General features: G+C 46.2%; 1 protein-coding gene and 1 pseudogene across 1 annotated transcript; one reads left to right on the top strand and one right to left on the bottom strand.

Moving 5' to 3' along the window:
- Window positions 1–16660: 16660 nt before the first annotated feature.
- LOC136474035 (uncharacterized) lies at window positions 16661–26691 on the top strand (annotated as a pseudogene).
- Window positions 26692–28068: 1377 nt separating this feature from the next.
- LOC136474034 (protein POLYCHOME-like) lies at window positions 28069–31405 on the bottom strand. The gene is made up of 6 exons (XM_066471652.1): window positions 31217–31405; window positions 31066–31123; window positions 30775–30843; window positions 30591–30681; window positions 30211–30483; window positions 28069–28841 (listed from the first exon to the last, which is right to left on the bottom strand). Exons 5-6 carry the CDS (start codon window positions 30472–30474, stop codon window positions 28407–28409), a joined length of 699 nt encoding a protein of 232 aa, XP_066327749.1. The 5' UTR covers window positions 30475–30483; window positions 30591–30681; window positions 30775–30843; window positions 31066–31123; window positions 31217–31405; the 3' UTR covers window positions 28069–28406.
- Between the last annotated feature and the right edge of the window lie 40684 nt (window positions 31406–72089).

The raw sequence follows: 72089 nt of genomic DNA, 5'->3' as shown, positions 1-72089 counted from the left end.
GAGGTGCTACAACTCAAAAGTCACCTTTGAGCACATATTGAAGACTCAAAGAAACTATGGTGACAAGTGTGGCCTTGGCTTCAAGAAGAAGATGACAAAGGGCGAAAGAAAGAGAGAAAGGAAGATAAAGAAGCTACAACAAAGAAAGCTCTCTCATACCATGTGCTACCGGTGTCATGAAGCGGGACACCTTGCAAATGGTTGCCCAAACATTGAGAAGCTCAAGAATATAAAAGAAGAAGAGAGGCTAAAGCATGTCAAGTGCTTTAAGTGCCGCACTTGGGGTCATCCTACCTCAATGTGCCCAACCAAGCAATTGGTGAAGCAACAAGTGAAGTCTCAACCAAAGCCACAAGTTAAGAAAGAGAAGACACCCCAAGAGCAAATCAAGATCAATCATGAAGATGGTGGTGACTTGATGATAAAGAAGAAGAAAACAAGAAGGGGTGGAAAGGCAAGGCATCCAATGCAAACTCAAGATGCCAAGATGATGAGCAAGAATGAAGATGAGAAGAAAGATCATGCTCACATCAAGTGCTTCAAGTATGGAAGTGTGGGACACTTTACCTCTAAGTGTCCTACCAAGCTTGAGAAGAAGGCTCAAGCAATCCATGAGAGGCAAGGCAATGAGAAGCACCACATGAGCAAAGAAGAGAAGGCTCAAGCAAAGAGAAAGTGCTACTCATGCCGGGAAAGGGGACACATGGCACATTCATGTCCCCTAGGTGATATTTTTAAGCCTATTTCAATTGTTAATAATAATATGCTTAGAAAGGATGGTAATGGTACCTCTATGGTTGCTATTGTAAAACATCCCGCTACTCATACTAAGGCATTGCCTAAGTATGTTGCTCCTAACTTGAGAGGACCCAAACTTGTTTGGGTACCATCAAAAAGTGGATGATTGTTTGTAGGTACCATTGGCATTGGAGACTTGATTCAATTGATCTCACATTGTTCATCATATGTTGAATCAAGTTATGAAGCTTAGTGCACATCCAAACCCAATGCCAAGTGAAAATTGAGTGAAGTCCAAGTGCTATCAATATACAGGTGCTATAATTCAAGTTATTGGTAATTCATTGGATATATTTGATGACTTGCAAATAATTAAGTTGAAGCTTGCTAGTTGGATGATCATGAGCTAACCAAGGTATATCTCTTGTTGATCATTTCATTTGGGCGCATATGAGTTGATTGAATTGGATAAATATGCAATGTTACTTGCTATGAGATGATTAAATGGATAATTGATTAGTAGTCAAGTTTGGATTGATTTGTGTTGGATAAGTTCATAAGATGACATTTAGTAAGTGGTTTGAATGGATATATGTCTTATGGAAGTATTCAAACAAGTTAGTATCAAGTTTGATTCATATTTGATGAAGTATAGCTCAATTGTTGAAATCTGTCCTATAATTGAGAATCTGAGCTAGCTCTGATCTTAGCCATGTCTGAGTGAACAAAACTTATTGGATTGGCATGAAAATTGGTGTACATGCTCTAGACTTATGGTATAAGATTCTGTAGAAATTTCATAAAAATTGGATAAGAAATGCTTCGGTTTTGGAGTGGTTCTTGTCAGCTATAATGCAACAGTTTTTCAGCATGTAGCAATGGTGGAAGAATTGATATATGGCAGCAATCTAAAAGTCAAATGAAGCTAAAATTTTTAAAGCTGCTAGATAACTTAGTAAAGAACATCTCCACCAAATCTCGTGGTATTTGGATTTGTACTTTGGGAGATATGTTTATTTCTTTGAAGGGTACAAAATCTGTCAGAAAAGTGACAAATGTTGGATTGATCTAGAGTCACTTTGATTGAAAGGTCCTCAAGTTGGAAACATGTTTATAAGTGTTTGAGGTACCTAAGTTTGGTTTTGAGATTATCTAAAAGCATGACAAGCAAAGAGTACAAGGCTATTTGATTGTGGAGTGTACTTTGCACACTTTTGGTACTCAAATTGAGAGATCAAGATCAAACTCAAGATGAAATTGAAGTTTAAGTTCTAGTGACTATTGAAAATCATTTGGTAGAAAGAAAATGACTTAAACAAGAAGAAAGAAAAGGACTTAAAGAAGGAATCAAGGTTACTCATCAAGTTAAGTCCATCACTTGGATCAATCAATCAAGTTATTTCAAGTGAGTGTCAAGAATGGTTCTTGGAGAGAGGTCACTTCTCCCTAGTGTAGGGGCTTGCCACCTATGTGTAGGTGAACCAAGTGTGGTACTTGGAAGGCTAACATGGAAGTGGTGATCCGAGAAACATTTGAGATGCTTAGTTGAAGCAATCAAAAGGGTTGATCAAGAAAAGCAAGCAACACCCAAAAGAGAGCTAATCATGATATTTCAAGTGATATTCTCAAATTGATACTCTCATGCAAGCAAAGATCAAAAGATAAAGCAAGTCAACCACAACAAGAAAGTGCACTTGATCATAAGTGGTATTCATTTCATATGGGTGAAGAATGGAATTCAACATGGTATCTATTGGTCTTCACCAAGCTTATAATTGGACTTCACATTGCTATTGGAGTAATAAATTGGAATCTATGTGACTATCCTCTACTCCAACATAGCAAAGGTATCATTGTAATGTGCATGATCATTTCATCCCTTACTAGTATGCGGTTAGTGCATATAGTACATGCTTCATAGGATCATGCATAACAAATGAAATGTTTAAATTCATAGCCTACCACTATTGTTTGAATGATTACTTGATCTAGTGGTTAGTACATGAATTTGTTCGTGAGCTAGTAAACCCAAGTACTTGACTCAATTTGGATTGCTAACAAGTGACAAGTACAACATTGGCAAGATAACCCTTGCAAGAGGTGTGAAGAAGCTTGTCATTGGTTCAAACCAGACTTGGAAGCTTAGGCAAATCAATTTAGTTCAAGTCAATCATAGAAGCTCATGATAGTGATAAGAGTACAAGCACAAGACAACAATGCAAATGGATATCTAGTTTGTTTGTTTCAAATAGTGTCTAGACTCAAGTATATTATCAAGAATCTACAAATGATGTCTAGATCAACTCACAAGTGATATCCTATAAGTGGTACTCATGAAGATAGCAAATGTTCAAGAAGTGGTTTTTTATTGATAAATCCAACAGGTGGTTCTATACTAGAAGATTCTTTCAAATGGTATTCACTTCCTACAAGTGGTATCTATACATAGTATCAATCATGAAAGACAATGGTTCCACAAGTGATCATCAAATGAAGAATGCATCCCTCAACTACAAGAGCTCAAGTGTATGAAATGGATGACCCATGCTATCACAAAGGGGGAGATGTCCCATAAATTGATATCAAGATTAAAGATCCTATATGTGGTATCTCAAGAAGCCTTACACAAGATACAAGTGGTATGAATTACAAGTGGTATCCATAAGTGGTGTCATTCCAACAATCAAGTGATGTCCATAAAAAATGCAAGATTCAAGCCTCAACCATCTACCCCAAACGTATACCTTTGCATCAATGAGAAGCTCACCTTTTATGGAAATTGATGACAAAGAGGGAGAGATTGTACAAAGATAAGACAGCTTTGAGATTGAGATTGTACAAGGGGGAGAGATAAGATATAAAAGCTCAAAGAAGTAGAGGTTGGACATGGACATGGACAAAGAGGGAGCAACATTGAAGAAAAGAGATGGATCAAAATTCTTAGACAAGAGAAGCATACAAGTAGGGGGAGCAAGCTCATGAACTTTGATTGATTGCATTTGATATGTGCATATTCATGTGCTTGCTTGCATTGCATAAGCTTTCAAATTCAATATGCATGCTTGTGTGGTGTATGCTAGTTGTAGAACTTGAATGGTGATTTGATAACTAGCATGCATAGGATGATAGCTAGACACTTGATATGCTTTTCAAAGTAATGCTAGTACCTTGCTTCTAATGTTGATCTCATGAGGTATCTAGTGCTTTTATTTCCAAGTGATATCTAGCTAACCATGGTGCTAAGGATGAACTTAAAGGTGCAACTCCAATTGGTACACACTTCAAAGATTTATTCTATACACCTTAGCATCATCCGGTAGTAATTACTCTCCCACAATTTTAATCTATGCATATGTGCGAGCTTCAAATCAAACACACTAGCACATATGTAGGGGGAGCTAATACTACCATCTCAGGTTTGTGGTACTTGTCCAAAATCATTTTCACATGGTAAAATTGCTTGGGCAAGCAACATGAATCCAAAAGAGCTTAATTTCCATATCTTTGTAGAGTTTTCATCAATTACCAAAAAGGGGGAGATTGAAAGGTCCTTGTTTGGTTTTGGTAATTGAGTGACAACCTAGGTGGACTAATTGTGTTTATGTGAGATACATAGGTGATTAGTCCATAGGTATATGTGTATGAGCAACATATGCCATGAAGGTGAAAATGGCTTGGAGATGTTGCAAAGCTCACACATGTAATGATGAAGGAGCTTAAATGCACATGAGACATGACATTGAGCCATGTGATCAAGGTGGAGAAGATCAAGACAAGACTTGGCTTGATGGACCGGTTACAAGCATGAAGGGCAAGTCGAAGGCTTTGGAGTGATGGACCGCGTGGCGGTGAAGCTTGAGCAAGACTTGGCGCCGATGGACGATGGCAACGGTGAAGAGCAAGTGAAGTCAAGATCGATGAACCAATATGATCACGTGATGATATGAAGTGGATCATATCATTGTTGATCATGTTGGTGCATGTGTTGCATCAACATTGGAGGAGATGGAATGGAATGCGCAAGGCAAAGGTATAACCTAGGGCATTTCATTTCACCGATCATAGGTGTGTAGAGAAGTTTATGACCGGGTTTAGGATAGATGGTTGTACTATCAAGAGGGGCAAACTTGTTTGCATATCGGTCATCTAGTGCCACTCGAGTGATCTAACTTTTCATCATCACTAGGATCGAGTGGCGTGGCAAGTTGAGTGGCTAATCCTTTGAAAAATGATTATGAAAATGCTAACACACATACACATGATGGTGTACACTTGGTGGTGTTGGCACATTTGCAAAGGAGAAGAAGTTGGTGATGAAAACGAGTGAGTCGCGCTGGTTACAGAGTGATCGGACGCATCCGGTATGGTGACCGGACACGTCTGGTATTTGGCGACGTACTCAACGATTGGACGTGTCCGGTCGCCACACCGGATGCGTCCGGTGTGAATCAGAAAAGGCAGTGTTCGGCAGAGCAGTCGATTGGATGCTGGCAGCATCCGGTCTGGTGTGACCGGACATGTCCGGTCGTCGGCGGGTGCTTACTGTACTCGACCGAACGCTAAGGCTCAGCGTCCGGTCAGTTTCTAACTGACGCGTCCGGTCGGCCCTGGAGGCTTACTAGACTCGACCGGACTCAGCGGCTGAGCATCCAGTTGTTTCATGCTAAGCGTCCGGTCGTCTTGTCAGAGAGCCGTTGGAGGCAACGGTAGGACATGTGGCAGTCAAACAGCTACCGGACACGTCCGATATAGCGACCGGACGCATCCGGTATTCACGATCGGTGCGTCCGGTGCTGCGTCCGGTCGACTCAAAAAACGCCCAGTGAAAGGGTAACGGCTAGTTTAGCCCATGGGGCTATAAATAGAAGTGGCCTTTGGCCATGGCTGGTGCTGAGCACCTCGGGGGACTTTGTGTCCATACTTGAGAGTGCTTAGGAGCCCTCCATCTCACACATACTTGATAGTGATCATCCGATTGTGTGAGTGAGCAATTCTAGTGCGATTGCATCATGAGGTTGCATCGAGTGGCACTAGGTGATCGAGTTGTAAGCTAGTGGTGCTTGTTACTCTTGGAGGTTGCCACCTCCTAGATGGCTTGGTGGTGGTCTCCGTCGAAGCCCGCAAGAAGTTTGTGCGGCGCTCCGGAGAAGAGCTTGTGAGGGGCATTATGCTCGCCCCGTGGTTGTCGCGAAGAGCAACTTTAGTAAAGCATGTCATTGAGCTACCCTCACCTTCGGGGTAGGTTCTTGCAATGCTCGACGTGCGGGCTTGGCGGGTGATGCCAATTAGCCGCTGAACCACCAAGTGAGCGGTCGACACAACGGGGACTAGCGTGTTGGCAAACACGTGAACCTCAGGAGAAAAACCATTGTGTCAACCTTGTTCTTTCTGTTGGTTTGCATCCCCATTACACAAGCTTGCGATTATTTTCATATACATTAAGCTTATGTTGTTGCTCTTGTAATTAGTTAGCTTGTGTAGCTTACTAGTTACCTTCTTGCTTGTGTAGCATAGAAGTAGCTCCCTTGCGTGGCTAATTTGGTTTGTGTAACATTGTTAGTCACATTGCTTAGTTTGTGTAGCTAAGTATTTGTGCTCTCTAATTTGGCATTGGTTGCCTTGTTATTGAGCATTGCTAGTGGCTTAGTTGGCTTTGTGCTTTTGCTTACTAGCATATGTAGGAGCTCCCTTATTGCTTAAAGTACTAGTGACATAGATTTGTGTGACCTTGCTCCTAGAATTGGTTAGGTGAGCTCTAGTTAGCCTGGCACCTTTGTTGCTTGATTAGTATCTTTGGAAGGTACAGGAGAACATAGATAGAGGGGTGTAGTGTTGGCTAGACCGATTGTCTTAATTCCACACTTGTTTCGGTTAGCCGACACGATTAATTTTAGAAAAGACTATTCACCCCCCTCTAGTCCGCCATCTCGACCTTACAGCATCGATGCCTACATCAGTGAGCTCTATCTCGTCCAAGACTGACTCCCTCGCTCGATCCCACGGTGCACATCGACACCAGCATCAGTGAGCTCTATCTCGCCCAAGACTGACTCCCTCGCTCGATCCCACAGCGTGCATCGATGCCAGCATCAGTGAGCTCAGTCTCATCCAAGACTGACTCCCTCGCTCGATCCCATGGCATGCATCGACGCTAGGATCAGTGAGCTCTCTGACTTGCTCGATCCCACGACATGCATCGACGCCAGCATCAATGAGCTCTGTCTCGTCCAAGACTGACTCCCTCGCTCGATCCCACGGTGCGCATCAACGTCAGCATCAGTGAGCTCTGTCTCATCCAAGACTGACTCCCTCGCTCGATCCCATGGCGTGCATTGACGCTAGGATCAGTGAGCCCTGTGTCGTCCAAAATACGACTCTGACTCGCTCGATCCCATGGCGCGCATCGACGTCAGCATCAGTGAGCTCTATCTCATCCAAGACTAACTCCCTCGCTCGACCCCACGGCGCGTATCGACATCAACATTAGTGAGCTCTGTCTCGTCCAAAACTAACTGCCTCACCCGATCCCACGGCGCGCATCGACACCAGGATCAGTGAGCCCTATCTCATCCAAAACTAACTGCCTCACCCAATCCCACGGCGCGCATCGACGCCAGCATCAGTGAGCTCTATCTCGTCCAAGACTGACTCCCTCGCTCGATCCCATGGCGTGCATCGACGCCAGCATCAGTGAGTTATGTCTCGTCCAAGACTGACTCCCTCGCTCGATCCCATGGCGTGCATCGACGCCAAGATCAGTGAGCTCTGTCTCGTCCAAAACACGACTCTGACTCACTCGATCCCACGGCACGCATTGACACTAGCATCAGTGAGCTCTGTCTTGTCCAAAACACGACTCTAACTCGCTCGATCCCATGGCACGCATCGACGCTAGCATCAGTGAGCTCTGTCTCATCCAAGACTGACTCCCTCACTCGATCCCATGGCATGCATCGATGCCAGCATTAGTGAGCTCTGTCTCGTCTAAGACTGACTCCCTTGCTCGATCCCACGACACGTATCGACGCTAGGATCAGTGAGCTCTATCTCATCCAAAACATGACTCTAACTCGCTCGATCCCACGACACGCATCGACGCCAACATCAGTGAGCTCTGTCTCATCCAAGACTGACTCTCTCACTCGATCCCACGGCACGCATCGACGCTAGCATCAGTGAGCTCTGTCTCGTCCAAGACTGACTCCCTTGCTCGATCCCACGACGCGCATCGACGCCAGGATCAGTGAGCTCTGTCTCATCCAAAACATGACTCCAACTCGCTCGATCCCACAACGTGCATCGACGCCAGCATCAGTGAGCTCTGTCTCATCCAAGACTGACTCCCTCGCTCGACCCCACGGCGCACATCGACGCCAGCATTAGTGAGCTCTATCTCGTCCAAAACTAACTGCCTCACCTGATCCCATGGCGCACATCGACGCCAGGATCAGTGAGCCCTCTCTCATCCAAAACTAACTGCCTCACCCGATCCCATGGCGCGCATCGATGCCAGGATCAGTGAAGCTCTGTCTCGTCCAAAACCCTTGACTGACTCTCTCGCTTGATCCACGACGCGCACCGACGCCAGATCCACAAGCTCCCTCTCACCCAATCTCTCAAAACAACGAAAAAACTCCCCCACTAACAACACAGGAAATCCCCCAGACGTTCTGCCCGAACCGCCCAAGGGCTCGGGGGCTACACCCGCGGGTGCGCTCGCGCGCACCCACCGGCAAGATAAAAATCCCCCAGATGATTATACCCGAATCACCCGGGGCTCGGGGGCTCCTGTCGGGTTCATAAAACCCAGGGTCCCTCAGGGACCGGCTTCTACGCCAAGGCTCGGCCTAAGAGTCTAAAACAACAGGCCAGAAGGGCGGCCCAATCACCGACCGGAAGGTCTAGCCAAAGAGGAACAACGCCCGCTCGTCGGCTACTTCAGCCCACCTCTCTGACTGGAGCGTTCGCTTCAACTCCAGCCACCTCCGGACAGCCTCTCCGATCAGAAGGCCTGACCCAGAACACTACTTCTGACTTCGACCCCGTGTCTCCGACCCGGGTTCGCAGGAACCCTGCTCACCGCTCTTCTTCAGCCGGCACACTCAGAGCCGACTGGAGCCATCCGACCAGGGACGCCCGCTCGGTGGGAACCAGAAGACGTGTAGAGAAAAGCAAGGCAATGCTCACAAGTCAAAACCACTATACCAGGGACCATACCCTGCACGGAACAATACTCTGCAGCCACCCTGACACAAACAATATTGTAGGCGCCGACATCTCCCTCTACAGTATTGTAGGGGGCCGCTAAAACTCCCATACGGTAAGGCCCCCTACGTGCCTTTGGATATTGATAGCGGTATGGGCGCTAGGATTTACCGTACCGGATGAACATAGCGAGACTCCTCACATGTCTCTAGGCATCAAACAGTATTTGCAAGTACCGACGTCCACCATTCCTGAAAAAGGCAGCACGACCTTCCGTATGCATCTGACATTCAACAGTGACATCAACAGTGTTGTAGGCGCCTACTATTATCTTGTACCCACTGACATGGGCAACAAGGCTCCGTAGCATGCGTATCCTCACCCTCTCACTTGTAAAGCCATCCCCTTTATCTATGAAAGGGGACGCGTCCCTCCAACAAAGAGAGAGCCCTTCTTGAAGATAACCAACATCGATCGAGTTCATCAGCTCACAACCACAGAATCGTCGGGTTCGTACCCCAAGCACACGCTTGAACACTTAGCTCATAACGTAGCTCCTGTCGCTCTTGGCCCTTCCGACCGGAGCCGACCGGACCTCTTGTACACCCCATCTTTCTCCTTCTCGTTTGTAACCCCAATGCAAACTTCGAGCACCTGGGCTTTGGAATAAAGTCACTGACCGACTCAAACTGGATGTAGGGCACGTTGCCTGAACCAGTATAAACCATGTGTCATTGAGTGCTAGGTCACCTCCGATCACAACGTACGGCAAAACTACAAATATTCACTAGTTGGTCACTTTCTGCACCGACACATGTATAATACGTATATTATTAACAGCGCAGAATGCGTATTCGAAAACCTATTCGAAAATCAAAACGAATCATCAATTGAAAAATAGAAACAAAAAAAAGAAAACATTTAGTCCCGGTTGGTAATACCAACCGGGACTAAAGGGCCGGTCCACGTGGCCAGACCGGGAGACCTCTTTAGCCCCGGTTGGTATTACCAACTGGGACTAAAGGTGGACATTTAGTCCCGGACGAGAAACCGGGGACTAAAGGAGAAGTCCTTTAGTTTCGGATTCGTGCTTTCGATTGAAAAATTAGGATTGAAGGGGTTTTTCCAACCGAAAGCACTGCTCGTTTCTTTTCTGTAATAGTGGCACCCTTGGCGTCCATGCTCGCCCGTGTTGCATCCGGCAGATCCCGCTTTGTTCTCCCAGCGCCCGCGGCTGCCGCTGTATCTCGCGCTGCCCGCTCGGATGATCTGATCGTAGGCACCGATGCCTTCAAGCGGCAGTTGTTTGGATGCGCACAGCACACTCGCCGCTCTTTCTGCACCCATTCGTCCTCCGCAGGTAGGAGTATACATCTTCTGAAACTTGTGGCTAATTAAGGGCCTCTTCATGCATGCTTGGGATTTTGATGGAACGCTGTCTTGTGTCCACTGATGTCAACTTTTGTTAATGTAGGTAAAGAAAATCTATACAACGAGTTTCTTTATGAGGAGAAGGACAAGGATTCAGATGAAGCACTCTGGGCCTTGTACCATCGGGGGTGCAAGCATCACAAGGTGCAGCGTGACCATGATGATATGGTTCGCCGGTTCGACGAATTCCAATACTGTGTCCATCATGTGCATCGAGTCAACAACTTGGGTCTCGACATCCGTTTGGGTCTAAACAAAAAATTCCGACATTCCTCTCTCAGAAAAAGTACTCTTCGACGCCTATGATATCTGACGAGGCTTATGAGCGATTCAAAGCCCTGGGTGGGTGTACCATTGAGTTTGATCCACCTAGTGATGATGATGACTGAACTTCTCAACAACTAGCACCAATCCATCCAGAGTCTGCTAGGAAACTACTAGTATAGGGGAACTATCGTAACCTATGGTGTGAACTGAACCTCAAGTCAGCATCCTTATTTGTGTACAAATAAATAAATAATAGACCTCTAGTATGATGTTTTATGTTAGAGCATCTCCAGCACTAGCCCCAAAAACACAGCCCCTACTTTTTATTTGGGTGCTGACCCCAACTTTTATTGGCCCAATAAATCTCTTCTACTCCAGCAGCAGCCCCAAAACAAAACCCCCCAAATCCATATCAGCAGCCAATGACAATTGGGACCCGCGTGTCATTGAGCCATGCCTTTCTTCCCCTCATCCTCTCCACACACATAGGGCATGGATGAGCGGCAGGGGCAATGCAGTCGCCCATCGGAGGGAGGCGTGGTCGGGCCGCTCCGCGCGCGGCGGAGGGAGGCAAGGGAGGAGACGCCGGCCACGGGGGAGAATGGAGCCGGTACCAAGGCGAGCAGTGATCGGGCCTGTGCAGCGCCGCGGATGACGGCCGTGCCCGAGCGACGGCGGGGATGGGCGGTCGCACTTGCACCGGAGCCGCGATTCCTCGCCCACGCGGTGGCGGCGGAGCAGCGCGCCCGCATCCCCACGCGGCAATGGCGGCGCCGGAGCAGGGTGCCCGCATCGATCTGGGTCGTCCCTGCGCTGCCTCATCCGCTGGAGGGGGTGGAGGGGAGAGTCGCCACGCTGGGAGGGAGACCGTGCCGGGCGGGGAGCATCCGCGCGGCGGAGGCGTAGCAGCACGCGCGGCAGAGGAAAGATTGGGGCCGGCCCCCATTCTTCCACCACAATGGGGTCTGGAGGGTAGATTTTGTTGGGCCAACAAATTTTGGGTCCGTAGTAGGGGCCCTGCTGGAGTTGAATTTTTTGCCTGAGACCCCATATTTAGTTATGGGGGCTCAAGTAGGGGCCCTGCTGGAGTTGCTCTTATCTAATCACTGGCGGAGCTCAGGCTAGGCCAACCTGGGCCTTACCCCACCCCCACCCCCCTGCCACAGCCTAAGTACCAGTCATAGGCTAATAGTTAATGTTCAATTTCTATTTTTATTTCAATTTTAATACTAATCTGTAGCACTATTTCCTATATAGTCGATACAATATACTAGAAGTGAGTATTTATAAATGATAATTTATACTTAATGGAGTCTACTTTATATTTATTGTCGGGTTTTTGAGGTAGTAATTAGCATCAAATTTGCGATTAGTGACTGATTGCTATAGTATTTGTGTATACATTGATCTTCGTAAGGCAAATTGGCCCCTCCTAAAATTTGCTACTAGCTCCGCCACTGTATCTAATATCTATGGACCTGCAAGTGAGCATGGTTATCTGGAGTTGACATGTTATATGTACCTGCATATAATTTGATAGGACAACTGCCTGAAGCAAGTAATTCTACCTAGCAACCATGTAAGAAAGCTGAACAAAAATATCATGCCACGTACGCTAGATATTTTCATAACACGTTGGCACTAATATAGTGCCATAAGCACAACATACGGATTTCTGATGATGCGAAATAGAGTTTTACAAACACCCAGATGGGCTTTCCATCATATGCCAACCTGTGGCAGCCTGTGCGTGCTCAGCATTCCTGGGTCAAGGTGAGGACAACATAACTTCGTCTAATATGTAAGCATGGAACAACTCTTCTATCTTCCTCGGTATATATAGTTTTGATGTCAGTTTGTAGCTTCGTCTAATGTTTCATGCTCATGGTAAGATTATTTTGCCGCTGATGGATCACGGTGAACTGAGGTTATGATGCTTTATTAGTGTGTGTTTTTTATTAAATTTTATTAGTGTTTGTGATCTACCCTCTTTCAGCATTCATGAATTCTGAAGGCGAGCAGATTACAAACACTAATAAAATTTCATCATAAAAAAAACACTAATAAAGCATCATAACCTCATCGTGATCTATCAGTGGCAAAATAAAATCAATAATACAGGGGAAATCATATTGGAGAACAAGTTTATGCAGGGCTTCCCCCATGGCAAACAAGTTTATGCAGTTGGACTGGCAGCAGTTTGTTTGGCTACGTGGAAAATAAGGAGTGTTGTTTGGAAAATAAGGAAGGTTCTTTGTTTTGAAGGAAAAAGAGTAAAATCCCCTACTGAGATTATGTGTATGATTCTCTTTCCCATCTCCATCATTCCTCAGTTGGAGCAAAGCGTGGGACTACCATGCTTCATATCTTTTGATTTGATTGAATCTGCAGGCATCCAAGTCTCTGCCTGACTTCAAGAAGGATGACCAGAAGGCCGTGGATGCCACCCTGATCAAGGCTATTGAGGCTGTCCCAGACCTGAAAACCTACCTAGGCGCCCGGTTCTATCTCAGGGATGGTGACAAGCCCCATGAGATGGTCTTCTAAGCTTTTAGGGCTGGTTTGATTGAGACCCTGGAGCCTTTTTGCCTGGCTTCGATGCTGCCTGTGCCTTACCTGTGTTCCGTTTGGTGCTGCATCTAAGTTGCCTGGCCTAATAAGAGTGATTAGCCATTAAATGGAATACAACTTAATCGGTCTTTTTGTGTGATCGAGAAAAAAAACTTAATCGGTCTTTTTTATTTTAAAAATAATTTGTCACTATTAGTCTATCTATTATTAAATATGTGAGACTTTGTTATTATAAACATGCAATATTAACTTGCAAAGTATAATTAAGTTATTAAGTGTAATTAACTTTTTATTAAAATATTTTTAGTTAATCAAGAAAAATAATATTAATCTAAATCATATAATTTCCTAATCAAGCTATATATAAGTATATGTTAATCTCACATCATATATGTTTTAATGCACATCCACATTATGTATACTCTCTCATTAATATTCTCAGGCACAAACCTCCAACCAAACAACATTTTTTAGACTTGCCTGGCCAGACAAAAATCACTAACTTTTCAGGCAACAATTTTTTCTAGGCAACTTCCCAGGATTCCATCCACACAGGCTGTTAGGGCATGTTTGGATGAAGACCTGGCCTGGGGGCACCTGCCCAGGCAGGTCAATCCAGCCCCAAACGCCGGAAATCGACGGCCTGGGTGAGGTGCCTGGGCCAGGCAAGATTCCCAGTCTTCGAAGCAAACAAGCCCTTAATTTTGGAGTTTGGAGGAAGTCATTTTGCCTGTGTGCTCTTGTACTTCTGAGTTTTGTATCCCGAGTAGTGAATGTGTTTCATTCTTATTGAAGTATGTCTGTCAAATATTATGAGAAGATCTAAGAAAGTTTTATCCGTGTTGGTGGTTCAGCATTGCGCTTATCTGCTTTTGGTTCTTTGAGTAGGTCAATGTTGGCTTGAGATCCCATTGTCTGAATTGTGCATATCCTCTGTCAAGAGCAGAGCAACCAGTGTATTCTTCCCCGACTGTCCTCTATCCAAGGGATAGCAAATAGGATCTTGGAATGCATCTATCTATTTGGGATGTATCCTAAGAAATGCTTAAATAATAATGATAGCTTAGTTCCATATATCGTCTCAATACGGTCTACTTCCATACACCGTAGTAAGTAATGGGCTAGCATGATATATCATTGGAAGTGTAAAGGTGGATGCATATTCAGACAAGAATCCCATACACGCCGGCAAGTTTTTATGCTAATGCACAACCATGCAAAGCTATGGAGATTGCGTTTGCCTAAGAAGGACAGTGAGGCACATAGCACATGCTTGGTGCCAACTTTATTTTGTTGCCCCTATGTAATCAGTAATTGTGAATGATAATGTTGTAAAGCTTGAAACAGATGGGCTCATTGAGCCTAGATCAATGAAACAAAAACAAACAGGTGGGGGAGCCTCTCTCCGTTGACATTAAAAAAAATTAATAGTGAGGTCACTTGATGTGCACAGTTGAGTCGAAAGTCCTCATTCCCAAAACAATCTTTGCTTGATTCCAAATGGGAAGGCACACGATCTCGTATATAATTAGTATCTCTGGCATTTGGATTGTAGATAGTTTTTCATGGAAGACACAAAGGGAATTACAAATATATCAATAGAAGGGCACGTTTGAATCTACTAGCAATTAATAGTTAGCTAGCTAATAGCTCTAGCTAACAATTAATTGCTATTAGCTGAGTTGGTCTAGTTAGTTAGTGAGATAGTTGTTAGCTAGATGTCTACTAACAATTAGCTACTTTATTAACCGTTAATTGATAGCACCTAACTATCAACCGCATGGGTCCAAATAGTCCCGAAATAAAAAGTTTTTTTAAGGCGTGATATTCAAAGGGAGGGAGGGAGAAACCTATGCATCCATCCAAAATAGTTACCTTGTACAGATAGTAAGAGCCTGTTTGGCAAGGCTTCTAAGGGCTTCGGCTCCTCTAAACTAGCTACTATAGCAGGGAGCTGTTTTCTCTCTCCTCGCGAAATGAACTAGGAGACCGAAGAAGCCACGTTTTCTAGCTCCTCCGGCTCTGGCTCCTCTGGCACTGTAGCATGGAGCCGGAGCCAGAAAGAGCCTTGCCAAAGAGGGCCTAAATTCCCTCTGTCAGCTTCAGACATGAAGGGCGACGCCACTGCCAAACACATTACACATGACCAAAAACACACATTAATGGAGCTCATCTTTTGCGGTGGATGATTACGTCAATTTCCGGTGCAACGTCGGAAAAGAAAAGGGAGCAAGCTTTCAGTCTCGATTCAACGTACATATACAATCCCTTTATTATGTTGGGAAAGGAAATGGTAGGAAAGTTTTTTGCTAATAACATATGGTAGGTGAGAGGCAACTAACGAGAATTTAAACAATGTTAACTAGCCTAATTTTAGTATAATGACTATATTGTTTGGCTCTATTGATATACAACAAGGGCTGAGTTTGTTGTATATAAGCATACAATACACTTCCACGCACGCATGAAGCATCTGCGCTCTATGCTTATTTATTGATTATCTTGAATAAATTAAAGCAAAACACTTTCAACTTCTGCTTAAAAAATCGTAGCTCATGTTGAGCGGCAAAGAAAACATGGAATAGATTTTCTTCCAACCTGTCAGGAAGTAGTAACCAAAAGAACGTCTTCTGTAAAAAGATTTGGGGCACAAGCCCCCCAAAATCGGTCCATTCCATTGATTAGAAATCGTATATATGTGGACCCTCTTTCGCTCTTTGTATGGGCAAATACTAATGGAAAACGACGATAGCATTGCATGAAAGCCATGCCTATCTTCGTTAATGCGCTTGAGGCAGTGTGCTACAGTTGGCCTGTGTTGTCTTCGCTATTAATCTCTCCTCGATAAATACGGAACACCGCCCACATAGTCCCATTCCATTCGTAACGTGGAACACCGCCAAGCGCCAAAACTGTTGTTCCTCGATCCTCTTCCCAGGCTCTCTGGACTCATTGGCTGTTCCGTGCCCTTGTCACGCCCGCAGGCGAGTTGGGCAGCTGGAGTGACGAACGGCCCTCTCCCCTCTCCTACCTCTCCTGCAAGCTCGGCCGCACCTTCTCCTGCCCGCTCCCTGATTTTGCCGTGCTTGTTCAGTGGTGAGACTCGATTATGTTCTTGGCGTCCCAGCCCGCCTTCCCCCTTAAAAATGGGATTCAATTGTTACATCGGAAATTCACGCAATCATCATCTATCATTTACAATGGGATTCAGATACGTTTCATGTGTTTCATAGGCTGCGCGTCTATAGTAATAAGTTTGGCTGCACACAAAAATCCTGATTTTCTTAAAAAAGAATCGCGTTTTGCCGCTAGCGGCATTTTCAGCCAATTTTCATTCTGGCGGCAACAAATTATTTCGGCAGCCTGCTCCGCGCGAGAAGCGCTCCTCCGGCTCCAGCCGTTTTGCAATACGCTCCCCACGCTCCGCTCCCAGGTTCGCCTCCTTCCGCCCCCCTTCTCCACTAGACCACTAGGATCCGGCGGCGGCGGCGGCGGTCCCCGCGAGCCCTCTTTTACCTCCACCTCGGCCTGGAGGGCTTCCCGAGCCCCGGAGACCTCCCACTGCTCGCCCTACACCACCACGGCGGCGGCCTCCCACAGCTCGCCCTCCTCGTCTTCCACCACCGCGGCGGCCTCCCGCGCCGTCGAGCGTGAGCGAGTTCGGGAGCGCTACCAAACATGGAGCTTAGCTGGAGCGGGAGCGCGTGGGAGCTGGTTGGGAGTCCTACCGAACAGGCCCTCAAACACTAACCGAGCGGCGCCTAGCCGCCTTCCTTAGCCGTCGCCCATGGAAAAGTTCCTCGTGGCGGCGCCGCCTCATTCTGGCGAGGAGCCCGCGCCGCCTCCCAGGTGCTCCGCGCCCCCCAGAGCCACGCTCGATCGGCCGCCTTTCACCGCTCTCTGAACCTCTTTTGGTCGACAGGAGACACAGGTGGAGGCGCATCACCGTGGAGCTCGACGGTCGCATCGATGACAGGTTCCGGCACCGGGAGTCGCGCCTCCTTCTCAATTCTTTCGTCCGAGGTGCCATACTCTTGAAACAGATAGCTGTTAATCGTTTTGATTTGGGTTCTATTGTTGTTTATTGAGTTCGCCATTGAGATTTCTTAGTAGTAGGAGTTAAACAGGATGTGGAACTCTCCATGGCAAGTTTTGAACATTTTTTTTATAAAAATTATAGTAACCTAATCCTAGTGTAACTATCCCCTTTTTAATTTATCCTAGCCTAACTAACCCTTTTTAGTTAATCCTAGCACAGCTATATGTTTTTGTTCGAAAACAAAATGTAAAGTAATTTAGTGGAATAATAGAGCATAAATGTACTGTGATCCGGGAGAAATATCCTTAAGATGTCGCAAAACTCTGGTTCCTTTTGATTTATGAGCTTCACAGCTTTAGCTGACTAGCTTCTAAGGTCTGCTTGGTGTTAAAGGTTATATATCATCTCTGTGGGAAAAGGAAAACGAGGGGCCATTTTTGTCTTTTGGTTCTTACATTCCAATATACATTTTTTTCAATCTCGATTTAATTTTCTCATTTACTTTTATCTTGACAAGATTGGGGCATTCGATCACAAGTATTACATGCATGGTGAGGAACGGTGTCGAACATATGTAATGCTGATCCATTTGATTTATGTTTTGCTTGTAATGCCCAGCTGCAGTACTTCATCCAACTGACGGGTTTATTGTGATTGCTCCCATCAGGTGGATCGAATGATTAGTGCTTCAACTATAGATTTTCATCCAGCAAGGTCAGCTTTTCTCTTTATAGCTCTTTGGAGCATTACCTTACATGATTTAGAGTTATGTAATGGTCACCTTCCTACAGTTTCATTTTAACAGCTATTGTATTTGAACAGGGAGGGTGTTTCAGCAATAGAATTTGATAGAAAGGTAAAATGCATATTTTGTGCAAATGTAAATTTTCTAGTTTAGCATGACTGTGAATTCCAACTCGTCGCCTTCCAATTTTTCAGAACAAAGTTGTGATACGAGTAATATCAGAGCATCCTCATTTCTGATTTTAACCGTGCAGGGAATATACCTTGCATCAGTGACACTATCAGGGTGCCTGACAGTGCATGACTTTGAGACCTTGTACTGCTCTAAATATGGTCCATCATGCAGTAAGTTAAAACTAGAACCCACGTGACCTCCTTTCTAACTTGTATTGTCTTCTGGTTAACATTATTTTTCTCTAATCATAGCTTCCTATCTTCATTTGATTTGGAAACTAGAAATCAGGTTAAGAACCTGACTTTTCCTAGACAAAGAGCAACCTCTGCACCTTCTGATGATACATTCTTGTCCGTGCAAATCTAGTTCTAATTTGTATATTCTCAAAGCACACCAAAATAGTTGAAATAATGACACACTCAGAGTGGGAGAATTAACACTCTAAATCTTCATTTGCAAAGCTGTTATAATTTTCTTAGCTTATAGGCTTAGGTGAGCAACTTATCTTTTTTTCTTTGTAGGTATGCCAGATGAATCATCAAATTATGTGCTCCATATATCTAACCGGATTCCCTTAAATGCTGTCCGATGGAATCCAGGAAACCAAGACTGAGGTACAGTGCATATTTATTCTTAACGCAGTATGGGATTTTCCAGTTTCAGATACTTCAGTTCCCAAAATATTTTGCTACTTGATACTATCAATGTTTACCAAGCCTAACTACCATGCAGCTTGGCACTACAATCTGTTTTGTAATAAAAAAGATTGAGATAGTTATGAGTTCATTTGATTCCTATGTATTTTATTGTCGAAAATACCTGCTGCAGATCGCTTGCACATCAAGTCAAAGTGATAAAGTTTTCCTCTTTGATATTGGCTATGTCTCATCTGCACCAACTGAAGTAAGCCCCCTTTTGTGTTGTTCCTCATAAATGCTTCACATTTTTACGCAAGGAAAACATGTCTGCTGTTGGTTTACATTAGCAAATCATGTGTTATCCTTTCCCTTTTCTATCTATTCCTAGATTATCACACATTGCTGTCTCTTACTTTGTTCAATTTATTTTTCCCACTGTTTTTTGTCAGTTATGTAGCTGCATAATATACAAGAATTTATGGCAAAAATAGTGTTGTGGGTCTGAATCAGAGATAAGATAGACCTGCTTCCATCAGTATGAATAAAAAATTAAAAAAAATCCACAATGTAAAAGAAAATGTTTCTAGATAATATCTTTGTACTTCTTTAAATATTGTAAATTAGAAGGGATTATAGCTTTATGTACGAACCATTTTCTAAACATACATATCCTCTGACCTGAATTATTACCATTTTAGGTTTTGCATAAAGGAAAATCCAAATTCCCCGCGCTCTCTGAATCCTGCAAGAGTCTGACTGATATAACTTTTACTTCAGATGATAAGTCAAGGTAGGTAACAAATTTCAGGGCTATTCACCTCTTCATGCCATCACAGTTGCCTCTGTGAAATAGGACCAATAACAAAATATTGCTATTTAGTACTGTGGAGCTTGCTCTAGACAATCAAGAGCATATCATGTTCTCTGGTTTTCTTTGTCCATAGTCCCTTAAGACATATGGACAGCTGTGAAGCTAAAGAAACCAAGGACTGCTAAACATGATGTGTTACCAAATAAATGTAGCTATGTGGGTTGGGCTGGGTGAGTTATCGAAGAAGAGATAGATGTGGATTCTGCTGATGGTTGTGTTCCCTCATAAATAAATAAAGGTTAGCTGTTTTATTTAGGGGAGAAAATTGGGATTTTGCCCTTATGGCAGGTGGGCTTTGCCCAAATGCCATCAAAGTTGTGGGATTTGGCTGAATGTCCTTATGAAACGAGTCTACGCTAAAATACCATTTCACGATTTAAGCCCAGTTCTAATCTTTTTCACCCAAAATTTGGACCTGGAGTGACCATTTTGCCCCTGTGGTCTTTTACCTTTCCCTTCATCTCTCTCATGCGTTCTCTCTCTCTCTCTCTCTCTCTCTCTCTCTCTCTCTCTCTCTCTCCCAAGGGATCTCTCTCTCACTGCTTCCTGGGCGTCACGGCGAGCACCAGCCCCACATTCTGGGTAAGGGACCAGGGTCAGCATCTCCGATCTCTCCGCCGTGGCGCTGGAGATCTTTGCTGACAGCTTGTGCATCATGGAGGCCGGGGATAGACTAGTGTTTGGCTGCGGTGGGCCAGGGGCAGCAGGGAGAGGGAGAGGGAAGATTACTAGCGTGAGAGAGTGGTATGGCTGATTCAACATGCAGGGGCAAAACGGGAAGATTAGGCTTTTGTTTTGGCCCAAAAAATAAAATGAGAATTGAAATGGTGAAGTGGCATTTTAGCGTGTAGGCAACGCTTCATAATGGTGATCTAGTGAAGCCCACAAACTTGATGGCATTTGGGCAAAGCCCACCTGCCATAAGGGCAGATTTCCAATTTTCTCTATTTAGTGTACTTGAATGTCATTATCAATATCTTAGTGGTATTTGAGGCGTACGTACCAATATGCAAACAAATCTTTGCCTTATTGGAAATATGGGGATTTTCACTTACCAGTTCTCTTTCATAGGATATTTGCGTCTGGCCTTGATGGGGCCGTGTACATGTGGGACAGGCGGTCAAGTAAGACACACTGTCTTGAGCTTATGGCATCTCCAGAATCTCAGTTCAACACTGTCAAGCTAACTGTGGATAATCGGGTATGCATAAGAATTTAAAATATTCAATAACAGGTGTTGCTTGCTTCTTTAGATTACTTTGTTTTATATAATGGTGAAATTAATCACGGAATATGCTGTTTGAGAACGACATCCCATGAACTTAATCATCTTGTTATGATAAACCTAATGCTACAGAATTCTATTTCACAAAAAGGAGGCTACAGCTAGATGAGAGGCCCTTTGATGATTGGTGGGATAATGCAAGCCAGAAAGTTACTTGTCAGATCAGAAATGGGTTTAACTCTCTTACTTATCATTCTACTAGGGGTTTGGTCAATTTGGAACCACCGTAATCATTGTCTTCGATGGGTTTTCCCTAGTCTGGCAGGTGTGATATCACTTGTGTTAAGGCTTGGTTTCCGACGTAGGTTGTAGCTATGTGAGATGGAAGGCCAGGGTTTGAAGCCCTGACGGTGAAGTGGCGCTGTGCTGCGTGACGGCGCAGAGAGGGAGGCTAGGGAGGCACGGGGTAGCCGGAGAGATTGATTGAGTGTTTAGGTTTTATAGCCTCATATCTTAACAAACTCAATTTCAAAGAAACTCCACTCTAATATGATCCGACTAACAGAACTGGACATCGGAGTGCCAGTCTGAGAACCGCGTCGCTGGGCGCGCCAAGGCTTTCGCGTCGCGCCTCAGCCATGGCTCCTCTTCCCCCTGCGCTGGTACATGTTGCCAACCATAACAACTTGTTGCTGAGGAATTGCAGCTATGGGGTTTGGCCAGGGCTCGAGGTATTTCACAGATCCTTGCCCTTGTGCTTGATGAGGGTTAATTTTAGGTCGAGGTCGGGTTTTTTCCAAGCTAGCACTGGCATGTATGTTTCCATAAGCCTAGGAGTTAGTGGGTGTGTGGTAAGTGTTAGAAGGGTTTCTCCAAACCCCTTTTTTCTTCTTAAAACAAAAAGAAGGCTTTGCTAGCTGTTTCATGTTTTCAATGTGCTGTACATTTTCTATTATCTTTCCGCCTCATCTGATTTACACCCTTTCTTAACTTAAGCAGTCAATTAAAATTTTAATTATCAATCCATCCCATAAATGGGCATTTACCATTTGTTTTGCAGACTGTGTTTGGTGCAGCTAAAAATGGCACAATCCATGTTTGGGATCTCCGTGGAGGAAGGGCATCAGCTGCTTTTCAAAGCCACAATGAGGTGGGTTTTGGTGTTCAGCAGATTAACTTTATGTATTCAGCACACGTGGTTTTGCAGTCTTTTACTTCATGATCAGCTTGTAACATGCAATCTAATTGCCTATATCTCCCAGAAGTTGCTTTAGCCCATCTGTCATGTACGAAAAACTCAGAGTGGTTTACCCGTGCCAAAAGGAAATGAATATACCAATTCTCAGGGAAATTAAAACATCCAGTGTGCTGAAGCCTAATTATGATTGATTCAGAACCATGTGATGTCATATGAAACCTTTTTAAAATTTTAAAACATGAAGGATCCTATATCATAGTTATTAAGAATTAACTCACGTTAAGCGGTGTAGACTAAGTAAATTTAAGGTGTCAAGCATTGGAAGCCTACTCCCCCCTCCCCCACGCGAAAAGCAACTAGGAAGAAGTTTTTTGTCCTTTTGGTCTTGGCTATGTGTTATGTGGTTTGTTATGGGTTGTAATTCCGTAATGCTTGTGGCCTAAACTGTTAGGTGTTGGTCAGTGACCCCTTCAATCAGCATGCTTCTCTGAATCAGAGACTTAGAGTTGTAGGTTGATCCGATGGATGGGTTTCACATACTTTCCTTCTGTTTCTCTTCTGTCTTTCTTGGTATGAATGCTGTATTTCCGTTATGTCATAATGGAAATGGGGGAGATCCTCGATTCATTTTTTTAATTAATAGTGAAGAAGTAACTTACAAAACAAAGCATAATAACACCAAGAAAAACAAAGAAAACAATACCCACAGATGCTGCCAACGCCTACCAGAGATCTGGCACAAGGTTATCCAACTGAAACTCCAGGGGGTGGGGGCCCTCATGACAATTCCTCCATTCAGGGACATGGTACGAAAGGCATTGTCATTGTCTGCCTTGTCAGGGAGCCAAGCAGATCCTTGGGCTGGAAAATCTCCCGCAACCCACAAACCCCTGTCTTATCATGGCATCGTTCTAGACTCTTATAGTTACTCTTGAGTGGCTAGAGCTCGTGTATTTTCTTCACAGCGGCATGCCTGTAACTGTTTTGCCCGGTGTGTGTTGATTTTTCTTTAGCCTCTCCTTTGTATTATTTCTTCTCTTCTAAATGAAATGACACACAGCTCTCTTGCGTTGTTTGAGAAAAAAAAATGGTCACCGTTGATGCACCGATCATGGCCTTTGTTTAATACCAAACTATTCTTTGAAACTGTGCAGACTTGTCAATCTAGTTTGTTTATTAGTTTGAATAGAACCATCTAGGTAAATTCTTTGGAACCTTTTTCATGCAGCAATGTATAGTTGTATTGATAACATGAGGGTTTGTATTCTTGGTCAATATTTCCAGGTTCAACAATTGCTATCAGTGAAGCTATCAACATTGTTGGGCAAAATTGCATCACTAAAGGTACGCAGAAGAAAAAGAAAGACTTGTTATTATGGATTTATCTGCTAAAAAAATAACATACCACTCTTCGAGACACATTGATGCATTTTGTGTACACATTGAATGTAATTTAGAATTGCTTTTTTAACACTACCATTGAAAGCGTCTAAGATGTTGAATACAAGAGTATTGACATTTAGAGGCATACTCCAAAAGAGTACCGTGGTCCTATCCTGTGACCCTGTCCTGGGTTCAGAAAACCATTTTTATTCTTAAAATAGGGGCTGAGATTTGGCATCCCTAACAACCATACCACAGGTCATCTAAAGTCAGACAGGTCTCAAAATTCTGGTTGCCATGGTTACTGAGATTTCCAACTGATCCGTTCGAGTTCCTAGCATGCAAGTTCATAAAGCTGTTGGGTAATGGTCCCTCCACTGCTTGACACTTACTTGTTACAGTCCTGAATTTTCGAATGCATGATATTTTTTGTCTGCTGAGTGCTGAGAATACAACTTTTTGTTCATTCCAATCTTGGTTTTTGAACCTCTTGAACCCGTTTTAATTACAGTGTCTACTCATCTCTGCAGAAAGTATATTCTTACACTTGGACTGATACAATGAAAACACTTCTTTGGATTTTTAACATCCAAAATCATAATATATCCTCCTATTTGAAATATTTTGTTTTTTTCTTGTGGACCACTCCTGAATTTCATTACCATGGTAATGAGTGCAAAGCATTCAACGTCTGCGATAAGTATGTGTATCACCTACTACTACAAGTCATACTGCAAGCTACACCCTAGATTGCCATACTCCAACTTCAGAAAACTGCCACAGAGAAGCAAAATATACTTACACAAGATTACAATCCTACCATTTTGTATTGGATTTTGGATGTGATTTACTCTGCACTAGTTGGCCTTCTCCAACAAGATCTCCGATTTAATATCTCCTTCAACTGTCAGGTCTCACCTTGTTGGTCCAGCACCTTGCTTGCATCGTGCTGCTGAGGCATTTCCTGTCTTGGATGGAAATGCAGCACCACCGCATGCAACATGGCTTTCCCTTCTCAAATGTGCTGATCCTCTGGTTTCTGCAACCCTGCCCACTAGTAGACAATATCGGTAGGAGATTTGATAATTTTGTTTTCATAGTATGCATGGTTTCACTTTTTTCCCTATCACCCTGCAAATACCACCTGGGCCAACCATGTGGAACTGTTTCCCCCGTAGAAACCAGCTATAAAATTCAAATATCATACTACCTAAAAGATTCAGGTGCACAGTTAACTCCCAGAACAAAACTAATACTCCATACATATTTAGGTATGGCACATCCAAAAAAATGTTGAATTGATTCTTCTTCCTCACAATCACAGAACTTGGATCTGGAGTCGCCCTGCCATTTTCTTCTCTTTAGATTGTCCCTGGTTAGCATAACATCCTGAAACACAAACCTCATTCTGTTATATTCCAACATTTTCAACGAAAATGTCGAAATATATTTGTTTTTAGCTGGTTACATGATATACACCATCATTTTTGACATTACTCATAAATTGTAAAACATGGAACCATTTCTGATTATGAAACATATCATTTGCAAACCATTATTTTGGCATTTATATTTTTCAGGAACAATCAAACATTGTTTCAAGTCCAATTCTGTCTATAGACTTCAACCCTAGTTGTTCATATCAATTGGCCTTCCATCTTGATGATGGCTGGTATGTATCTCCATTTTCCCCTTTAAGGATCATTGTTCTTGTTAGAAATTTCTGTCTATGATCATTTCAAGTCACCATATTTAGCCCATGATAACTCTTCCACTCATTTAATGCATTAGATCTCAATGAATTTCTTCTACGCACATCTCATGTTAGGTCTGGAGTCCTGAATGTTAACAACCTCAATGTGACTCACCTTCATTGCCCTCCTCCTGCTTGGTTGTAAGTATCCTGCTATGTATTTTGTTTGAAGCCTAGGTTCCTACAAATATTCTTAATTAAAGTATGCTTGTTCTGAGGTACACTTCGTTTTCTCTTACCAGGGAGAGTACGGACTTGGTGCTGCAAAACCAGTTAAGAAAGCCAACCTGGCTGCCGACATCTTCTGTAAGAATATTACAGAGTACACTAAACCTTAGTACCTGCAAAAAGTTTTAATGAATGCTAAATGATGCACTCCTGTTTACTGTTGAGAAGTTCCCTTGATGTTAAGGAATTTGTCCAGATTTATGCAGTTGGGTCTTCTTCATATGATGGTATTTATCTACTGGACTTTCATCCAGATACGAGCTCTGCATGCCATGTGGACTACAAGTAAGCTGCTCTACCCCTTTGTTTTTTGTTTGTTTTCTGGAGATATACCTAAAGAAGTTCAAGACTTCTGGTTATTTACCTATTGTTTTTTTTAATTTTGCCCCTTTATCATATGATATTTATTCTCTTTTTTCCCACTTGTTTTCCACATTTCAGAGAAGAAACAAGAGTCTCTGAGGAAAATCAACCTGCAGAAAACAAGTTTGTTCCTTTATCCCAAAGGGCGCTTTCTTGTGCAGCCCATCCACTCAGTCACACCATAATTGCCGGTACACAGGTTGGTTTAGATCTGTGGTTTCATACATAATTCCTGCAAGTGTCGACCTCCGCGGCTCTACCATTTTAAACACTGATAAACTATTTTTATTTCTCCAGTTCTCATCGTTGCTCATGTTATCACAAAAGTACAAGACTATCAGAAATCCAGAGTCATGAAAACCTGCCATTTCCTCCACGCAACATCTCCAATTGTGCATTTGCAGAATCACAATGGTGTTTGTTCATCGCCAGCGCGCAGTAAAGAATTATGTGCAGCATGGAGACCTTGCTGGTGCCACTGAGTCTTCAGATCTAGTTGGCCGGTCACTAGGTTCAAAGTGCTGCCAATAACCGGCTTCCAAGAACTGATGAATACGCAGCCATTCACACAAATGCTCCGTGTATGCTGGTATCACCGCAACCTGTGCCAAATTCTGTACATTATCTCCGCTTCTCCAAGTTGTTTGGCCAATTTTAACATCTCTCGATGTGCCCTGAGAGGGTGAGACCTATCTTAAACTCCAAGGTCAGGTGCAGAGTGTAATGACCTAATAGGCTAGGGGATCTTGTATTCTTGTACCTTCTCTAGGAATGGCACTGTTCCTAATGTTCTCCTTCAGTTCATAACTGTACAGTTTCATTAATACTCTATGTATGACTAATAAGAGAAGTCAAGAACAAAGTACTCCCTCCGCCCCATTTGATTCATAGCGCCGGCTTCGGTGGAGGCGTGGAGCCAATCAGCCAATCCTTCCACTGATGCTGCGTTCTGTCCATCCTTGGACCGACGTCACTCGCCAGCACTGTCCACTGTGGCTGTTGTGATCGCCGCTGTCAGGGATCACCGTTCTGTAGTTTCTATTTCTATCACGGCAGCAATGACGTCGATCTCAGGGATCACCGTTCTAGTTTCTATCACCGGCATGTGATGGCCTGATGGGACACGCCGGTTGCTGTAACGTAACCCCATCAGGCCATACTCCAGAATCCTGACTGTAGCCCGGCGTGTCCCATCCGGGAAATTCACGAATCAGCACCGGTATCACGAGGTGTTCAGCTTACGTCAAAAAAAAAATCACTAGGTGTTAAGCAAATAGCACCCCAGAATCGCGTTACATTTATAGAATAGCACTGCACCGACGATAACAATTTGTGAAACCGCACGCCTCTTTGTCCCCCCTTGAAACAAAAGACCAACTTGCCCTCAGATGCATGCAGGAAGGCACTTCCAAACCAAAGAACAGAACAGCCAGACCAAGGACAATGCATGTTGGTAATATTTCTCCTGGAAGTACATGCATCATCAGCCAGAACAAAATGATGGCTTAGTACCATAGAATGGAGACCTAGTGAATATTTTGTGATCCATGCAACTTATTATACTTTTGAGATGTCTGAAAGACAAACTTGGTTATACTAGATAACTAACCTGCAAACTATGTTTGCCATAGTGATCTATTATGTACTGCGAAATCTGGTATAATTAATCTTGCTTAAAATGGAATTCATATTTGTCTGTTTACCTTTTGGTGCTGTATTTATGTACTATCTGCCTATGTTATCTCTTGAAATAGAAAAAGGGCAATTTGGTCCATTTGGTTCATGAATTCTCCCCACAAGACAATAGTCAAAATGTTATCAGGTGCAAAGGTGGTATTTCTGCTCTCTTTTTTTCAAGTAAATATTATGAACCACCTCTTGCATCTTGCTACCCCAAGTGAACGTAATCATCCATCACACCTCCGAAGTGGTCTTGAAATGTAACTGACGATGAAGTGGAAAACTCCATGGAGCCTAATCAAGACATTGTGCATAGAGAAAATGAAAGACAAGCACACTTATAGTCAAGAGAACACCAGAAACTGGCTGTAAACCTGAACGAGTCTGGAATTCTGGATCCACTAAAAGGAGACAAAAAAAAACACACTATACACTGTAACTCAATAATCACGAAATGAAAGGCTTTCATGTCATTTTTGGAAATCAATAACTCAGAATCTAGAATTTGGTGAGCACAACCACAGCCAAGTAAATCTGGAACAATAAGCAAGGTTAACTGTATCAACTTAAGTATTATATCAACTGAAGAATTCAAGCTGTTACAACTCGTAACTGTTCTATCTATCTATTCAGTGAACTAAAGCCACAAATATCCAATACGCCTTACTACTACGCAGTGAAGTCTTATACTACTTCATTTCTGGTGAAGCCAACTGAAGCGTGCCATGACAAGTTGTATCAACAGATAACCATGCCCTCAAGCAGAGAGCTAGAAATCCCTCCTACCACAGGGTCCTCAAGCAGAGAACCAGGAACCCCCATCCCTAGACAAACCTTGACTGGCGGCTAAGAAAGCAGCAGACATGAGAACCATTGGTGCCCAGAGAAGGCTTCAGCTCATCGCATGGACATCAGTACGCGCCTTTGGGCAACTACCTTGGAAGGCTGAGCAGCCTTTGGAGTTTCCTTCATATGACGCCTCACCATCTTTTCAATCTGCTCTATTGAACTTGACAGTTTCTTCTCCAGATCAGCAGGAGATGGATCATTTGGCTTGGATGGAGCCATCTGCAAGGAGCAGTCCGATGGAGAGGAAGATGCCCCTTGCTTGTCCTCAGCCACAGAAGTCACTCTGTTCGCAACAGCTGAAGTTGAGCCAGGACCAGAGGCAACAACACCCAGTGTTTCTTGAGTTTGTGTGCTTTGAGAATCAGGATCACTATGCTCTGCATGTACTGGAGTTGTTGGATCCACAGGCTGCGGAGAATCTTCATTCCATTGGATATGTTGCCGAGCCGCATCCTCCTCTAGGCGATTTCTTTTCTCAAGAGCCTGTAAATTGCAATTAGTACAGCAGCATATCTCAGGGGATACATAATGCATCTAGATTTGGTATGTGTACATTTTTTCCTACCTATAGTTAACAGTGGATAAGCAATTTTCAAGTGCATCAACAAACAAAAGCATAGACTGTCTATACTAAGTGAAATGTGTTCATATGAGGCAAGTACTGTCTACAGAGAAAGAAACAAACAAACTCTGCTGAGCTTGAAGCAAATTTTGCTACAAAACCTACATTAACTGTCAATGTGGTAAGCAACAATGACTCCATGGCGTGTTTATACTAATTCTTTATATGGCAACAGTATAATTACTTATCCAGTGCAGAGAGCTCCCGCTCTGTGCGGGGTCTGGGGAAGGGTGTCAGTGGCAAGCCTTACCCTTGCCTATGCAATGCGAGGAGACCGCGACTCAAACCCGAGACCTTCCGGTCACATGCGGCAAGACTCTACCGCTTGCACCAGGCTCAGTATAATTACTTATCCACAGGGAAAAATTCCAATCCAGTGGATACGTACTGGATTAGCCTTCAATGATTCAAATCAAGAAAAGTACATTGCACAGTATGCAAAGATGCTTTACATTGTGTATAAGCGAAAGCATAAAGATACTTCCATAATTTTAGCATTGAAAATGGCTGAACCAGTAAAACTTCAGAACTAAAGAAAAGATACTAAATATAATGTACTGACAAATATCTTGAATATACTGAAGAACAATATGCACACTCTAAGATAAAGCTGAACTGAAGTTGCAAATATCCTGAATAGATTCATGAATGTTGAATTTATTACATGTTAAATGAATGGGCATCTCAGAAGCGAGGAAGAGAGGAAACATGGGTTTGGTAGGCTGCTGCAAATAAGATCCTCTATCCAAGCATTCGATAGAAATGTACGTTGCCAGTAAAGTCTTCAAGTATACTTAACTAATATAGTAATATACTACATCTGGTGGCATATATGAGATAAAAGTATACTCTAAGTGATCTGGTTTGAGTCTCGAGGGAGCAGCATTAGACCTTTCTCTGGTTTTAAGCACATTTATATTGCTGGCTATATAAACTGAGAATTGCAAGATCCAAGCAGACAGAACAAAAGTGTGCTGATTGGCCTAAGACAATCATTGCTAATCCATTTGAACTACACTGACTCCTATGTTAATCATTTATCACTGAACTAAGCATAAAAAGGCTTGCTTAACCTGCAATTTCATGCTACTGTCATTCTCAGTCAAGTCATGGTGACACAATATTAGTTCTAGCATTGTGAAGTTATGGCATAACATTAGCACAGAACAGACACAATATTTAAGGAATTTATACAACATCCCAATACAGTCTAGGGAAATAGGTCACCACCTTTACGATTGATGTGATGTCACGGAGTGGGGTCCTTGGGTACCAGTCAGGTAGGGGGCTCCTCCTCTTTGGTTTAGCCCTCGCTGCACCCGCGGGTGGCACATTCTCCTTGTTGCTGAAATGTGTTCGGACCCGCCGAGCCAGCGGCTTGACGGCACCCTTCGCCACCAAAGCTCCTGGTGATGCCACCCTCCTCCTGATAAAAAAGCCACCAGCTGAGTTGCTGGCAAGCGCCGGCCTGCTGGCAGTCCTCAGTTGAGGCATCTTGTAGTCCTGCGAGAAGTTTGTGTAGCGCACATCGGTGAGACAGTGATTCAAGAACCAACCAGACAATGAATCAGCAGATCAGTAAATGGCCAAGCAATCATAATTTTCCTTACAGTTCTGCTCTCGTTCTGCCCTGATTCCTATTGTTCTTCTCCTGGATCTACGCAAGGAATTCTTGGTGCCCTGAGCGCTGTTGCTCTTCCCCTGGATGCGTGAAATAAATTTTCGGATGAAACTCAAATTGGAAAGAAGAATTCAGAGAGCACGTGAGCAACCTATTCACCAAAATCTACGCACCTATTGCTCGGATTCTGCCTCTCCGCGATTTCTCCCAATGTCAATGCGATCCCTACGACTCTAGGACACCTGCAAGAAAAACGCAAGGCAAACGAGAGCAACAGTTCAGACAAGAGCTTCAAGAAAACCATGCAAATCCCAGTCGCTCTACTCATATTCCCACCACAATTCCCCATCCTTCGCAGGTATTCGAAACAAAATAACCCGTCAAACACGTCAGAACAGAGGCTGAACCAACAAAATCCCCCGCAAGAACCAACAAAATCCCCTGTGAAATCCTTCGATTCTCACCTCGAACAGGTTCCCTCAGCTCCTGATCCCGCCTCCGAATCCTTACCCTTCCGCAGATCTGCGATAACAGAACCAAAAGAAGAACTGCGTCACCAAACCGCTCGAAAAGATGCAAGAACACAGCCGACGGAGAACAGCAAGGATTCCTCACGATTTGCTCCGCTCCTCTCCGAGCCGCGGCGATCCGGTCACCGCGACGGCTACTTGATACGATACAGCCCTGATTGGGGTGGGATTTCTGGGTAGATTCCCTAGGGTTTGAGCCTGGATGGAGATGGCTGCTGGCTACGGGCTACGGCCTCTCCGCCTCTGTCTGCTGAGCGGGATGTCCGTTTGAACCTATTTGAAATGGCGAGGCAGAGATGAGCCAAGGGTGGACCCCGAGTCGCATCGGGACGTTCGTGTGGTGAAGCGTGACCGATGGACGGACAGGATGGATCCGGTGTATGGACCAAGCGCGTGCGGTTGAAATGGTGGGTCTGAAATGGTAGAGCCGCGGAGGTCGACACAGCCGGTGTACGGTGCGTTTGGGTGTGGATCGTGATCCCGTCTGTGAGAGGTGTTTAGTTCGCGAAATAAAATTTTTTTGGGTGTTATATTGATGTGTTGGAAGAATATTGGAAGAGGTTTTTGATGCTAATAAAAAACAAATTACAGAACCCATTAGAAACCTGCGAGACGAATCTAATGATACTAATGAATCGGTCATTAGCACATGTGGGTTACTGTAGCACATAAGGCTTTTCATGGACTAATTAGGCTTAAAAGATTTGTCTCGCGATTTTGCCGAGAACTGTGTAATTAGTTTTTTTGTCTACATTTAGTACTCCATGCATATGCCGTAAGATTCGATGTGACACTTTGGGGTGAAATTTTTTGAAAACTAAACAGGGTCTGAATTTTGAATTTCTGGACCGTTGGCCGAGAGCTGAGAGTGTTTGGTTTGGACTGCTTCGTGGGTGCCGGAGTGCGGGCGGCGAGTGAGGCGGAGGCGTCGGCAGGCTCGTCGTCGGGGCGGAGCTGAGGCGGAGTAACTCCATCGGGGCAGGATAGCTCCAGTGCGGACCTGATGCGGAGTGGCGCGGGTGTGGCGGCGAGGCGTCGTCGAGTGCCACAACGGCGAGGCGGAGCGCGGGGAGCAGGCGCAACTGCGAGGAACCGTGCCGGCGCGGGCAAGCTGCCCGAATTTTTTATTTTTAGTCTTTTTTTTTTGAAATTTTTTCACAATTATGCCCTGGAGGTACGATTTCAAAATTTGGACCCGTAGGTCGGCGCCATCGCCGAGCTTATACGTCTCGGGGCCAATGATTCTGGCGCCTAGATCGGGACCACATTGGCGGCGTGGACGCTGACATGGCAGCCAGCTTGGCGTCGTGGATTTGGACGCCAAGCTCGGCACCGTGGATCTTGGCGCCGTGATTATTGGCGTCAAGCCATGTCTTACGTATGGGTCCTCCCTTCCTTTCTCTCTTCCTCTCTCTCTACTGCTCCCGAGCCACCGCTGCCGCACCGCCGCGCGTTGCCCCGAGCGTCCCCGTCCGTGGCCTCAGCCCGCTCGTGCCGCCTTGCCACGCGGAGCGCGGGCCGCCCCGCGCCCGCCGCGCGCCACCGCCCGCCCCGCGCCCGCCGCGCGCCACCGCCCGCCCCGGCCCCTGTAGCGCCCCGCCGTGCCACCGCCGGTTCGGCTCGTCGCCCTCACCCACGGCCGACGTCCGCTATGACTCGGGTTCGGCTCGTTTGCCTACAGCGTCGTCTGCTTAAGCTCTTGAACTCGTCAGACAGGTAAAAATTATGAATATGCAATGTAGGTACTTAGTTAGCTTTGATTGTAGTGTAGTAGTTCAATTATTTATTATTTACTAGTTAATGTGATGACTCAAGTAGTTGATTTAGTTAGTGATCTAGTGAGACAGATATGTAGATAGATAGAAACATAGATACATAGGTACATATATACTTGGCCATGTAGCCCGAGGCACGACGGCACAGCACGGCACGAAGCCCGCTTTTTTAGCCCGACACGAGCACGGCACGGCCCGGTGGCATGCGGGCCTGGGCTAGCCCGGCCCGAGGCAGCATGCCGTGCCTGGGCCGCTGCTTAGGCCCGTGGGCTGGCACGGCATGGCCCGACCTGAGTCGGTCGGCCCGGCAGCGGCCCGATGCAAGCCATGGCCTGCTAAAAGGCCCATCGGCCATCGTCCTAACCCTAACTCTCCCATCCCCGCACCCGCGCACACGCCCCTCCTCTCCCCCACGCCGTCACACCCCTCCCCTCCTCTCCCCCACGTGGCCACGCGCCCACGCCCCTCCTCTCCCCCACACCGTCGCGCCCCTCCCCTCCTCTCCCCCACGCCGTCGCACGGCCGGACCTGCACCCCTCCTATCTTCTGGCGTTTCCCATCGAATCTGGTGTGGCCACCGGGGTGTGCCCATTGGTCGTCGCCATCGCAGTTGCCTCGTCGAGACCCGCGCCCGTCCTTGTCGAGCCCCGTGATGATGGAGTCCACAGCTGGATCTTGGGCGCGCGGTGGAGTCCACAGTCAGATCTCTGACGCACGGTGGAATCCGTGGCCAAATCTTGGGTGCGCGGTGGAGTCAGCGGCCGGATCTCACCCGCCCCACCTCCGCTTATGCACCGGTGGAGGAGAAGATGGACGGTGCTAGCAAAGAAGTGGAGGGGCGCCGACGGCTGCTGGAGGAGGTGATGGAGCAACAACGACGTGGTGGGGCAATCGGAAGTTGCCTCGAGCTGTCTATACTTGGCCATCGGGCGCCGCCATCGCCTCCCGCAGTCCCGCCTTGGCCGCCGCAGGAACGAGCGCGCTGGACCCAAGCTCCGCCCCGACGCCAGATCTGGCCACAAGCTCCGCCCCCACGCCAGATCTGGCCATGAGCTCTGCCCCGACGCCACGATCTTCGGCTGCTCGCTCACGCTTCCTCCCCTTCCCCCTCTCTCTAGCTACTCGTAATTTGTTGTGGGCCCCAGGCTGGCCCGGCACGCTGAATGGGCCATGCTTCTCGGGCCAGCCCGGCACGAAAAATAGCCCACAGGCCCGTGCTTGGGCTGATGGCAAGGCATAAGGCCTACAGCGGCACGGCATAGGAGGCACGGCGTGCCGTGCTGGCCCGACATCCTCTTGGCTGTGCCAAGCCGGGACGGCCCGATGGCCATACTTGGGTACATAGATATAGTTAGATAGCTACTTAGATAGGTAGTTATATATTTAGTTAACTAAATAGGATCTAGCTTTTTAGTGAGTACACAGTATATATATACGTAGTTGTTATCTTATTTACTTAGTTTGTAGTTAGAAAATACTTGTTAGGTATTATCTATCATCTAATTTGAACTAAAGGACATGTGTTTCATTATGTGTTTAAACTAGATGAATAACCTAGTGACCATATATCATGGAGGCATCATTGAAAGCGATCGCTATGGATATGTTGAGTTTGTTGACATGCAAAGCGGGCCTGTGCTTTTCAATGATAGGCCTTTATTTAGTGAGATGGTTGCAAGGGCTCGGGAGGAGCTGCATTGCCTTGGAGATGATGATGATGGCATTGCAGTTGAGGGTGTACTGCACCTAGGTTCTCCTCCTAACATTCTTAGGCGAATGATCCCAATTGGGTGTGCGGATCAGTGGGAGAACTATGTGAGATCGGCTATGAAGAGCCAGCTACAATGTTTGGACGTGGTTGTGCATTAGGTGTTAGTTGATCCCATCCCTTATGGGGTTTCCCCACCAATGGGTCAGCAGGCACACTTCGACCCTCCCATCTCGGAACCTGATATGGATGTGGAGGTTGCACCTACGGTTCCCATTGCTCAATCTGCCCCCAATGAGCTAGTTGGAGATGTTTGTCAGACTCATGATATTATGATAGATCCTCCTCATGAGATCCCTTTGACATAAAAATCATCTGAGTAAGTATCTTATTCGCATGGTTATTGGGAGCTTACCCCCTTCCTTACATCCATTTTTTTCATTCTTTCCTCATTTCTCTACTTATATTGCAGGAGACATTCCTGGCAATGTGGATGTGCACCCTGTTGCTACGCAAGTGCACTGTAGAGATGGATTCCGTGGCTCCAATAGTGTTGAAATTATAAATGATTCAAAGCCATATGAGATGACAAGGGCTCTTGATTCTGATGATGATCGCCTTGTGGGAGAGCTGACCGAGAGTGATGTTGAGATGCTGAGGCGTATCTTTCTCGACCACCGTGATCCAAGAGTTCACGAGTTCAGCGATCTTGCTCATTCCAATCAGGCGTGTGCAGAAGGACATGATGATGAGCTCCTAGAAGCTCCTAAGGTTGGCCCTAACATGGTAATTGAGAAGGGTAGTGTATTCAAGGACCTCCCTGCATTGAAGAGGTGGTTGCAGGCATTTGCAGTGATGCAAAAGAGACCTTACAAGTTCTTGTATTCATATGCGAAGCGCCATTACACAGTTATGTATGACATGGGACGCTGCCCATGGAGGGTTTATGAAAGGAAGCAAAAGGTTACCAAAAAGTGGAAGATCACAAAAGTTGTCGGGCCACACAATTGTGCTAACTATGTGCTCACACTGAAGCATCGACAATTGACATCTACCCTCATTGCCAAGCGGTTGATGGGAATATTGTAGAGAGAACCCAACATGAAGGTTAAGACAATTATCAGGACCATTGAGGCATTGTATGGAGGTTATGTGATAACTTATGGTAAAGTTTGGAGGGCTAAGCAGCGAGCGTGGAAGATGATATATGGGGACCGGGAGGATGGGTATGAGCAGTTGACAGTACTTTTCAATGCAATCAAAGTGGTGAATCCATGCATACATTATGAGTATATCCCAAAACCAAATACATGGAAGGATGGGAGATAGATATTCTTCCGTGCTTTCTAGTGCTTCCCTCAGTGTGTCGAGGCCTTTAGGCACTATCGTCACGTCTTCTCCATTGATGGTACGCTCTTGATTGGCAAATGCTAGGGCACACTTCTTATAGCCATATAGTATGGCACGAACAACAAGTTGGTTCCTTTGGCATTTGGTTTGGTTGAGAAGGAGAACAATGACAGTTGGGGATGGTTCTTGAGGCTAGTCTGAATACATATGGTTGGGCCTATCAGGGAGGTTGGCGTCATTTCTAATAGGCACCATGGCATACTTAATGTCGTGCGAGAGCAGATACAGGGGTATGCACCTTTGCACCATCATTGGTGTACTCGGCACCTTGCTCAGAATCTACTTCGGAAGGATGGTGTGAAGGATAACTTTGATCTGTTCCAGGAGGCTACTCGATAGCTTGAGGACAAGTACTTTTAGAAAAAGTTGGAGCAGGTCAGAACCGCATCAAATGCAGAAGGTAGACAATGGCTAACAGGTTTGATGAGGTATTTGGAGAAATGGACAAGAGCTCACGATGACGGTGGATGGAGGTACAAGTTTTAGTGTAGCAACAAGGTGGAGTCATTCAATAAGTTGCTATTAGGGATACGTGGTATGCCCGTGAATGCAATCGTTCAATTCACCTTCTATAAGCTTGTTGCTTGGTTCAACGATAGACACACCCATGCATTGAAGTTGTGGAGTGATGGAGAGATATGGGCTTCGAAACCAAAGGCACACCTAGAGAAGGCAAATGAAAGGGTTGGCACACATGATGTTACATGTTTTGACCACAGCACAGGGACTTATCAGGTTGAGCATAGGGGCGGTACAACATCCAACGGCGAGGTCCAAGAGTCAAGGATGCATGTGGTAATCCTCTAAGATTTCACATGCACTTGTGGTAAACCAAGGCAGTACCACTTTCTATGTTCTCATTTGGTGGCAGCAGCTAGGCATCACAACTTTAATATCAAGAGCAGGATACCTCACGAGTTCAGTGTTGACACGCTTGTGCACACATGGAGCCCCCACTTTGTGCCTTTCTGGGACCTTGGAGAGTGGCCTACATATGATGGGGCCAAAGTACATTGCGGATCCAGCTTACTGTTGAAACAAGCGTGGATCAAGGAAGAGGACGAGGCACAGGATGGTTATGGATCAGATACCCAGAAGAACGAGGTGTGGGAGAGGAACCCCATTTCTTACTGACCTTGAGTAGTATGAATGCAGCAAGTGCGGTAGACTAGGCCACAATTCACGCACTTGCCATTGGTAGATTAGTGAGGTGCGACTATTGGTTGTTTTCATTATTTCATATTTGTCGTATTCATTCACTTTTTTATGCATAATTCAATTTATGCTTGTAATTGTGTCAATTACTTGTATATTTCTAAGTTTATGTTTCATTGTATATTGAATTTCTATTTCATTGACTTTTTTTGTAGGATGGCGCAATTCCACCTGCTCGACCCGGCGTACGAGGAGACCCACCGAGGACGTCTCATAGCAGAGGGGCAGGTAATAATCTATATGTCTTGTTCAATTTTTTATGAGCGTACATGTGTTCGTGAAGTAACGGGAGACTATGTTTTATTTCATACAGGACCTTCTGCTCCTTCGTCCTAGAACCCACAATATTAAACTATGGGTTCACTAGGTGGGTTGATCCTCGACCAATTTATCCGTATCAGCAGTACATCTACTACCTGCATGACCAAATCTTCGATCTACAAAGGAAAGTCAGCAGCAGGTACAAGAAAGACAAAGACGATGACAACAACAATGGTGCAAGTTCATAGGAGGCACTCTGCAATGATCCATATTGCACCTGCCCTAATCACAAGAACAAGGAGCCTCCGCCGTCACCCCCGCCACCACCACCAACAATGGGAGGCTACTGTGGAGAAGGTGCAACACAATTTGCTATGTGGCCACACTACTAGGACAACCCTATCTTATTCACATGGCACATCCACGTGTTTGTTGTTTGGTTTAATTACATATGGCATGTTAGGTTTAGTCAAAGGAACTATGTACCCTTGTTTGGTACATGTTCTCACATGCCATTTCTTGTGCTTGTTGTTCACTTTAATTACCTAAGGCATGTTAGGTTTAGTTTAGGACTTCTGTACCCTAGTTCGGTACATGTTCTCACATGACCTTTCATGTGTTTTGTGTGTTGAATTATATAATGCCCTACTTTGTTAGGTTTTGTTTGCAGCACGTGATCACATTTCACTACGTCCGCAATATTAAACTAAATATTTGAAAGGATCAAGATGCCCAAGAGGGGGGGGTGAATTGGGCTAATTCTAAATTCTCTTGCAATAATCAAATCCTACGGATAGCCCAATTAACCCCTTGTGCCTAGAAAAGTGTTTGAATCAAACTAATGCACAACAACCTCTCAACCTATGTTCCAAACTTACTCTAGCAAGCAATTCTATGGATGTAAAACAAGTATTGAATTGCTCAAAGTAAATACTCAAAGTAAGAGCTCAAAGTAAGTAGAGAGAGAAAGGAACGCGGCGATGTTTTGCCGAGGTATCGGAGAGTCGCCACTCCCCACTAGTCCTCGTTGGAGCACCCGCGCAAGGGTGTAGCTCCCCCTTGATCTGCGCAAGGATCAAGTGCTCTCTACGGGTTGATTCTTTGACACTCCGTCGCGGCGAATCACCCAAAGCCGCTCACAACTTGAGTTGGGTCACCCACAAGCTCCGCCGGGTGAACACCAAACTCCCAATCACCACCAAGCCATCTAGGTGATGGCGATCACCAAGAGTAACAAGCACGAACTCTCACTTGACCACGCGAAGCCTAATGAGAAGATGGATGCACACTTTGCTACTCTTGATTTGCTAGTGAGGCTACTCTCTTGGATTCTCAAATCACAAACACCTCACTAGGATCTTGCTCTTCTTGGCACTCACAAACGTGTTTCTCAGCTGTTGGAATGAGCAAAGGATGCTCCACTCACGAGTGGAGCTTCTATTTATAAGCCAGCCTAAAAAACGAACCGTTATGAGCTTCTGCGGGATGACCGGACGCTCCGGTCGTGATGACCAGACGCTCTGGTCAGTTCAACCCGCAAACTAGCATTCAAGTGATGGCCGGACGCTGTCAGGGTCCGGTCAGTACCGACCGGACGCGTCCGGTCGCTCTTGGATGCTTACTGTAAACGACCGGACGCTGGATACTCAGGGTCCGGTCACACTGACCGAACGCGTCCGGTCACACTTTTCCAAGTCTGGACCCTTACTGGAGTTGACCGGACGCTGGCCCTCAGCGTCCGGTCACATGACCTCCTAGCGTCCGGTCACACCAGACTTGATCTTCTCGGTCAAATGAACTGACCGGACCCTGCGGCCAGCGTCCGGTCGCACCGGAGCCAGCGTCCGGTCAGTATTTGACCCTCCATTCACTTTCAACTTCCGAACATATGTGAATGAAGTTTGCTCCAAAGGATCTTAGGCATTCATAGGAGCTACCTAGAGCTAGTTTTAACAAGTGTGCACCACACCTAACTCACTAGACTCAACTAGGTCAAGCTACCCGTTCATACCCCCCTTCATAGTACGGCCAAAGGAAAAAACAAAGTCCTAAACTACTCTAAGTGTCTCTCCAACTTCAATCGACACTTAGAACTAGTTATCCTTAACCTTGTCGTCCATCCTTTGAAAACCAAAACGATTTCCATCGTAGGGGCATGACAACCTCGATTGCCCAATCGATCTCCATTACCATGACCTAACTTAATTGCCTCTGCAAAACACACGTTAGTCATAGTAATCTTGTATTGACATTAATCACCGAAATCCAACTAGGGGCCTAGATGCTTTCAATCTCCCCCTTTTTGGTGATTGATGACAATACCACCTTGAGTATGTTATGGAGTGAGGTTTTTGATGGGCTTGGTTCATATAAGCTTTTGTTAATAAGAACAAAAGAGTTAGTCAAGCTTATATGACCCAAGCCAACACAATGTACTCAAAGGATATGAATTAAGCATGAGTACAATTAACAAAGCTCATTTGCTTCGAAGTAAAAACGCGGAAGCAAAAGCAAATGAGCATTCCACAAGTGATATGACATATAGATAAAGCAAAGTAGAGATCACACATGTCAAATATCACAGTCATGTAGATAGCACTATCACATGTATATATAATAGTATGCATGAAAGAAAACACACGAATGCATAAGTAATAGTGTATCACACAAATAAAACTCCAAATGTATATAATAAGCTAATACTAGATAACTAGCTCCCCCTAAAACTCGCTCCCCCTAAGTCTACATACTCAAACCCTCTCCCCCTTTGGCGTCAAACACCAAAACCTAAGGGTTGGTCGGCGGGGCTGCAGCGGACGAGTCGGGCGCTGAAGTACGTGGAGCAAGGTGGAACTGGGCGCCATCATCATCTGACCCTGAGCTCTGAACTGACTGACCCTCTGAAGCAGGAAGAGTCGCTGAAGCGGTCTGGGTCTGAGCTGGTGCTGCCTGTGAAGCTGCAAGTATGTCTGTCGTAGGATCTGACGAGGCGACAGACGAGGGGAGCCTCTGAGTGGTCATGATAGCTGGAGCTGCTGTAGACGGACCGGCAGTATGCATGTGAGGTGGAGTAGGCATGCCGGTCAACTCGCTGAATGATGCTCCAAGACTCCTGGAGACTGACGACTCAGGCACGAATAGCGAGGAAGTCTGCTCTGGTGAGAAACCCGTGTGATAAGGAGTGAACTGCGGGGCTATACCAGGTGAAGCTAACCACTGGGACACCTGTACAGGAGGTGAAGTAAACTGAGCTGGAGGCTGTCCCTGACTTTGAAGCCCGATGGGCTATACTGCTGGAGTCGTCGAAGTGGTAGGAGGCTATGCAAGCTGGGGCGAAGTCTGTGGCAGTGGAATTCCAATGGCTGTCACTACATGCTGCATGAATCCCATGAGCTGCTGCTGCATGAGTAACTGCTGGTGCTGAAGGAGCTGCTGCTGCCGCTGAAACTCGTCCTGACGAGCCTGAAACTGTGCGAAGTTTGTAGCTGTCTCCTGTGCCTATCGTGTCTGATCCTGCTGCATCCGCTCAAGAATAGCAATGAGAGCGGGGTCTGTCTATAGAGCAGGTGGAGCAGAACTAGAGCTACCAGCCTCTGCATCGTGTCTGCGTGGAGGCATTTGAGGTATAGGCTGGTAGTCGTCGTCAGAGCTGTCACTGTACTCACTCACTCCTTGCTGTGCCTCTAGCTCCTCCTCCTCAGTGGCTGCAATCCCTCTGATGATCTCGTCCTGCTGAGCTGCAGACTCTGGCACATCGGGGCGATGGCTAGGCTGACTGGGTGCCTGAGGAGTGGCATGTCTGATCCTCTATGACAGGTTGTAAGCTGGGAACTCTGTAGTGGCACCTGTATACTCATCCATCATGCTAGGGGGCTTATCAATCACAACTCTACGGATGAGGAACATGATCCAGTGAGCATAGGGAAGCTGCCTGTGACCCTTGAATCCCTCAGCTATAGTATCCTCCATCTCTGAAAGAAGGAGGTCCCAGATGTCAAACACTGTCATCTGCATGATGGCATTGAGAAGCCAGAGCTGTAAGCGAGTCAGGCCCTCCCTGTATCCCAACCTGGGAAGTAGTATCCTCCTGATGATGGCCTCTAGTATCCTCACTGTAGGAGTCAAGTCACTGGGGTTCCTGCTCGACCCCTCACCAAACGGCTCCTTGAAGCAATGGCGCACTAAGTCTGTAGGGGGCACCAACCCTCCATGAGGACGCCTGGGAGGCTCCTGATGTCCATAGCAAACCTCATGCATCCTTATAGGATGCTCCTGTAGTCTCAGTATCTCTCTGGCCCTGCTACTCGTCACTCTATAGTCTTTGCCGTTGAAGGCAAAGTGAATGAATCTGTGATGAGGATCGATGTAGAGCGAGGCATAAAACTGATGAACCCAAGAAGGTACATATATCCCTGTCCGTCCAATTAGATCTGACAGTCCTGGCAAATATGACAAGTATTGCCGAATGCCCTCTCCGGCTGCTGTCACTATGGACTCTATCGGACAGACCCTCTGTGATCTGAACACTGCCCCACTGTTTAGATATGCATTGTAGAAATCCTCCTGCAGTGGCGTGTAGAACCCCTCAGCTGCTCTCTCATCCCTCCTCGGAGGGAACCAAACCTCAAACTTAACAAACCGCAGCTGCTGAACCTACCTGGCTGTAGCGACCCTCAAGTCGAGGTGAACCACTGGAGGCGAACCCTGTGGTCTGGGCAGAGGGCATGAACCCCTGCGCCGTGTAGCTGGTCTCGGTGGAACTGCAGCACTGGTACGACTTGAGCGGCATAGCTGAGGTGCTGGCTCGGTCTCCTGACTCTCCTGAGTCTCCTGGGCTAGCTGAGGCTTTGCTGGTGGAGGCTGCTGCTGTGCTGACGGACCCTCCTCAATGGCAACCCGTCGTCCTGCAAACATGGCAGTCCCTGCTGGACTACCATGATGACGCTCAACCTCCTCAATCGCAGCTCTGACTGCGGGTGAAACTGGCTAATCTGCAATGACAACTCCACTGCGAGTGCCACCTCTCTCGGCACACTCTGCGGCCTCTGCAATAGCTACTGCTCTGGCTGTCTCTGCGTTGGGGTACTTCCGCTTCTTGGATGTTACTTGCTTGGTTGATTTGCCCTTGGATCCGGCTGGCTGACGAGGCGGGGGCCTCCAATCATCTTCACCTGGGCCACCACCAATATTCTTGGTGCGAGCCATCTGAACTGACAAGATGGTGAACTGACGCTGATGAAGATCAACTGTCAAACTGTCGCTTTCGAGGCTTGGCCTCTATCCTTACTCACGAGCTTGGCTCCGAGTTAACTGCCAACTGCCAATTGAACCACAACGAAAACGACTCGCTGCACGATAGAATAGATGGATATACAAATAAATACCATATTGCTAATAGATACGAAACCCTAATAGAGAAAGCAATGTAGATACGAAATTGAATCGAGTGGCTTTCTACCTGACGATCAGCGATCCGAGAATAGATAAGACGTCACGTGGGGGATCTTGGAACCGGTTAGGGTTAGGTCAAACGCCCAAACAATGGGAGGATAGGGCAAGAGCGGCGAAGATTGGCAGCCTTGGCAACGATGAAGCAACGAGCTAGGGCGCGAGGAGGCCGGCGAGGCACTGAGCAGAGGCAAGGCAGGGCCGGAGCTTGGCGGCGCTTGGCTGCGACGGACCGGTGGTGGCGCGGGACAGGGGCATGGAGGCGCGCGGCTGGGCAGGCGTGGTGGCGCACGGCTAGGCAGGCGTGGTGGCGCGGCGAGGCTGCGGCGGCGTGCGGCTGCTCGGGCTAGGGCTGGCGAGCGAGGCTGCGGCGGCGCGGCTAGGCAGGAGGTGGCGGCTTGGTTGCGGGCTCACGGAGGCGCTGGTAAGGCAGGAGAACCGACGGTCCGGATTTATAATCCCCCAAACGCGACAGAAAAGGAAACCGAAAAGAGACTTGAAGTCGCGCGAGATCCACTGACCGGACGCTCCGGTGGTAGCGACCGGACGCTACCACCCAGCGTCCGGTTGATTCTAGAGAGGTCCAAATCCTCTGGAATCGCGACCGGACGCGTCCGGTGGTCCATGACCGGACGCAGGCAGGGTCCGGTCAGTTTAACTTTGTCATCCTCCGATCGACCGGACGCTGAGCCCTTTCTGACCGGACGCACAGACGCAGCGTCCGGTCACTCCTTCAACAGCAGTTCACCTCCTGTGAACTGACCGGACGCTGGACAGCAGCGTCCGGTGCAGCGTCCGGTGCACCTTTTCCAGCAATCCTTCAACCTTCCTTTGCGCTGCCTGTTCCCAATCAAGTCCCAACTTGAGTAAGATCCAAATAAACACCAATTGGGACTGATGTGAGTGACCTCTCTCAAACCCTCATATTTTTCAAAATATTTTGCCTTAGGCTATAATTCTTTTTAAAAACTAGGCAACAAGAGGGCAAATGGAACAAAACGACAAAACAACATTCATGCATATGTAATGCTTGTAAGTAAATCTAGTTGCTTGTCAAGTTTGATCCATGGTTAAGCTTCTTCACACGCTTTTCGGCGGTTATCTTAACCATGTTAGACAAGCCCTATATGCATTGCCACAAATTAAACAAGTTGTATATTACAATGAATGCAAGGGACAACACAAGCTCAATTTTTAGTGAAGTTACTAAAATCAAGTACATTGAGCTCATTCCGCAATCTACAAAATGTAGCTTCATCTAGCGGTTTAGTGAAGATATCCGCTAATTGATCTTCGGATCTTACACCTTCTAGTGATATATCATTTTTAGCTACATGATCTCTTAGAAAGTGATGGCGGATATCTATATGCTTGGTGCGAGAGTGTTGAACCGGATTATTTGCAAGTTTTACCGCACTTTCATTATCGCACAAAAGAGGTACATTCTCTAGAACTACTCCATAGTCTAGTAAAGTTTGTTTCATGTATAATATTTGTGCACAACAAGCACCCGCGGCAATGTATTCCGCTTCGGCGGTGGACAAAGCCACACTATTTTGTTTCTTGGAGGACCAAGACACAAGTGATCTACCAAGCAAATGGCACCCTTCGGATGTGCTCTTTCTATCAACTTTGCATCCGGCGTAGTCCGAATCGGAATAGCCAATTAATTCAAATAAAGCTCCTTTGGGATACCAAAGGCCAATGCTTGGTGTGTGCTTAAGATACCTAAGGATTCTTTTTACGGCAATTAAATGTGTTTCCTTAGGACTAGCTTGAAATCTAGCACACATACACACACTAAACATGATGTCAGGCCTAGATGCGGTTAAATATAACAAGCTACCAATCATAGAACGGTAGAGAGTTTGATCAACCGAGTTACCTCCCTCATCTAGGTCGAGATGTCCATTGGTAGGCATTGGGGTCTTGATTGGCTTACATTCATCCATCTTGAATCTCTTGAGAAGATCTTTTGTGTATTTCTCTTGAGAGATGAATATGCCTTCTTTCATTTGCTTGACTTGAAAACCAAGAAAGAATGTAAGCTCACCAATCATTGACATCTCGAACTCCTTAGACATCAATTCACCAAATTCTTTGCATGAGTCTTCATTTGATGATCCAAAGATGATATCATCAACATATACTTGACAAATGAAGATATGCCCATCAAGCTTCTTGGTGAATAGTGTGGTGTCGACCTTCCCAATGGTGAAGCCCTTTTCAATAAGAAAGTCCCGAAGGCGCTCATACCAAGCTCTTGGGGCTTGCTTAAGCCCATATAGTGCCTTGTACAACCTATAAACATGATTAGGATATCTAGGGTCTTCAAACCCGGGAGGTTGATCAACATAGACTAGTTCATTAATAAAGCCATTTAAGAATGCACTTTTCACATCCATTTGATATAGTTTCATTTCATGATGTGACGCATATGCAAGAAGGATACGGATGGCTTCTAATCTTGCAACCGGTGCAAAGGTTTCTCCAAAATCTAGACCTTCAACTTGAGAGAACCCCTTTGCCACTAGTCTTGCCTTGTTCCTCACAACAACACCTTGATCATCTTGCTTGTTGCGGAACACCCACTTTGTTCCAATGACTCTTGCATCTTTTGGTCGCTCTTCAAGATTCCAAACTTCATTGCGAGTGAAGTTGTTCAACTCTTCATGCATGGCATTGATCCAATCCAGATCTTTAAGAGCATCTTCTACCTTGGTAGGCTCATAGCAAGAGACAAAAGAGTGATGAGCAATAAACGAAGTAAGCTTTTGAGATCGAGTCATCACCCCCTTTGTTGGACTCCCTATGATGAGATCTTGTGGATGATCTTGTAGGAGAGGTGTATTTCTTCTATTGACCACTTGAGGAGGAGGTTGTGGAGCATCAACATCTTGTGCTTGTACCACCATTTGCTCATGGGAGATATGAGTATCTTCATTTTCTACTCTCCCAACTTTTTCACCATCTTGTGGTACATTTGATGAAGAAGGTTGGTTAATGACTTGTACATCATCTTCATCATCTTTTGGCTTGATGTCTCCCACCGGAATATTCTTCATAGCCTCCCTCAATGGTTCATCACCTACATCATCAAGATTCTCATGTGCTCCTTGGGAGCCGTTAGATTCATCAAATTCCACATCATATGTTTCTTCAACCAAGCCGGTGGCATGATTAAATACTCTATATGCTTTGGACTTCAATGAGTAACCAACAAGAAAACCTATATCACAACGCCTTTGAAACTTCCCTAGGTGTTGCCGCTTCTTGTAGATGTAGCACTTGCAACCAAACACCCTAAAGAAGGAGACGTCCGGCTTCTTCCCATTGAGCAACGCATATGGAGTCTTGACAAGGAACTTTTGAAGAAATAGGCGGTTGGATGCATAACATGCGGTGTTGATTGCTTCCGCCCATAGAGCTTCGGGGGTGTTGTACTCATCTAGCATTGTCCTTGCAAGAGTGATCAAAGTCCGGTTCTTCCTCTCAACTACACCATTTTGTTGAGGAGTATAGGTTGCGGAGACTTCATGTTTGATTTCAACTTCATCACAATAAGCTTCTATATTTGTGTTGTCAAACTCTTTGCCATTGTCACTTCTTATCTTCTTGAGCTTCACTTCAAATTCATTTTGAGCTCTCTTGGCAAACTTCTTGAAACAAGATGCAACTTCGGATTTGTCATGAAGGAAGAACACCCATGTATATCTTGAATAGTCATCCACAATCACAAGACAATAGAGATTTCCTCCCAAACTCTTGTATGTTGTTGGTCCAAATAAATCCATGTGTAGGAGTTCTAGCACTCTTGTGGTTGACATGAAAGCTTTGGTTGGATGAGTGTTTGCAACTTGCTTGCCGGCTTGACATGCACTACAAAGCTTGTCCTTCTCAAACTTCACATCCTTCAACCCTCTCACCAAATCATTCTTCATAAGCTTCTTGAGTGAGCTCATCCCAACATGAGCAAGTCTTCTATGCCATAGCCACCCAAGTGTTGTTTTGGTGAATAGGCAAGTCTTCAAGTTTGCATCTTCGGAGGTGAAGTCAACTAGATATAAGTTATTGTATCTAAATCCATTGAATATCACTTGATTGTCATCTACCTTGGATACAACCACCTCCTTCTCGATGAATAAGCATTGAAAGCCAAGATCACACAATTGCCCAACGGATAGCAAGTTGAAGCTCAATGAAGCAACATAGAGCACATTGGAGATGGAATGATCATTTGATATTGCCACTTTGCCCAATCCTTTAACCTTGCCCTTTGAATTATCTCCAAATGTTATTTTCTCTTGTCCATCTACCTCTTCATCTAGTGAGGTGAACATACGAGGATCACCGGTCATATGTTGAGTGCAACCACTATCAATAACTCAATGACTTCCACCGGTCTTGTAGTTCACCTACACACAAGAGATTCAAGCTTTAGGGATCCAAGCTTGTTGAGGGCCCTTCACCTTCTCAACAAGTGACTTAGCCACCCAAACTTTCTTAGGCCTACTCTTGTTGGGGGGACCTAAGAACATGACTTTCATCTTTCCACTCGAATCTTTTCTAAGCATGTAGTGAGCATTGAAAGCAAAGGGTCTAGCATGCTTGGGCAAGGGTTGTGGTGGTGGAGTTTGACACTCATGAGCAAAGTGACCTTCTTGTCCACACTCAAAACATCTCTTTGGCTTTGGCTTTGGCTTTGATTGTTGGTGTTGAGCTTGAGCCTTCTTCTTCTCTACACTTGCCATATATCCAATGCTACTTCTATCCATCTTCATGACGGTATTCATGAGTAGCTCACTTTGGAGATGCTTGCCTCTAGCAAACTTGCTCAATCCCACCTTGAGATGCTCTTTCTCCATCTTGAGCTTCTTATTCTCTTCCTTGAGAATATCATTGTTCTTCTCCTCCTTGAGTTTCTTGATTTCTTCTTTTAGCTTCTCATTCTCAAGGATCACCTCTTTGTCATGATCAAAAGTTTCTAGTACAATGGTGTTGTGACTTTTCATCTCTTCAAGATCTTTCATGAGCTTCTCATTGTCACTCTTGAGCTTGACAAACTCATCATAGTCATTGCACTCAACCACTTGCTTGCCCTTGCTACTAGATCCATGCTCAATGCTTTCATCAATTAAATCATCACATGAGGTAGCTATATCAATCTTAACAACATGGTTAGTAGCATCATGTGGCTCATTTGGTAAGAATTCTTGTGCAATAATAAGGGTATCATAATTGATCTTTAGAGTTGTATATTCATCTTTTAGCTTATGGTGACTAGTGACAAGCTCATTGTGCACCCACTCAAGTTTATCATTTTTATCTTTAAGCTCTTTCTTAGAAGATTTGAGCTCCTTGAGTTTGGATGATATAGAATCATTTGTTTCTTTGAGCTCATCATTAGCCTTTTCTAATGTATCACACTTAGCTAAGAGTGAATCATTTTTAGCATCAAGTTTTTCATTTGTAGCTCTACTCTTTCTAATGATCTTAGTATATTTTCTTAGTATTTTGACAAGATCATCATATGTAGGTGAGTCATCATCATCGCTATCACTATCATCATCACTAGCATGTTCATCATCACTACTATCATCACTCTTAGTTACCTTGCGTTCACCTTTGGCCATAAGGCATAGGTGTGTAGAGGATGATGGCGATGGTGGCGGTGAAGATGCAAGATCAATAGCAATGGCGGCCACCTTTTCATCGTCACTCTCATCATCGGATGATCCACTTGATGAATCAATGTCTGTGAGCCAATCACCGACAATGTAGGCCTTGCCACTCTTCTTCTTCTTGTAGAAGTCCCTCTTTTTGCCATCTCTCTTCTTGTATGGCTTGTTCTTCTTCTTTTCATCTTCATCACTTGAATCATCTTTCTTGCCCTTGTTCTTGAACTTGTCTTTCTTGGGCTTTGTGCATTGATGAGCTAAGTGGCCAAGTTCGCCACAATTGTAGCAATCCATCTCAGAGATTGGCTTTCTTCTTGAGCTTGTGAAGAACTTCTTCTTCTTGCCGTCGAACTTGATGCCACTCTTGTTTAGCCTTTTTAGCATCTTGGTGGTCTTCTTCACCATGAGGGCAAGGCTTTCTTCATCATCTTCATCACTTGAGCTCTCATACTCAAGTCTTGCTTTGCCCTTGTCTTGGCTAGCTTTGAATGCTAAGTCCTTCTCTTTCTTCTTTGTAGAGGATGAGCCATCTTGTGGTGTGATGTGCATGTACATCTCATGAGCATTGATCTTTCCCAAGATTTGTGTCAGTGTAGCGGTGGAAAGATCACCTTGATGTAGCACGGTCACAATGTGTCCATATTTATCAATGGGGAGGACACTCAAGATTTTTCTCACAACATCGAATGGTGACATTTGAGTAAGTCCAAGCCCATTGACTTCCTCTACAAGAACATTTAATCGAGAATACATCTCATTAGCACTTTCTTTGGGAAACATCTCAAAAGAATTTAGCTTTTTAATCACAAGATGATAGCGCTCCTCACGCTCACTCTTGGTTCCCTCATGGAGCGCACAAACGTCCGACCATAGAGCATGGGCGTCTTTGTGGTTCCTTACACGATTGAACACCTCTTTGCAAAGGCCTCTAAAAATGGTGTTGCGAGCCTTTGCATTCCATTTCTCATAATTCACTTCATCGCCTTGAAGTTGTGCGGCATTCCTAGGTGCGGGGAACCCTTGAGAGGCAGCTCTAAGAATTCCAACATCTAGAGCTTCTAAGTATGCCTCCATGCGGATTTTCCAATATGGAAAATCATCTCCCTCAAAGATAGGAGGAGGTCCATCCCCGTAAGACATCTTGCTCTAAGCGATTAAGCTTAAAAAGTGAGCACGAGGCTCTGATACCAATTGAAAGGATCAAGATGCCCAAGAGGGGGGGGGGGTGAATTGGGCTAATTCTAAATTCTCTTGCAATAATCAAATCCTACGGATAGCCCAATTAACCCCTTGTGCCTAGAAAAGTGTTTGAATCAAACTAATGCACAACAACCTCTCAACCTATGTTCCAAACTTACTCTAGCAAGCAATTCTATGGATGTAAAACAAGTATTGAATTGCTCAAAGTAAATACTCAAAGTAAGAGCTCAAAGTAAGTAGAGAGAGAAAGGAACGCGGCGATGTTTTGCCGAGGTATCGGAGAGTCGCCACTCCCCACTAGTCCTCGTTGGAGCACCCGCGCAAGGGTGTAGCTCCCCCTTGATCCGCGCAAGGATCAAGTGCTCTCTACGGGTTGATTCTTCGACACTCCGTCGCGGCGAATCACCCAAAGCCGCTCACAACTTGAGTTGGGTCACCCACAAGCTCCGCCGGGTGAACACCAAACTCCCAATCACCACCAAGCCATCTAGGTGATGGCGATCACCAAGAGTAACAAGAACGAACTCTCACTTGACCACGTGAAGCCTAATGAGAAGATGGATGCACACTTTGCTACTCTTGATTTGCTAGTGAGGCTACTCTCTTGGATTCTCAAATCACAAACACCTCACTAGGATCTTGCTCTTCTTGGCACTCACAAACGTGTTTCTCAGCTGTTGGAATGAGCAAAGGATGCTCCACTCACGAGTGGAGCTTCTATTTATAAGCCAGCCTGAAAAATGAACCGTTATGAGCTTCTGCGGGATGACCGGACGCTCCGGTCGTGATGACCGGACGCTCCGGTCAGTTCAACCCACGAACTAGCATTCAAGTGATGACCGGACGCTGTCAGGGTCCGGTCAGTACCGACCGGACGCGTCCGGTCGCTCTTGGATGCTTACTGTAAACGACCGGACGCTGGATACTCAGGGTCCGGTCACACTGACCGGACGCGTCCGGTCACACTTTTCCAAGTCTGGACCCTTACTGGAGTTGACCGGACGCTGGCCCTTAGCGTCCGGTCACATGACCTCCCAGCGTCCGGTCACACCAGACTTGATCTTCTCGGTCAAATGAACTGACCGGACCCTGCGGCCAGCGTTCGATCGCACCGGAGCCAGCGTCCGGTCAGTATTTGACCCTCCATTCACTTCCAACTTCTGAACATATGTGAATGAAGTTTGCTCCAAAGGATCTTAGGCATTCATAGGAGCTACCTAGAGCTAGTTTTAACAAGTGTGCACCACACCTAACTCACTAGACTCAACTAGGTCAAGCTACCCGTTCATACCCCCCTTCATAGTACGGCCAAAGGAAAAAACAAAGTCCTAAACTACTCTAAGTGTCTCTCCAACTTCAATCGACACTTAGAACTAGTTATCCTTAACCTTGTCGTCCATCCTTTGAAAACCGAAACGATTTCCATCGTAGGGGCATGACAACCTCGATTGCCCAATCGATCTCCATTACCATGACCTAACTTAATTGCCTCTGCAAAACACACATTAGTCATAGTAATCTTGTATTGACATTAATCACCGAAATCCAACTAGGGGCCTAGATGCTTTCAATATTATGACCACAAATAATGAAAACAACTACATAATGAAAAGTCCAATATTATGACACATTAAACAACATAATAATACTAGAAGTACATGCCGACAAACTAAATAACACAGTACATGACCTAAGCATAACCATACTTAAAGTGCATTACATGACAACACAATGAAAAGTCACATAGTAGACAATATTGTTTATGAATAAACCATAGAACTAGCAAGTAATGGAGACTACTAAGTGCAATGAGGCCACTTTCCCTTCCTCAGGGCATCAGGATTCTCCTCCATCGTTGCTTTCACTCGACGTGCACGCTCAAGCTTCTTCTCTGTTTATTCCCTATATGCACCAACATGCCTCATTTCCTCCTCTTCCTTATGCTCCTTTTTTGCAGCCTCCTCTTCACATCTCTTCTCCGTCATCTCCTTGTCCTCTGCTGTGGGGGGTACGACCCTGGATACCCATGGCAGAACACATGGGCTGCGCCCCCATGGGCAACCTAGCCCACAAGATGAAGCCTTGCGGGGCACGACCCTACTCGGCGCCTCCCACAAGATATTGGGAAGATATCCTGAAGATATTACAAGATCTGTTAGGATACGTATGATCCCAAGATTCCTGTAATCTGTTATTACTTTCTGGTTATCTCTCAGATCTAACCGACTTGTAACCCTGCCCCCCAGACTATATAAGGCGGGCACGGACCCCCTCCAAACTCACGCAATATCATATAATAGCTAATACAAACCAATAGACCATAGGAGTAGGGTATTACGTCATATTGATGGCCTGAACCTGTCTAACTCATGTGTCTCTGTTGCCTTCTTATTCTTGATCACACACTTCTCTATCGATCAATCTACCTTCGTGGGATACCCCTCGGAGGACTGCCGATGATATTCTATCGACAGTTGGCGCACCAGGCAGGGGTGTGCGTGCTGTTTCCTTATCGAACAAGATGGGTTTTTTTGTAGGCTCTTCATCCCTCCCGCAACCCAGCCAGATCTTCATGGTTGGATCGATCTCGTGGGTCATCAATGCTGACAGAGTCAGAGAGCTCATCGAGCCAGTGTAGATCAATGCTGCGCTGATCACCCCAACACTTGCGACTGTAGATCTAATCTTGGAACTGCCTCCGAGGTCCCCTTCATCGACGACTCACCGCCCGCTTCCTTACTACCAGAGGAGGCAAATCAACAATGATGATCTGATCGCATCTATCGATCGGGTCGGCTTGAAGCTCACCGATTGCCTCTCCATCGCTGAATCGGCTCTAGACACTCTAGTTTAGTGCCGACCACCCTCCGATCTAGATCTATCGGAGGCTGCTCAGGAAACTTCAGGGGTTATGGCCCTACCCTTCGGGTTCACCAATGCTGCCGCCGTTTACCAAGATGCCCTAAGGGGCAAATTCACCGACCAGATTAGAGATGTCCATCCTCTCGCTGACCAGATCGCTGACTAGCCTTCGCCAGCCGTCAACATGCTGCACGTCGGCCGACGCCCTCGAGCATCCCTCCAAACCATCTTGGAGGAGAATCCAGGCTCTGAGTCCCAGGGCTCTATGGAGACCATCGCTGAAACCACCACTGAGCTATTTCCTCTCCCTCCTTTCCACGATGGCGCAATCTTCAATGCCAGCGTCGATAGCCCCCCCCTTGGAATGGCAAAACCGAGGAGGAACGTGTCGCCCGCAAGAATCGGAACGTCAACAGTGCGCAGCGTCGAGCAAACAAGATTGCTCTTGCGATGGTCGAGCAGCAACTTGACTCGCAAGGAAGGCCACTCCAACGCAACCTCGATGATGAGTTTATGCGCGTTGATGGCCATGATGTCTACAAGACACCAAGTGCCAATCTCGCAGTGGCCACCAACGAGCTCACCCAGCTCCCGCAGACACCCGAGGTCACCAAGGTCGCCGCCATGCTTAAAGTGGCACACTGTCAGATCAGTGAGATCTGCTAGGAACAGATACCTTCATACTCCACAACCTCGATTCACCAATCAGCCGCGACAAGAACCGATCGCCACCAAAGTCGTTTCACCAACCAGCACCGCGACGATAGGCAACCCCTCTAGGGCAGAGCTCGGGGCAACTGCATTGAACATCACCACCAACACGACTAGGAGGTCGACCAGGACATCTGAGTGCACCTCAACAATCTCCAAGATGCACATCGATGTATCAACGAACGCCGTTTTGATCGCCATGAAGAAGTACGCCGCCGCCAGGAGTACGAGCAAGAGTACAGTAACCTAGACTCAGCTCTCGAGCCGCTCAACACTGGCAACACTGCAGACAATGGTGTCGCCAACCCTGAAGGGCCCCCAGCATTCACGAGGGTGCTCTGAACACTTCTGTGGCCTCATGGTTTTCAAAACGTAGGGGTCGAGCCCTACGAAGGAAGGATGAACCCAACATAGTGGCTACAGACTTATGCCACTATTGTCCATGCCATCGGAGGAGACACTAGTGTCATAGCGAACTATCTTCCCATCATACTCATGCCAACCACCATGAACTAGTTCACGAGCCTTGCCCCGGACTCCATCGGATCCTGGGAAGAGCTGAAAAAAGTCTTCATCGATAATTATATGGCTACGTGCCCTCGGCCGGGCACCAAGCATGATCTCAACCACATCAATCAGAAGCCATCCAAGCTCCTCCATAGCTACATTAGATGCTTTTCAAGATGAGGAATTCTATTCCCAACATCACGGAATCAGAGGTCATTACCGCCTTCATCAGAGGACTCCATCACCGTGAGCTTCGCCCCAAGTTTAACCGCAAGTCGCCCATAGGGATTGGTGAGATGATCACGACCACCAACCAGTATGCCGATGTTGAGGAAGTCGAGGTGCGCTTCAATGAGGATGCGGGCACTGATTGCCCAACATGTCGCTACCACAACCACCCCGATGACCGATGCCACAACGATCGCTGCTACGACGACCGCAGTTACCATCGTGACAGCGGTCATGATCGGCCAAAAGGACCCAAGTTTGGTCAAAATCATCGTTGTCGGCCAGACCACATTGCCACCACCATCAATGAACCTCGTGCCAAGTGCAACTACGACGAGCAATACAAAAAGATCCTCGACGGCCCGTGCCCTCTCCATAAGAACGCCAGACATAAGATGAATGACTGCCTCGGCTTGGCTAAGGAGTTCCAGGACAAAAAGCTAGACAACAACACCAACGACGGAGCCAGAGGCCGCCGACCACCTGGGGGCAATAACAATGCCTTCTAGGACCACAACAAGGTGGTCACCACCATCTTCGGGGCCCTCGCCTCCACTGAGAGCAGAAGAGAATGGAAGCTCACCGCCCGGCGGGTGCTCGTCGTCACTATGGAAGACGTCGCGCCAACCCCAGCTATCGCCCATGGTCTGAGGTCCCAATCACCTTTAGTAGGGCCAACCAGTGGGTGGACATCCCCTACATAGGGCGTTTCCCCCTTGTCCTCGATGCAACCGTCCAGAAAGTTTTTTTTCAGAAAAGTGCTCATCGACGGTGGGAGCGCTCTGAGTCTCCTCTTCGCCGAAGCCCTAAAGGAGTTGGGCCTCGGGATAGTAGATCTCACACCCTTAGACTCCTCCTTCTGGGGTGTGGTACCTAGTAGGGCATCCAAACTATTTGGAGAGATCACCCTACTAGTACAGTTCGGCACGGCAAGCAACTATCGCGTCGAGCACATCAACTTCTACGTCGCTGACTTCAACACCGCCTACCACGCCATACTTGGTCGGCTAGCTCTGGCCAAGTTTATGGTTGTACCACACTATGCTTATCTAGTGTTGAAGATGCCTTCGCCTGCAGGAGTCCTAGCCTTACGGGCCAACCTCTCCATCGCCTACGCCTGTGAGATAGAGAGTCTCGCGCTCGCCGAAGCCACCGACCTCTCCATCCAGATGGCCAGTGTGGTCACCAACGCCACAATGGTGCCCGTCGATGACCTAGAGATCCCATCGCTAGAGCCTCCTCATGCCTCCTCTAAGTCTAAGGAAACCAAGGAGGTCGGCCTCGGCCTCGACGACCCCTCCAAGACCATAAAAATTAGGGCTCACCTCGACCCCAAATAGGAAAGCACGCTCACCTCCTTCCTACGTGCCAACGCCGACGTGTTTGCTTGGAAACCTACAGACATGCCAGGGGTACCACGGGAGAAGATCGAGCACTCCTTCAATGTCTCACCGACTGCCAAACCGATCAAGCAGAAACTTTGCCAATTCACGCCAGATAAGAAGGAGGCTATTAGAGTAGAAATAAAATGGCTCCAAGCTACTGGATTCATAAAAGAAGTGTATCATCTTGAGTGGTTAGCAAACCCTATTCTCGTTCAAAAAAAGAATAAAGAATGTGTGTTGACTACACTGATCTTAACAAACACTGCTCTAAAGACCCCTTTGGTCTGCCTCGGATAGATGAGGTTGTAGACTCTACCACCGGCTGTAAACTGCTCTCCTTCCTCAACTATTACTCTAGCTATCAACATATCTCCCTCAAGGAAGAAGACTAGATCAAGACGTCATTCATCACGCCCTTCGGTGCGTACTACTACACCACCATGTCCTTTGGACTCAAGAACACCGGGGCAACTTATCAAAGGGCCATCCAGATGTGCCTCGATCAATAGATTAGCCGCAACATCGAAGCTTACATCGACGATGTGGTCGTCAAGTCTAAGACCGCCGACAATTTTATCACCGACCTCGAGGAAACATTCGCCAACCTAAAAAGGTACTGATGGAAGATGAACCCTTCAAAGTGCATCTTTGGAGTTCCATCTGGTATACTCCTGGGCTACATTGTTAGCGCACATGGCATCGAGCCCAACCCCAACAAGGTCTCCGCCATCACCAACATGAAACGGCCAACATGCGTCAAGGATATATAGAAGCTTATAGGCTGCATGGCTGCTTTAAGCTGCTTCATATTGTGCCTCGGCGAAAAAGGGCTACCGTTCTTAAAACTCCTCAAGGCCTCTGAGCGCTTTTCCTGGTCAAAGGAGGCATACACAGCTTTCGAACAGCTCAAGTTATTCCTAACAAAGCCTCTGATCATGATGGCGCCATGGCCAGATGAAACTCTCCTAATCTACATCGCCGCTACTTCTCGCGTCGTCAGCACAGCCATTTTGTGGTCGAACGCAAGGAGGCCGGGCATGCCTATAAGGTGCAACGTTTGGTATACTTCATCAGCGAGGTTCTCAATGAGCCCAAGACTCATTATCCTTAGGTCCAGAAGCTGCTATACGCCATCCTGATTACGTCACGCAAACTCCGCCACTACTTTGAGTATTACAAGATCATCGTGGTCACCGAGTTCCCTCTAGGGGACATTCTCGGCAACAAAGAGGCCAACGGCCGTATCATCAAATGGGCTATCGAGCTAGGCACTTACTCCATTGAATTTAGAAGTAGGCCTACCATCAAGTCTCAGGCACTTGCTGATTTCATCATTGAGTGGACTGAGATTCAAGAGCCCATCACCGCTACTTGCCTCGAGCACTGGGTGATGTACTTTGACGGCGCTCTCAACATCAATGGTGCTGGTGTGGGTATTCTGTTCATCACACCAACCAAGGATAAGCTTTGATACGTTCTCTGGATACATTTTCTAGTCTCCAACAACGCCGCCGAATATGAAGCATGTCTCCATGGACTCCGTATAGCCGTTGAGCTCGGCGTAAAACACATCATGGTATACGAGGACTCTATGCTAGTCATCAACTAGCTCAATAAAGACTGGTCTTGCTCTAGTGATAAGATAGATGCATACTACGCCGAAATCAGGAAGCTTGAAGGGAAATTCTATGGTATCAAGTACCACCACGTGGTACACGATCAAAATTAGCTCGCTGACCACCTATCCAAGTTAGGCTCCTCTCATGCCGTGATTCCACCGAGGGTCTTCATTCAAGATCTTCTAGCGCCATCCATTAAGGAAGATAAGGAAATTCAGGAAGTCCCCCCCATCGAGCAGCTAGTACTTACTGTTCCTTTGCCGGTCGCCGATTGGAGGGAACAGTTCATCAAGTACCTTACCAACACGGAAGTACCCACCGACAGACTGAAATTGAACACCTAATCTATCAAAGCAAGCATTACGTGCTAGTGGATGACAACTTGATGAGGAAAAGTGCTAAGGAAGGGATACTGCAGAAATGCATCACCCAAGAAGAGGGAGTGAAGCTACTTCTCAAAATTCACTCTAGTTCCTGTGGCAACCATGCGGCCTCAAGAAACCTGGTCGCAAAGCTTTCCAAGCTAGTTTTTACTGGCCCACGGCCATCTTCGATGCAAAAGGCCTCGTTCGATGTTGTGAAGGATACCAATTTTTTGCCAAGCAAATACACGTGCCGACACAAGAGCTGTAGACCATCCCAGCTTCCTGGCCCTTCGCATGCTGGGACTGGATATGATTGGGCCCTTCAAGCCAGCGCCAGGTGGTTTTTGGTACGTATACATCACCATCGACAAGTTCTCCAAGTGGACCGAGTATAAACCGCTCGTCTCGGCTACTACAAAGAAAGCAGTCGAGCTCTTCAAAGATATCATCCATAGATTCGATCTCCCGAACTGCATTATCACTGACCTCGAAACTACATTTACTGGCCATCACTTTTGGGACTTCTGCGAAGACCGATGCATCTCCATCAAATACATCTCCGTTGCCCATCCTAGAGCCAACGACCAGGTCAAACAAGCGAACGGCATGATCCTTGATGCCCTCAAAAGAGGCTATATCAGAAAGAAGAAAAACATCTAGGCAGATGGCTCAAAGAGCTACCTGCTGTGGTCTAGGGACTATGCACTCAAGCTAGTCGCAGCACCGCTGTGTCTCCATATTTCTTGGTCTACGGCTCAGAAGCCATACTACCAGCAGATATTGCCTTCCTAGCACCTAGGGTGGAAATTATGATGAAGAGCAAGCCGTAGCTATTCGGACAGAGGATGTCGACCAGGCCGAGGAAGAACGCCTAATCACCTGTGTCCGCATAGCCAAATATCTAGAAGGCTTGTGGAGGTACTACAATCGCAACATCAAAGGTCGTTCATTTACTGTCGGCGACCTTGTTCTCCATAGAAAACAAAAAACCAAAGGGATGCATAAGCTCTCCTCCCCATGGGAAGGACCTTACATCGTCAAGGAGGTTACCCGACTAGGGTCTTATCACCTACATGACTTAGATGGAATCAATGTCCCCAACTCATGGCACATCGAGCACCTTATACGTTTCTATCCTTGAAACGCTCTAGATATGTACTCTCCACTTTATGATGAATAAAGTTTCGGTCTCCATAATTTGTCTCCATTATGGTCGCCGAGCTCTAAGCTACTCTATAACGAACTCCAATATGAAATCGCCAATGTATTTCGCTGAACAAGTTCTCCAAATCTCCAATGTTTTCGCCAAATGAGTTTCCCCAAATCGCCGACCACGTTTCTCCAAATGTCCAACGTATTCCGCCAAACAAGTTTCTCCAAATTGCCGACCATGTTTCTCCAAATCTCCAACATTTTCACTAAACGAGTTTCTCCAAATTGCCGACCATGTTTCTCTAGATGTCCAACATATTTGCCAAACATGTTTCTCCAAATTGCCGAAGACTTTTCTCCAAATCTCCAAGATGGTTCGCCGATCACCGAGCAGCACATGTTCTGCTCTGTTCTCTATAGAGAAGACCTAGTCTTCGATCTCTCCCTACACATGCTATGGGCTCCACGCTCTATGTTGTGGGTGGTCAGCTATGGTTCCTTGGTCACGCCTATTCCTCCTACACATGCACGGGCTCCACGCTCGACATTATGGACTATGGGCTAGCCAAGTCTGAGAGCTCAGTAAAGAACTAACTGCTCGAATGCCATTTATACTATGTTTATCTCCAAGTTATTTCGCCAACAGCCGAGCAACACATGTTTTGCTCTGCGCTCTATGGAGAAGACCTAGTCTCCGATCTCTCCCTACACGTGCTATGGGCTCCGCGCTCTGCATTATGGGTGGTCGGCTATGGTTCCTTGGTAATGCCTGTTCCTCCTACATGTGCACGGGCTCTGCGCTCGACATTATGGACTATGGGTTAGCTAAGGCCAAAGAGTTCAGTAACGAACTAACTGCTCGGACGCTATTTATACTACATATAATTGCGTTAGGGTTATTACTACAATGATTTTTCACCACAAATACCAGCAAGTTGCATAAACATGCACTTTATAACATTTATACAAATACATAAATGTTTTCTGCGCTCTTGCGCGCTCTAATTACCCTCTCTAGATGTTATAGATAATACTCTCCGAGTAGATCACTGAACTCCGCCATCGCCGTCCGTCTCACCGAATAGGTCTATGTCGCCGGCCAGCTTCTTCACCGCGTCCTCCACCTCATCCTCTAGCTGCTGGGTCTCCACCTTGCCCATCCCTTCAGTGAATCCGGCTCCTATTGCCTAAAGGTCCATGGCTAGGAAGTGTGACTGAACCACCGCAAGGGCATGAGTAATGGCGGTAACAATGACATCGTGGTTGAAGCTCTTGAAGTTCTCCCACACCGCCTTGCACCTTTCAATGATGGTGTTCGGACACGGTGGCCTACCGTCGGGCTGAGGAGCCACCTCTAGGTCGACGCAGTCGAGCACCGGTTTGACACCGGCAACCACGACGTCAAACTTGTCCCTCTGGGTCTAGGCATCCTCCTCTAGTGCATCGAACTGTGCCTTAACCCTCTGACGATAATTTGCGGACGTCACAAGAATCCATTGAGCCAAGATATTACTCCAGCAATAACTCCAACCAAGAAGTACTCACCGTTTAGCTCCTCGGCTAGTTTGTTTGCTCACCCTGACTCCTTCGCCTTCTCCTCTTGGAGTTGCTCGATGGCCTAGCGCAACTGGCCGAGCTCTACATCTTGCTCTGTAAGCGCAACAGTCATCACAAAAATATGGCTATTAAACTATACAAAGTACATTCGTCGATACGCCATACCTATTTTCTGCTCAGATACGTTCTTGAGCTGCTTAGACTTCTGCTCCAGCTGTTCGAAACCACTTAACAGCTACTCAGACTTGCCGCGTAGTTGCTCAGACATGGTCGCCAGATGCTCAGACATGACACCCTTATGGTATTCTAGGTCCCACGCGTTGGACTCCGCAAGGTCTCACGCGTGCTGGGCCCTCTAGATGTTTCTCTCTATAAGGTTCATTGCCTCCTTGAGTTTATCGTTCTCCTAAGCAAGGGGCTCCATCCTCTTTATCAGCAGGTGCCGCTGCTCGGCAGTCTGAGTTATCCCCTACAAAAATGCCAAGATTATGAAGAAGAACTCTGGTCTCCAACGTCAAAGAGGAGCATTCCAGACGCAGTACTAACCTTGATCTGCTTCATCACCCCGACAAGGGCGGACTCTAGTCTCCTAAGCTCCCTGGCGGTGTCCTTGTCCTCGATAACCACCACCTCATCACCACGCTTTCAGAGGATTCGGATAGCTTGGGGTTGAGGTTCATCATGCTCGATCTCCTCCACCTCGTCCTCCCCCACAGCAGCTGGAGGCACCACCTGGGGGCTCGATGGCCGGATAGCGTGTTCGACCACGCCCTTCGATGCCTCAGGGAGCGTCGTCTGCTCCTCCAGCACCGCAAACTTCTCTGCTCTAGATTCCATCGTGACGCCAGCAACTCCAACCTCTGCTCCTGAGGACCCGATGGTTCCCGCCGTTGCCTCGGGCGCTGCCGCCGACCCATCCACCATTGACGCTAACCGTTCATTGCCGCCAAGTCTAGCATAAGGGGTGGTTGACTCCTTCGTAGGCTGTCAAGCACCCGGGGCCTCTGGGATGGGGTCCACCGGCATCTCCACCTCGAGGCTAGCCTTTGGCTGCTCATCATCCGCTTTGGGGCCAGCCTTTGGCTACTCGCTAGTCTAGATGGGTGGGGCTGGATCCTCTATATGCCTCGCTTTGCATCAGATCAGCTCGTCAATCGCTAAAAAAGGATAAGGAACGACAACAAAGTAATTCCAAGGTAAGGATACTTACGGTTTGGTCTACCGGTACAATTTCTTGAACCGACACTACCTACTCGAGCCCCTAGGTGCGGTCATGGGGTTGTCTCCCATGCTCTGGGGTGGAGGTCCCACCTTTTCCACCGTCAGCCTCTCCTCCGCCTGCTGCTCTGGGACTTCCTCTGCCCATCGCTCTGGTTTTCCCTTTGTCTGCTGCTTGGGGACTCCCCTCATTCGCTGCTCGGGGAATTCTTCGCTTCTCTTCGATCGTACCTCCACGCGCGTGTTGCGTGGAGGCGCCTTCGTGCTTGGTGGAATAGCCACTGGCACTTCATCGTCATACGACCACTCGAACACCGTGGTGCTCCGTGTCCGAGTGGTCTGGTCACCGCCAAGCGAGATGCCGCCCGACCTTAGGGGAGCGGCACCCGCCATTTTTCTCTTCTTCTGGGCCAGCTCGCCTGCCGCTACCCTCTTCCCCTGGACCTTCTCTAACACTAGGGGAGAACTCTCTATCTGACCAGTGTCCATGCCTCTAGACTCCCCTCGGCCAATCTCCCCTCGACATGCCTGAAAAGTACACCGCTCTTTCTTGCAAATGGATCTTTGCATAAGTGAATTAGTTCATTGCTCGACAATACTATAGGATTAAAAGTATCAGGAACAAATAATTGAGATGGTTACCTGAGGGGGTAGATTTGTGTAGTTAAAGGGTCTTGTCTACCCCGACACCCAGAATGAGGCCAATGGAGCGAATAGCTTTGTGGCCCACTCTACAACCTTGTCTCTCGACAGCGCCTCCGACCTCTCCCGAGTGCCATCGGTGTCCCCCTTAAAGTCAAAGCCCACATGGGCCCTCTCCTTGTAGGGTTGGATGCGGCGCATTATGAAGCTCGCCGCTACAAGTCCACCGTTGGTCTTCATGCCCTTTATTAGGCCAAGGAGCTCCCTCACTTGCTCCATATCAGCACTATTTGGCTTCTCCGACCAGCTTTTCTGGCTCTCTGGGATGTGGTCGGCATTGTAGCGGATGGTAGGATGGCTCTGCTTCATATAGAACCACCTGACATTCCACACTTTCATCGATGTGTTCAATGACATAGTAAGGTACTCGCCCTCTATTCCATCACGCAGCTGAAGATACACTCCGTCGACCACCTTGGAACCACTGCCGCCCTTCTTCTCCAGCTAGAACAGGTATCTAAAGAGGTTGAAGTATGGAAGAATCCCCAAATACGCTTCGTAGAAGTGGATAAAGATCGAGATGTGCAAGATGGTGTTTGGGTGGAGATTGCACAGACTAAGTGCCCAGAACTCCAATAGATCCCTAAAAAAGGATGAACAGGAAATCCCAATCCTCGCCAGAAATAATCCTCAAACACCACTACTTCATCAGTGTGAGGCATTGGGAAGGGCTCACCACTGGCTAGCTGCCATCCGGCGGTGACGTGGTCAGGAAGAACGCCCACCTCCACCAATCCGTCGAGCTCCGCTTCACCCGTGCATTACGGCACCCACTCTTCGTCATGGCTGGTTCTAGCACCAGCCTTCTTTGGGCTCGCCTTCTTTGGGTTCACAGCTCCCCTCTTCGACGCTATCTCTTAGATCTAGATGGGGACTGGCGGTGAAAGCGCGCGTGGATGTGAATCTAGAAATGCGAGGGCTAAGGAAGAAGATGAAAATGACAAAGTGGCAAAGGTGGGAGCATGGGGTTTGGTGGCGTAGTTTTAAAGCACTCCCCCACCTTTTCGCATTTGAGGGATTTTGGGAAACTGTTCCCGCAATTTGCGCTTCTCCAAATTCTCCACAAATGAAGGTGGGCCGTTACCGGGGCCTTCGTGCAACCCCAGCCCGTATCACCAATTTATCTCTGCAATTTGTTATAGCTCGCCGAATATTCACTGACATCTCCACCAACCATTACAGCTCAGTAATTATTACTGTACAACCATTACTCCGGTGTTTTCTCTATGATTCTGTTTTCTCCAAGTTGACTGCTGTTTCTGACCCTGGCACCATGTGACCATGTCACCTACTATCAAGCTCGGGGACTAAGTGGGCACACTTCACCTTGCGGTGAATGTGCTTTTTCTCATTTTGGGGCTATGCCCGGGGACTAGCTGCCTGCTCGGCTGGTCTTCTACTTTTCTTCTACTTTGGACCCTGGCACCACATTACTACATCATCTACTGTCAGGCTCAGGGACTAAGTGGGCACACTTCACCTCACGGTGAATGTGTTTGTTTTATTTTGGAAGACTCCATGCCTCTTGAAGCTGAAGAAGACTATCTCCATTTCTCATGGTCGGACTCTAAGTGGGCACACTTGGTCCACTACAAAGAAATTTTCGATTCTGCACTTGAGCTCCTTACACCCTTATGGCAAGCTGTACTTGGGTTATATTGCTTGGCTACGGTTCATGCTACTCGACAACTGCTCACAACTGCTTGGCAACTCATCACGGTGGTTGGACCATGAGTTTGACTGCTCGGCTTTGTTCGCACCTGCTTAGACAAGCTCAAGATGGCATTGCACAACAGATACAAGGCGCTTGGGGACTAGCAGTAGAGGGTACGACCCCAGATGCCCATGGCAGACCACATGGGCTGCACCCCCGAGGATGGCCTAGCCCACAAGACGAAGCCTTACGGGGCATGACTCTACTCGATGCCTCCTGCAAGACATCGGGAAGATATCTTGAAGATATTAAGAGATCTGTTAGGATATGTATGATCCCAAGATTCCTATAATCTATTATTATTTTCCGGTTATCTCTCAGATCTAACTGACTTATAACCCTACCCCCCGGACTATATAAGGTGGGCAGGGACCCCCTCCAAACTCACGCAATATCATACGATAGCTAATACATACCAATAGACCACATGAGTAGGGTATTACATCATATTGATGGCCTGAACCTGTCTAACTCATGTGTCTCTGTTGCCTTCTTGTTCTTGATCACACGCTTCTCTACTGATCAATCTATCTTCATGGGATACCCCTCAGAGGACTGCCGACGATATTATGTCGACATTTGCCTTCCACCATAATAGTTTCTGCATCCATTCCTTGTCTTCAGGCTTGATCTCAGTGTCGATCCATTGCTCAAAATCATAGAGTGGTGGAGGGGTCTTCAACAAATGCAATTGTTACAAAACAAAAAAATCATGCAAGATGTCATATGACATAAAATAATTACTATACAACATCAATTCCTCACCATCTTATTAATGCGGCACTGACGAAGTGTAGGCTCAAACGCAAAATTGGAACACATCCAATACCTCTGCCTATACGTGTCCTCTTCATCAGACTTGGCTACCTTGCAAGGATCGCTGCAAAAGCACATGGGCACTAGAACACCACTAGGCAGAGGCAATGGGTCGAAGACATTTTCGGTCATCCAGCCATAACTATAATTTAGCAATTTTCGTTCTAAGAACCGAAAGCAATTAACATTAAACCCTACACCAAGGGTTTCCCATTGGATCCACAACAATGAACCCATAACATAACAACATGCGCTGAGGTGACCTTGGTTTGGTAGCTTTTCCACGCCTTGGCATCCTACGGTTGTATAATATAAATATTAAAATTGCATGAAACCCTAAGTAATGATGATTCTTAAGTTGAAAAATCTGACTAATATATACCGAATCGATTTGGTAAAAAACTAGGAGGGAGCGAGGATACCTTGCTCTCAAAGATCTATGGATCAAATCAAAGTTTCTAAGGTCCAATATGCCGATTCGTGAGGTAGGGCAAAGTGGGGAGAGAAAAAACCCGAGAGGGAGGAGAAAGAAGAGGAAGAAGGCTCAGGCAGGAAGGTTGGGCATCGGGTTAAAACACAAGTTTAGCGCCAATAATCACGGCGCCAAGCTCGGTGCTAAGATCCACAATGCCGAGCTTGGTGTCAAGATCCACGGTGCCGAGCTGGCTGCCATGTCAGCGTCCACGCCGCCAACGTGGCCCGACCTAGGTGCCAGAATCTATGGCGTCAAGACGTGTAAGCTCGGTGTCACCAACGATGGCACCGAGCTAAGGATCCAGATTTTTGAAATCATACCTCCAGGGCATATTTGTGATTTTTTTTTAAAAAAGGGCTAAAAAATAAAAAAATTCAGGCAAGTTGCCCCATGGCCTGAACCCGGGCAGCACGGGAGTGCTGCCCAGCAACAGACCGCACGCTCCACGGTGTCGCATATGCTGTGCTACCACTCGCCACTCGGCCCCACCCGCGGCCACTCTGCTCCTATGTCGCTCTATCTCCGCCGCTCGGCATGGAAAAAGGAAGAGACAAAGGGGATGGTTATCCTGGTACGAACGGATAAGACAATGGTACGAATGGATAAGGCAACATATTACAGTTTTTTTCCCTAAAAACAATACATAGTATTCTATAGTGAAAAGGACTATTCGATTATGGTTATCTCTCTAATAAACTCAAATTACTAATAAAAGTCAAATAATTAGGTCTATTAGATAAGGACATTGTAGGTATTCAGCATATTTCATCTATTTTAGAAAAATAGGAGGAGCTATTTTGCCAAATATTTTTTTAGAAATGCTTCAACTCCTTCGGAGAAAGCTGCTTATTCAGAAGAGTTAGAGCTGGAGCCATCTTTGAAGGAGTCGGAGCCCTATCAAACAACAAGTCCTTAGTCTTCGGTGCCTTTGGTTGGCTTTTTGGGAGCTGTTTCTGCTTTTAAAAAGTCAAAAGCTAATCAATGGAGTAGGAACTAGAAGATGCTTTTTAGAAGTAGCTATTTTTTGGTAGTAAAGTTTTGAAAGCTCCTTTGACTATGCATTTGGCTTTTGGCTTTCTACTTCTTGAAATGCTAAAAAGAGAGAGTTGTTTTATAGTTGTTTCGAGGGAGATAGAGACAGGAGGTAAGTTTTATACTTGTTTGAACCAAACAACTTACATTTTTTTTACAACCCACTATAGTTTTTCCGCAATCAACATCTCACAACAGTTTTTTCAGAAGCCACGGCTCGACCAAACACACCCTTAAGAGCATCTCGAACGAGACTCCTAAACTAGCTCCTATCTTTTTAAAAAAACATCCTGCAACAGGGTTCTTATTCCGTCCCTCAAAAAATTGTAGGCCCTCAAATCCTCCCTCAATCCACATTCCTCAAAGGATTTGATGGGGCCCTAAATTTGTAGGAGGCCCTCAAATCTCTCCTTCAAACCCTCATTTCTGAAAGAAATTAAAGGGCTCCTAAATTTGTTTTCCTATGGTTGGAAGCCTGCATAGATATGAATTCGTCTCCTGCCTGCCCCCTTGCTCTCTCGTCCGCGCCACCATTGCTGATGACCGTTCTAGCCAGTCCTCGAGCCTTAGCTTTGGCATTCGCCTCGGCCTTCCTCCATTATGACACGTTCTTGTGCTCCCTGATGTGTATTCGCCATCCACGTGAGCTAGGTCTCTAGTGCCGGCTACCTCCTCATCGATGTCCGCATCAGCCCTTCCTGATGCGTCCTCCATAGGCGCACTAACCTCCACCCATGATTTCAACTCTATCCCGGTGCTGCCTCAACCCTACAAAGTGTTGAACGTTTAATGGAGATTGATGAACGTTGTGGGTTACTTGGCATGCTAGGGAGTATTGATTGTATGCATTAGCCCTAGAAATGGTGTCCTTATGTATGGAAGGAGATATATACCCATGGTGATCATGGTGTACCTATGGTCATTCTAGAGGTAGTAGCTTCACACGATCATGGTGTGGTAGAACCACCTGAAATAACATGCTTTCGGAGGTGCTCGTCTTTCACTAGACACTAAGCACCTTGACAGTGAGCTACATCGAACAGTTCCTTCGAACACACCCCCAATGGAGAACTCGAAATAATCCACGTTATACACCCAAAATCCAATAATGAGTATGAGCTTACAATACTTAGTCCATTTCATACAACAAGAGTTCTTTGAAATTATTTATTACAATACCAGAGTACAGAGTGCGATAAATAAACAACGGAATAAAAATAAACATCTAGTAGAAATAATACAGGGATCTGTCTATGCCCACCAGAAGAATCCTCCACACAAGAGTTACTCCTCAAGCTGCACCTACAACAGGGGTAAAATAAACCCTGAGTACACAATGTACTCGCAAGACTTACCCGACTAGTGGGAATAGTTTCCCAGCTCTCAAGGATATGATAGGCAATATGGGTTTGTTGTTTTCTTTTTGTTTGCGAAAAGCATTACTAGAAGTATGTCCTTAAGATCAAGTTTAATTAGCAGTCATGACTACTTCATTAGCTAACCATTCTAGGTAAGCACCTATTCTAGTTTCAAGCAAGGGTTAAGCAATCAGAACCATTTCACCTTCTTTTATCTTCCAGTTCTTACTATGGTGCTAGACCATAGCCAAGTAGTACCGTCTCACAAAAACGGTGATTCGCGAACCAATGTATCCCAGCTGGGTACCCCAAGACACATGCCCCATTTGTACCCTAGGCACAAACAAGACCAACCCATTCCACTCCTGTCATGGGGTCCAGGTCTCATCCAAACTTGGACTCCAAGCCCCCACACTTGAGACCCAGTCTCAACATGGTGCTTAGACCTTCACCTTTCCCCACCTCCAATCAGTCGATCCAAAAAGAGCTGGAACCCATAATAAGAGCATAACGAGCCTTCCTGCTCCCATAAGCATGTATGTGCTTAGGATAATAAGTCTATGACCTGACTACCATCCACAGTAATGGACGGTCCTTAATCGACACGAACAGGGAAAATAGTGTAACCGAGCTAAGCCCTGTTGGCCGTGGGACACAACCTGTTACACCCACCAAAACTCATACCATATCCCTACCTGGTCTCCATTTTCCCTTCATCATTTTATCATGAGAGTAAAAATAACCCCCTATTGTGAGCAACGGCAGGTTACTCACACTACCAATAACCTAAGCATAGCATCGACTCGAACCTGCACTAGTAAGACTCTTAGGATAGGTGTATCTATGCATGTGGTTTCCATAAAATTCCTGTAACATAAATGCACAACACACACACACACACACACACACACACACACACACACACACATATATATATATATATATATATATATATATATATATATATATATATATATATATATATATATATATATATATATATATATATATATATACGGTGAATTATAAAATAGAGGTTATGCACCAGGGCTTGCCTTGGGCAGGCGCGGTGTCAGCTGAGTCAGTCAGTGGTGGCTCCAAGACCTCCTCCTGCACGAGAATCTCCTCCTCATACAACTCGATGATCTCCTCAAACTTGTGATCGCTGGTGGTCACGATCTCCGCCAACTCGGTCTCTATATGCATGCGATGATGATGCAACACTTAGCATTTAGGCAACAATAACTCTTAGACTAAGAATACGCATACTAAGCTACTAAGCTAGCTATAATGGCCAAGGTACTAAGCTAACTATCATCTTTAAGAAGCAAAGTGTTGGGTTCAACTAACAAACACCTAGCTTTACAAATGAAGGATATATCTTTATTTCTATTGATGATTTAATTTATATTCAAACAAAGAGCATTTAACTACCCTAATACTTGGTCTATTCTAAAGCTACAAAAATTATAGTGAGGACATAATAATACAATGAAGCTACTATAAAAATTTAAGGACTAAAGCCACCACCAATTTACCACAAAAATTCCTACAATAATAAACTTAATATTATTAAGCATCCTTAAATGATTTAATAGCTCGTAATGTCAACACGTATAAACATGAACTACATACACCAACCGATAGAGCATAATTTTAGGAACCTTACAAAATTTATTTCATAATTTTTGGACACCTACATGATTTTATATGATTTACCAAAGATTAGCTCAAAAATTAAATTAGAAAACCATTGCTAATTCCTTATGAAAAATGAAACTAAATCTCCTGCGCAGCCCACACGCGCGGCCCGCTGGCGCGACCCACGTGAGGCCAACCCACGCGCGAGACGGCCCGAGGCGGGCGAATCCCGCGCGCGCTGGTGGTTTTGCAAAATAGACCTCGCACTTCTTTTGAATTACAACTAAGTCCTAACACCATTTCCCCTTCTCACCAGACTTCTCACTTACCCCCTGGATTTCCTAGAATTCCACCGCGCACACCCCCGACTAACCTGTGCCCGGCGGTGCGGCGAGCGGTGGCATAGGGTGACCACGCCGGCCACCAGAGACCCGTGCTAGCTCATCGGTCAGGCCAACACTCAACTATGGTCCAACCGCCTATACTAAGCAGCAACGCAGGGTGGCGAGACGCACTGGAGCGAGCTGCGGTGACGCGTGACCATCCACGATGGTGACGTGACTGCTCCGGCGAACCAAGGCACCAAAGGACCTAACCAGCTAGCGAGTGAGCATTAGTAGACTACCATGGACCTAGCCGAGGTGACGGTTGGAGAAGAGGGTGATGGAGAAGGGCTGGCCACGTGCGGCCGAGCCGTGCGGCAGCGTACCATAGTGGCACGGTCGCATCAGCAATGATGGGGAGGTGGTAGAGGTTTGTTTAAGGCATGTAGGGTGAAGAGAGAGTCAAGGCAATGCTAGTGGTGAAGGTGAATTGGTTCGTGATGGGCGGTAGGAGAGTTGCCCTCGACCATGGCCGAGCGTGGCCTTAATGGCATGGTGGCAGGAAAAACTCCAAATTGGAGCTTGGCCTTGCATGGTTCAAGGCTAGGTGGGGTCAGGCAGTGAGAGGACGTGATGTTGAAACCGTGGATGCACTAAATTGAATGGAGATGATCGTTTGCTAGGTAATTTGAGGGTGCGGCTCGATGGCAACAACAGAGGGAGAGAGAGAGAGAGACAGGGCATGGTAGGTGGGCTCGACTCAGCCACGCCTTAGCGGGATGCGGTTGGCGTGATCGTGGAGGCCCATGCACAGGCGCTGAGGACAAGCACGCGCGTCCATGATCAGCATGGCCCGCGTGACCGCAGTGCCATAAATGGCAAGGCGACAGCAAGCTCTACCACATGCGTGCGGCTGCAGCGAGCACCAAACTAGGTCAGTAATGGGGTAGGGGTGCAGAGGAAGGCATGAACATGATGGTGAGGCGACGACACGTACAGTGGCTATGTCGCGGCATAGGGCGGGACAGCCCACGAGTCCACGGTGGCAGAGGGAGCGGTAGCAGCGCAGCACGGCATCATGGTGGCATCGGTAGTGGCAACATGAGGGAGGGTAGCAGTGTGCGGACGCGATGACGAGGTGACAGTGCTGGCAGTGGCTTCATCATGGCATGGGGCAGGGGAGGCGACAGCAGCAACTCTGCATGGCGCGGCCAGCGGCAGCCGGGCCACAGCCAGGCCAGAGGCAACCATGGCCGACCACGTGTGGCAGCGCACACATGCGCAACCAGCACGGCGACACCAAGCACTCGAGCTGGGTGACCGCGTCCACCCAGCGAGTTATGCCGAGAATGTGTTGTGCACATATTTTAAAGCACCTATAACAATTAAACGGTTGCTTCTGGACCTAAACCATCTTCACCATGCTCAAGATGGCATATGAGGCTACCAACCCGAGGTAAAACACGACACCACCTCCTAATTTGATTTTACAAAATAAATCACCAAACATTGCACTGTCTTGCTGCTTATATATACTTAAATTCTTCTAAGTCCTTGAGCTGAATTTGATTTCAAGTTCCATTTTTAGGCTATTAGAGATATTGGCTAGCAATGTTATTTTTCCACAACAATTATTTCATTATCATCTACAAAGTTCATATTCCAAATTCTATTTAAGTGCCTCATATATGTTCTATAGTATTTTTGTTCAATGGTTTTAAACCCTACTTGATATACATGAGTTGTGTAATAGCTTCTCATTTAACATTTTTATTGATCATTTTAGGTTGCAATACTTTATCTATTCATTCCATCACATGCATTATCACATAAACATGATGCTCATGACATGGTTTAGTAATTTGTTTAGATCATAACACCGAGGGTGTTACAGCTCTACTCGCTTAAACAAAATCTTGTCCTGAGATTTCATGTGTGCCCAGTGTGGGAAAGAGATAAGAAATAAATTTCAATTTATATAATTACCTTGGTGAACTAGAAAGGAGATGGGGATAATGCTCCAGAATATAACTCTCCTGTTCCCAAGTTGCTTCGTCCTTCGAATGATTTTGCCATTGGACCTTATAGAATTTTACCACTTTGTTCCTAGTGACTCTCTTTTTTTCATCCAAGATTTTGACGGGATGCTCAATATAAGAAAGATCAGGTTGGAGAGGGAGTCCTTCAATTTCCACCACTTCATTGGGAACTTGCAAACACTTTTTCAGCTGGGAGACATGGAAAACATTATGGACTACTGATAAAATATCTAGGAGTTGGAGACGATAAGCAACAAAACCACACCACTCCAAAATTTTATAAGGTCCAACATAACAAGGAGATAACTTTCTATGGACTCCAAACCGATGCACACCTCTCATCGGGGATACCTTTAGGCACACATGGTCACCAACTTTAAAATGTAAAGGCCTTCTCCTCTTGTCCGCATAAGCTTTATGACTGTTCTGAGCCGCTTTCAAATGACTCTGAACAACACTGACCTGCTCCCTTGCTTCCTTTATGAAATTAGGTCCAAAGTAACCATGGTCACCCACTTCAACCCAGTTAAGATGTGTCCTACATTTCTTGCCATACAAA

This window comes from Miscanthus floridulus, chromosome 8 (assembly GCF_019320115.1).
Source record: "Miscanthus floridulus cultivar M001 chromosome 8, ASM1932011v1, whole genome shotgun sequence".
Classification (NCBI taxonomy): Eukaryota; Viridiplantae; Streptophyta; class Magnoliopsida; order Poales; family Poaceae; genus Miscanthus; species Miscanthus floridulus.
The sequence above is the reverse complement of the archived record's forward strand: the minus strand, read 5'-3'. Positions and strand labels throughout refer to the sequence as shown.

Bases quoted from the DNA above. Each gene is read 5' to 3' on its own strand.
- LOC136474034 (XM_066471652.1), bottom strand. From the start codon at position 30,474: ATGCCTCAACTGAGGACTGCCAGCAGGCCGGCGCTTGCCAGCAACTCA. The intron at 28,842-30,210 runs GTGGTGACCTAT...TGCAATTTACAG, and splicing joins ACATCACATCAATCGTAAAG to GCTCTTGAGAAAAGAAATCG.